This window comes from Mytilus galloprovincialis, chromosome 14 (assembly GCF_965363235.1).
Source record: "Mytilus galloprovincialis chromosome 14, xbMytGall1.hap1.1, whole genome shotgun sequence".
Lineage (NCBI taxonomy): Eukaryota > Metazoa > Mollusca > Bivalvia > Mytilida > Mytilidae > Mytilus > Mytilus galloprovincialis.
Window position 1 is genome coordinate 42,715,531 of NC_134851.1, and position 72,089 is coordinate 42,787,619.

The 72,089-nt window shown below is 33.0% G+C and overlaps 1 protein-coding gene across 1 annotated transcript; it reads right to left on the reverse strand.

Annotated features, from left to right (window-relative positions):
* Window positions 1-4,353: 4,353 nt before the first annotated feature.
* LOC143058927 (protein Wnt-9a-like) lies at window positions 4,354-50,196 on the reverse strand. The gene is made up of 4 exons (XM_076232401.1): window positions 49,348-50,196; window positions 35,243-35,514; window positions 13,983-14,251; window positions 4,354-5,242 (listed from the first exon to the last, which is right to left on the reverse strand). Exons 1-4 carry the CDS (start codon window positions 49,425-49,427, stop codon window positions 4,769-4,771), a joined length of 1,095 nt encoding a protein of 364 aa, XP_076088516.1. The 5' UTR covers window positions 49,428-50,196; the 3' UTR covers window positions 4,354-4,768.
* Between the last annotated feature and the right edge of the window lie 21,893 nt (window positions 50,197-72,089).

Consider the following 72,089-nt stretch of genomic DNA (forward strand, 5'->3'; position numbering starts at 1 on the left):
ACTCTAAGGAAAACACAACAGTGGTCTAAAAAGTAGACAAGCAGTGTTATCGACAAATTTACCAGGATTCCAGGACATAAATTTATAGATTATTTTGGTTTGGTTTTGAAATTAAAGTGAAAAAAGTGATTGAAAGAGAAGCAAATATCGAGCAAAATGTAATCGTGATCGATAGAACAATTTCCTGAAACCATTGGTCTAAAACTGCGAACACTTCATTCTCTTCTGATAGAATGGTTTCTTTCTGTTTTAACAAAATCTTTTCTCAATTTAAACTAGGAGCTCTTAAGAGCCTGTGTCGCTCACCTTGGTCTATGTGCATATTCAACAAAAGACACAGATGGATTAATGACAAAATTGTGTTTTGGTGATGGTGATGTGTTTGTAGATCTTACTTTACTAAACATTCTTGCTACTTACAATTATCTTCATCTTTAATGAACTTGGCCCATTAGTTACAGAGGAAAATATTTTGTTAAAAATTTACAAAAATTTACAAAATTTATGAAAATTGTTAAAAATTGACTGTAAAGGGCTGTAACTCCTTAATGGGTCAAATTACCATTTTGGTCATGTTGACTTATTTGTTGATCTTACTTTGCTGATCATTATTGCTTATTACAGTTTATCTCTATCTATAATAATATCCAAGATCTTAACCAAAAACTGCAAAATTTCCTTAAAATTACCAATTCAGGGACAGCAACCCACCAACCGATTGTCCAATTTGTCTGAAAATTTTAGGGCAGCTAGATCTTGACTTGATAAACAATTTAACCCCTTGTCAGATTTGCTCTGAATGCTTCAGTTTCAGAGTTATAAGCCAAAATCTACATATTACCCCTATGTTCCATTTTCAGCCATGGCAGCCATCTTGGTTGGTTGGCCGGGTCACGCCACACATTTTTTTAACTAGATACCCCAATGATGATTGTGGCCAAGTTTGGTTAAATTTGGCCCAGTAGTTTCAGAGGAGAAAATTTTTGTAAAAGTTAACGACGACGGACGAGGGACGACGGACGCCAAGTGATGAGAAAAGCTCACTTGGCCTTTTAGGCCAGGTGAGCTAAAAAGTTAGAGTAACTTTTTATTCAGTGATGTATTTTTAAAGGGTTCCGATTGTATTTTCGTGTTATCAGATTAGAATGTATCAATGGTACTTTTAAACGCGTTGTCTCTGTTTATATATTGGTGTTTGTGTAACATCTCTGTGATAGTCTTGCAGATTTTGTAGACTTATCAATTCTTGAATTGAATTTTAATGTGCGTATTGTTATGCGTTTACTTTTCTACATTGGCTAGAGGTATAGGGGAGGGTTGAGATCTCATAAACATGTTTAATCCCGCCGCATTTTTTGCGCCTTTCCCAAGTCAGGAGCATCTGGCCTTTGTTAGTCTTGTATTATTTTTAATTTTAGTTTCTTGTGTACAATTTGGAGTTTAGTATGGCGTTCGTTATCACTAAACAGGTATATATTTGTTTAGGGGCCAGCTGAAGGACGCCTCCGTGTGCGGGAATTTCTCGCTACATTGAAAACCTGTTGGTGACCTTCTGCTGTTGTCTTTTCCATGGTCGGGTTGTTGTCTCTTTGACACATTACCCATTTCCAACCTCAATTTTATTAGGATAGAACAAGAGTTTGACATATGGTACATTTATTTGTATTTTAATGTTGACCTCTGTGTTTTTAGGTCCTTAATTTACAGATTCGACTAAAAAGAACACACTGTCGCTTTGTAAAGAACACTATTAGTATCCTTATAGTTATCATGTCTAAAATTAAATTAACGGTACCAATTTTCTTGCACCAGATGTGTATTTTGACAATACATGTCTCTTCAGTGATGCTCGTGGCCAAAATATTTGAAATCCAAAGCTTATATAAAAGATGAAGAGCAATAATCCAAAAGGTCCAAAAAGTATAGCCAAATCCGTGAATGGAATCAGAGCTTTGCATGAGGGAGATACATTCCTTAATTTATAATAAATTCTATCATTTTGTAACATCAAATTTTAATAACACAAAAAATCCGTAAAAGTGTATCTTTATACTTGTAACCAAAATGCCAACAGGAACATAGTGCAATGCTGTCTCGTTGTGATGTTCATTTTGTATAAAGTGTTGGTATCATATATGTGTTAGTTTCTCTGTATATATATATGTGTGTAGGCTCGGTGACGAATTATTCATTAGCTTGACATTTGGTATGAACAATCATCTTTCGTTGACAGTCATGATTTGACCTCTTTTTAGTTTTGTTAACTTATTGCGATTTATCTATAGCTGTGGGAAACATATTGTTTTCACTGCGTCAAAAAATAATATTGATCGATTCTTAACCGATTACAGATCAGCGCTTGTACTTTTGGACGATTTCTCTAATGGTGACATTCAACAAACTGCTATTTCCTTTATTGATCACATATGGGTTTTTTTTCGACGATTCGACAGAACATACATTAAATCAAAACAATTTCGTTCCATGAACCAATTGATTTAAAGCCCGATATAAAAAATAAACAAGAATGTGTCCACAGTATACGGATGCCCAACTCGCACTATCATTTTCTATGTTCATTGGACCGTGAAAATGGTATAAAAACTATAATTTAGCATTAAAATTAGAAAGATCATATCATAGGTGTACTAAGTTTGATTGTACTTCAACTTCATCAAAAATTACCTCGACCAAAAACTTTATCCTGAAATAGGACAGACGAACAGACCAGAAAACAAAATGCCCCTCTACTTTCGTAGGTGGGGCATAAAAAGATGTGATGTGATTGCCATTGAGACGATTCTCCATCCGAGAACAATTTAACATAGAAATAAACAAATAAAGGCAACAGTAGTATGCCGTTTGAACTTAAGAGAAAGCAAATCCGGGTTACAAAATAAAGCCAAAGGTACTAACATCAACTATAAGAGGAACTGAAACACTGAAGTGCAACAAAAAGAAACGACAATGCAACATACATGGAAACGAGCTATTAGACTGCCATATTTTTGACTTGGTACAGGACATTTAACGAAAAAATGGTGGGTTGAATCTCGGGCTTTATGGCAGCGCTAAATTCCGCTAAAATGACAACATTACATGACAGGATTACAGTGCAAGTAAATGCAAGAACACTAAGAAACAAAAACGGATTACCGTCCTAACTTCAACAATGAGCAAAAGACATAAAATAAGATTCTGCTATTTATGAATCTAGTGATCCAGTTTTTTAATCAGAATATGAACTTTCAGGATACTCGAGCAGAAGCAACTAGTTTTTATTTATTGATTCATGTGAGTTATCTAATCCTTATTCTTGACAATGTCAAAATGTCAAAATATAGATAATCGCTTCGAATTCGAAGGACCAATCATCAAGGTTTATGATCGATAGAAAATTCATTTCAGTTGTATAACTTCCCTTGTTGAGTGAGATTTGTTCATTGTTAAAGGCCGCACAGTGACTTATACATGAAGCTGCTAAAGTGTCTTCTATGTCAATGGTCACTGGTGTCGAATTATTCTATTTACAGGCATACCATGAACTGAACTGGATCTGAGATGAAAAGTTCAAGTGAAACAGAATTAGAATAATCTGTGTCATGCAGAAGCGAATAATATGTTCGTGAAAATTGTTGACAAACCGCACAAGTGATTTAAGGATTTCTTAAACCTTAACCACTTTCATAAAACAGCAAGGACTTACGGGCATGATCATTGGCTGATCAAAAGGGGTGTTCCAGGGTTTGGAAATCCCATTTTCGGTTGTTGGTGTCTTTTTTATTATGTGAACGTTTCGTGGTGTTCGTGTGGTTGTAACACCTTCTTTCAAAATGGCTGGATCTTCGCCTGATGATTGTTTATGTTTCGTAGTAATGTTATGTAATTTGAAGATACTAAAAAGATAGTATGGATGAGGCACAAAATGTTTACATTTTTGTGAGGGAAACAAGTGAACAAATAATCAAAACATGACGAACCTCTCTTAAATAAAAAGGAAGACTTATTTACTCCGGAAGTAAAACGAACTTCCTGTGCTACCTGTCTTGTTACTTATGATTAAAGTCGGCAAATTTAACCGGTGTAACAAAATATCTGGACGAATGATACGCATTTGATCTAGCACTGAGGCATTACCAATGCGAATTTTTGAAAGCGTCGATGGACGAGACAAGTGAACTTCAATGTCCGTCCGTCTGCAGAACCAGATTTTTACGACTTAAACGGATGAAAAAATATGTTTGGTTTTTTTTGTTAATTGTTTTGTTATTCAAAAATAAGGATTTTTGTTTACATGTAACCTTCCTGTATTTAAATAAGAGGCTGTTATATCAAAAGAACTAGAACATCATGTTAGTATGAATTTGTAAGCAAGATGAAACAATATCTGGTATAGACAATTAGTTATCCCAGATGACATGAAATATATACAAAATAATGCATCAATGTATAAATTAAAGTCTAAAATGTAGAAAATAAATAAATACACTATATAAACATCTATGGATCTTTGGTTTTAAACGGAAGACAGTTTGTGTCATCAAAACTCAATACAACGCTTTACTTTTTCAATGTCAATTTAACGTTTGTATCCGACAGGATAAGTAACAGCTGCCTCAAACGTTTCGATGACTGAGACAATTTTTGTCTGATCACAATTTGTAGCACCCATTAAAATGTAAAAAAGCTAAGTTTTTATTTTTTTGTTTGTTCTAAGATTCTATTTGGACAACGATGAACTTTTTGTTCCCATAATGCATTGCAAAGTTTATTTGCACGAATGTATTTCCTCGTCAATAAGACACTGCTGGCATCGGAATTGACAGCACCAAACCACTTCACATTTGCATGGTCTTGAAACAGTCTTTGTCTGCACATTATAACCACGCCCACAACAAATGGAATTGCAATTACGATCTTTGATACATTCCCGCGCTTTTGTTCCTTCTGAATACCTACTTTGCCTACAGAAGCTAGGCGAACTGTCAATATGAATCATCTCCATTCGCCTCGGTGGCATTTTGTTAGCCACAACACTCATTTTGGTCGAGCGTCTTTTGTGCGCTGTTTTCCTATTTGCATGATTATTGTCTATTTCAACTTGCTGTGAATTTTCGTATTTATTCTTCAATATTTCACCTATGATATTAAAGGGCGACAACTGTCTCCAACACGTTTGAACTGTACATGACCCGGACACACCATGACACTTACACTTTGTTTCTACATGATTTTTCACAACCTGAAATTAAAAACAAAAAATATTTCAGTACATGTATAAAAAAACCAAAGACGAATAATTAATAGGCATTTCACCAGTGACGCTGTAATGACGTACGAATTAAAACACTAAATCGGACACAAATGCTGCACTGTGTATTCGATTTCATCCTTTTTTAACCGTCGTCCGAACAGTCGAGACTACTGTTTGTGGTGTTATTTTTTTTGTTTTACATAAACAATCTGTCCGTTGACCGAGTTTGGTGTTGGTTTTTTTTAGTAAAGAGAATTCCATTCAAAACAAACGTAGTATTCTATACACCTCATAGTAAATATAATGTAAAACATCATATGGTTTTTAATTTAGTTGTCCAAAAACCCTATTTCCCGTAACGTATAAGATTGATAAATACATCGTATGTCTAAGAGCGCTCCCATTTTCTTTATTGGAGTTGAACTTAATGAACAAGTTAAAAGCATAATGTGTTTCTAACTTGAATTGGAAACAATTATCAACAAAATAACTCTCATCGAACAGATCATCTATTTCCGCCGAAGCCTCATTTCAATAAGACTAACGGACCCATATTATGGTCGTGTCTTTATGCTCTTTTGAGTTTTAACATGTTTAAGGCATTAAAGATTTCTTAACCAAGGCTTTTTCCAATTTTTGTATTGTCAAATAAGTAAATATAACTTCTATTTCCAAAATTAAATTTCTGCTGGACACTTATGCTACTGCGAGCCAAAAACATCAGAGAATAGTAACCCCCTCTGTCCCCCCCCCCCCCCCCTCTCCCATTATATGCAATGACCAAGAATAATACCAACAGTAATTCGATAAACAAACCGATAAGTTGCACAATGGCATGGTACGTGATAAAAGCTGATTTTTTTCATTAATTCTAGAGGTGTTTAGGATACGCATGTGTAATGTAGTGTTAGGATTTCAGGATGACATAAGGATACACATATGAACTGTAATGTGAGGATATGATTCCATGAAATGACAATGTAAAATAATTTCGATGACGATATGAAAATTGAGGCATAGAAGTGCATCGTGTAAGGTTCTGCAAACTTGTTTAGCAGCAGCAGAATTCATTTAGACGGAATGAACACGTATCGGTAGACAACCTCATCACTGTATACAACCATATTTTAAAAAAAGAGGTTACTAAAATGCAGACTACTTATTCAGTGCAATAAGGGTTTTAATATTTTCTTCGCAGACAGCTATATAAATTACGTACATGTCAAGCTGACGTCACGTGACCCAAAACCACAATGAAACTTGAGAAGCAGAAATTTTTTAGGACTATAATTGTTTTAATTTTCCAGGAAAACATGAATTGTATTAATTTAACATCATTTTACAAGGAAAAATTAATATCGTAGTGCGATATAAATTTCACTATATCCGTTGAGAAAAGAAATAAAACCACACAAAAAAATGTTTTTGTGGTTAGCCACAGTGATCATTGCAAGTGTCAGTCGTTTAAAAACATTAATTTGTTAATAATTTTATAAATAAACATAGGAAAATAACATTTAAAGATATTCTTCCGCATCTAAACATAAATGGTAAGTTGACGCCCTGACATATTTTGAAATTTTATGGTCAAATTGGTTTTAATTTTTAATGTTACCCCTTCCCTATACCACATGTAAATGTAAGTTTGAATCCTTGACCCGAGATTTAACATAATTTCCTCTTGATTAACTTTTGCTTTCATACAAGAAAATAAAACAAAGTCCTTATTTGTACACAATTTTCTAAAAGTTTAACCAATTTACCTCTAACAAAATATATACAAATTAAGGGGAATACCGGCGAACACATAGAATCTGATCTTTAGTTGAGATTACATAATCCTTGTTTTTACTATTCTTTTAAAACAACAATGCTATAAATTTTCAAACAAAAAAATCGGTCTAGGTTTCCAGAACCTTCCTGAAATTCTGCATTTAACGATTGAGTCTGAAAATGATACATCTCAGAACGAGGTTATTGAAGGTTTGCCTCTCCCTACAAGAATATCTTAGTGATATGCAATGCAACATTGAAAACTACCTTTTAAAGGACCATATAGGATGTATATATACCAAGTATGTGAGCAGATACTTCGAAAATTCTAAATATATTAAAAATATAACAGAACAGAGTTAGAAATAAAAATATATCAAATTTTATTCAGCATTTAGATTTTTAAAAAATGTCTTTGTGCTAACCATATTTTCTGAGAAGGCGTTTGTTACCGAATGAAATTAATTTCATTGTTTCTTCCGGATAAAAACTTATCTTATAAAACACTTTTACATCAAAAATTATATGTCAATTACAAATATACACCAAATCCGTGAAAATTACATCGAGATATACATTTTTGCAAAAATTTCCAGTCAGACTTTTTGGACATTAAAGTCAACAGGACAATTTTAAAATTTATAGCTGCAATTTTCAATGTATTTATATAAATTAACATAGATTATGAGTGTTTTCTCTACAATTACAGAACAGTAACGTATAACTTACAAACGTCAGACTATCTTAATGGGTGTTTTTGGCCTTCGGCTTGTAGTTTATTTTCGGAAGTCCGACCCTAAGGGGCATTCGGAAACTTTTCGTTTCCATTACATGAACTATATTTTGTACATATAACGGTCACTAGAAAATAATGATAACGTGACATTGTACATCTTCTCAATTTTATTTATCATTTTTTGTTTGTTTGCAATAAATTCCTTTTGGTCAAAAATAATTTTCCAATTCTTAGCGGAATTCACAGGTTTTCCCGTCTTTGTTTCATGAACTAGACAATAGAATACGCCAAATGGCACATACGTTTTCTAAGCTTGATTTTTTTCTCTCTCACATCTTTCTTTTGGTCAAAATTAATTACATTTTCTGAAACTAATACCTTACTTTGACTCTTAATAGCAAAATATAATTTTATTTCAACAGCAACTATGGCTTTCGCGTTTTGATAATACATTGGTCCAAAACATCCAAAAACTGTCGAAACTTATGAAAAACTTATGAAAGTGTGTCTTACAGCAATTTATAATCAAACTTCATTGAACTATTACAAGGTTAAGCAAAATGTTAATGCCATCACATCCTAGTATGTTGGTTTTGTATTTAACTACATCATGCACATGCGTTGTGCGCGCCAGGTATACATTTGTATGTTGTGAGAAAACAAGGATCAGTAATCAGTTATACATGTATAATTTATACTAAGGAAACTTTAGGTAGAATCTATATAAATATTTACAGCTTTAATAAGGTGTATAAATTGTTTGGTCATGTTTCTCCAAGATTTGTTTTCAGTGAATAGATGGTTGAACTGAAAATGTTAACTGAATCAACGAAATGCGAAACATACGGAGACTTAGAAAATGCTTCGAATTTAGTTTCGGATTTTAACGTGTCGCTCAGAAAAAAAATAACAATTTTATTGTTTGCGTCTACCTAGTTCCTATCCCTTCTTTCGATATTTTATAAAGTAATGATTTAACTTAAAGGTTGAATGACATTCCATATGCAGAAAATCACAAGACGGTGACTGATTGCCGGTTCGTTGCAAAATAACAGTGCAGGAAATAATGATGGTGATTAATTAAGCAGTCCTGCAGCTAGCCAAATGGCGAAGATTGATTGGACAAGAAGTCGATTTAAGTACATTTTCATGATTCGGTTTGTTAATTTGATCCATTATACCTATTTATGTGTCAAAAAATCTAAACAAACAAGTTTGACCGTAGCTGTAAATGTGCTTTTAATGAATGATTGCATCGGCGTGTTTATTCTACACAAATATTGCACGATTTAGAGAAATCAATCTCAGTATTTATGAGGGGCCTGATTGGGGGGTGCGGAGGTCTCGTCGATTCACGAGGTAATTTTTTGTCAATCACGATTCACAGAAAATAAATTTCCATGATCACGGATCACGAAAATATAAAAAAAAAAATCTGTAGAAAAACGGATCACGATAGCGAATATGCGCCGATCACGAAGAAAGAAAATAACCCATCAGGCCCTCAGTATTTATACAATACTTTCAATTGCATATTCCGTATGATATAAACACTACAAAATGTTTATATGAAATAGTTTAAAGCTCATGTCCTTCAAATCTGCATTATAGATGTTGAAAAATGTAAACATTTGCCTATGTCTTAATAATTTTATTGCAAGTAAAACAGAATCCTGCATCACACGTGAAAACATGTTTTATTAGTGTCAAAATTTGATTTGACCAGACCTGTTGACGGGTAGGTTTGAAGATACTTGCTACAGATTTTCAAAACGGCATTACCATTTGATAGACAAAAGATGATTGAAAAAATATGTACCGATATTGCCACTATAAAACAACATTTGAGAGTCAAAAACTAAAGCTGTATATTCGAGTGAACATATAGCGAACAAGTTAAGACAGGCTTCTCATAGTCTTTGTTAGTCTTGTGTTTTTAGGGTTTTTCTTGTTCATTTGTATGTTTCGGGGTTATGAGCGGAATCCATTTAGTTGAACTGGTATACACTATTGTTTAGAGACTATCCGAAAACCGCTTCCGGATGTGGGATTTTTTTCGCTGCGTTGAAGACGTATTTCTTTTATGCGCCTCGTTTTTTTTTAGGAAATGTAAATTAGTATTTCTGTTAAAAATATATCATATTTTGATGAAATCATTTAATCATCTAGTATATATTTCATAATTGCGATTAGTTTATTTAAAATCAAAGTCTCTATCATCGCTGTAAGTGAACAATAATTTATTGCCGCCATTTCTACGTACAAGCAACACTCCTTCACGTTATTTTACGAATAATTGAAAATAATTGTTCAACATACTGTCTGTGCATTTATTCAAGGAAATGCGTTTCTTTATTATAAACACTTGTATTTCTTTTATATAAAGTTGAAAAAACCAATTAAATAAATTGCTTGTTTATTTCGACTTGGCATGTCTAAAATGTATTGTAGTATCATTGTAAGTAAAATAATTCGCACAATAAATGTGCACAAATGCACGTGCATTGTTCAATCACACCATGTATCGAAAACCACAGTTAGTTTTACTTATTGTTAATGTTGTGAGAAATCAACTCATGATTGAAAAGAAATTCATTTACTTTAAGTAACATTACCCTTTGAAGTTCTGATCAAGACAAACTAATGTTTTAGAATCTTGAATATAAGAATATCACTCTACTAACTGTACCTAAACTGGAACAGCTTAAGATATGAATTAAGGTAGTATACATATATCTCTAAAAATATTACAAACCATTATGTGAGTAATTCGCATGATTCGATAGGGAGAGATGAAAGCTTCCAAAGTGACGTCCAACGTCAAAGTCGAAAAAAGACGACAAGACAAAAAACAGTACACAAAAGACAAAATAAAAAACAAAAGACTGAGCAACACGAATCCTTTAAAAAAAACAATGGTGAATACAGGTGCTCCAGGAGTAAGCAAATCCTGCCCCAAACCGGAGGTAAGTATATACAAACCAACGAGTGAGTGAAACCCATGCTTCCAGAGGAGGTTAAAGCAAGTCTGTGGACAGGGTAAACGGCTGCTATACATGCATTACCCGTCATGCAGTTCCTGTGTAATAATCAACAGCAAATGTTGCGACAAGGACACATTACAAGAGGCAATAATGCCAGGTGTGGGTTCGCTGGCACCTAAAATGACGTGGTCTGGGTAGGGGTTTCATCTTTGAAGTCTTTAACTTATCATTATTACGAAGAATAATATAACTTGTTGTTCTTTGTGTAACAGTTGTCATTATCATGACTCTTTTTATAACTCCTCTTATTGCATTGAGTCAATAAAACAGCACAGCATAAAATTCTAATTTTTCAGAATATGATTCCCAAATGGCAAAAACCAAAGCCAAATATGATTTTATTTCTAAGTATAGGGGTGGGGCCCGGGGGGAGGGGGTACTATTTGTTCAATGAAAGTAACGTATGATTCTATAGGGGCAGACCAAAGCCAAAAATGATCTTGTTTCTAAGTTCCCGGTGGTGACCATAAATTTTGTACAATGTATGTTACTTACATTTCTATAAAGTTGCACGTACTTTTGCCAGATGTATTGAGCTGTCTATATCTAGTTCACCTATATCTAGAAAGGTATGCGGTATGATCAAAGTTCAAGGGGAGACAACCAGATGGCAACTGACAAACAAAATGATAGAAGCTGAACACGTTTGTAGATTTGCCATATTTTTTCATGATGGATCAAGAGGTTATAATATACAGGAGAATGCTAAATAAACACTTCAAACTAAATGTAATTGGTGTCTTTTAGAATGAATGCTTACACGTTTGAAAAATATAAAAACAGGAATTTGACTATTTGTATTTCTATCACATTTACACACATGAATGGGCTGATCTCTATAGAAATACAAGAAAAGAGTAATTTTGCACCAATTCTTTTTCAATAAACGGATTGTTTGTAGTATAGGGGTTTGACTTTTTCTTTATAAACAATAGATTGATTGATTGATTGATGGTTGCTTAACGTCCAGTGGCAAATACACCTAATCGCTATTTATTCCATTCCGGATAAGTTCTAAAATTACACAACTTTTTCATCCAGTTGAAGCTATCTTGGACCCTGTTTAAACAATTCACTATGCATGATACTTTTTAATGAGACCTGTTTAAACTACCGTAAATACTTCAAACAAAATATTTTTTACTTCAATTTTAATTCCGAAAAAGTGGATCAAACTCTATCAAAGTTTCTTGATGATCGCTTTCTAAAGTTTTTTCTCCCTCAGCTCACTACTGATGACCTCTATAATCGGCGGACCGACCAAAACAGGAAGTTGTATAAATGACTTCTTTTCCCGGATTGAACTAAATAGCGATAAGGTGTATAACAATTAGATGTAGATTCAAATGGGGCAAAATTTAAGCTCATAAGTCATCCTAATGCTCCTGGCGTGTACGCATATTCTGCTCCACAAATGGCATCCGTCATGTTGCAGCTCATGCTTTTACATTTAATAAGTCATTTCAAAAGAAGGTAGTTTTAACTATGTTTCATCTGTCAGACAAAAAATTACTTTACTGCGGTCTTTTTTCCTTTTTTTTTTTTTTTTGCTTTTGTTTTGGTCTGAATCGACTTTATAGGATGCTTGATTGAAATGTACAATTCAGTGACGGATACAGAGGGGTTTCCGGGGTTGGACCCCACCCCCTTTTTTGGACGATCAATGCATTTGAATTGGGGCATACAGTTGGATCCGGGACCCCTCCCTTTTAAAAAAAACTGCCAGTCAAGGTAACAGTCCACAGTTAAATATGTCCCTTTACTAGTCTAGGTAACATCATTTGCGTCCATTTAATTAAAAGCGCATGTTTAAAATATCTTCTTTCATACTTTGGGCAATCAGGCTTCCCCGTTATCAAAGAGGGGTTGAGAGTCATGCAAATGGTGGGAGAAAAAAATGCGTTCCTGTTCATTGAGTCATTAAACCCAATACATTGATGTATCCATTACAATGTTAACACAAGTGATTGATTGCAACTTATTCATTCAATGTTGAAAACTGGAGAGAATATGCCCAAAATCTGCTTTAATATACTCGAAAGGTACCAGTCTGCAGTTCAATATGTATCCTTACAAGGTACCAGTATTTGCGTCCATGTTTACAAGATCTTCTTTCATACATTTAGGTGTCACGCTGCCCCGATACCAAAGAGGGGACGAGAGTCATGCAACATGTGGGAGAGAAAAATGCGTTCCTGTTCATTGAGTCATTAAACCCATAATATTGATGTATCCATTACGATGTTAAAGTAAGTGACTGATCGGAACTTATTCATTCAATGTGGAAAATTGAAGAGTATATGCCCAAAATCACTGTTAAAATATCCTCATGACAAAACGTTTGTGGTTTGCTTACATTTGTGGTTAGTCATCAATCAAATTCGATATATGCTACTGGCATTTATACTTTTCAATACACATTTTTTACATAAAAATCATTGTTTTTTGTCTGATAAGATATATAAATCTGTCAAAAGCAATCACATAAAATGTTATCGTATGACAATATTTTTTTCAAAGCGAAAGGGATTTTCTACAATTGAAACCACAATTTGAAGAAAAAAAAATCTTATTCGAAAACAAATTTAATATAAAAATGTACGGTAACCCATTGAAAATGGGACCGTTGGAAATATTCTTAAAATCTCTGGAATATAGGGGACAAATACTAGCTCGTATCATACCGCCTTCTTAGCAACAACTATTAAACTTACCTTTTAGAGATAATTTCCTAATTGATGTAAGAGTATGGTTAGCTTGCTTGCTTAGAACGAATAGTGTACCAATGTAATTTGGATTTAACATTCAATCAAATTCAAATATAATATATACAGTTTTAACTATGCCTGTCTATATTGTTTGAATATGTCAATCTTAATAACAATGCTTGAGCTAACGTTTAAACAAAAAAAGAGACAAGCGAACCAAAGTCTTACTTTTCATGCAGTAGGAAACTAGCTCTAAAAGATGGCAATTTTTTGTCACAAAATTGTCCAACTTCACTCACGAGACGGTAGGCAAGCGTGTAGCAATAAAAAAGCATTTCGATCAAAACAATGACCTTCGACGAATTAACATAAGAAGACCTACCGTTCGACTACACTCATGAAAGTAGACATGCGTGTAGCGACCAAGGACACATTGACCTCTGACGAATTAGCATAAACATACATACCTTAATACCTAAATGGCTATTATGTCTGTTTACTCTAGCTAAAACATCCTTTCCATTTCGTTTCGCACGTTTTAAAAATCGTCTTGTAAATTTAAGTCCGAATTTTATATTATCTCCACAGCCACCCCACCGCCATGCTTCTTCATTTTGTAAATTTTTCGACTCATCGCACGTGCATCGATCCAGACGTCCCGTGCTACATCCACGAGATATCGAATGTACAAGTCCTGCAGACGACACAGCATATAAAAATGACGTTTCTTTAAAACCTAAAAAGACAAACAAATGTATTCCAAATTGAAAGGGAAAAATTGCAAGGCAGTTAAAATAGAAGGAATATTTATTCAAGTCTGTTTTAATGCATACTTTGACCTATAATGGTTTACTTTTACAAACTATGACTTGGATGAAGAGTTTTCTCATCAGCACTCATACCACATCTTCTTGTTCATGTATTTTTGCGGGTCTGAATATGGTGGGGTCTTTATTTTTGTATTCTTATTTCATTTGATATGTTCTATATTCTTTACACTGTAGCACCCCATTATTTTCTATTCTGTATGCTTACTGTTTTCTTTATGTTTTGTTAAGGGAGCTACCATTTGATTTTTATGGGGGGGGGGGGGGGGGGGCTAGGATGAAATTTGAAAAAATAGGCAGGACAGGAGTTTTGAGTAAAAAAAAAGGCAGGATGAGACACTTGCAAAAAAAAAAAGTCAGGACGACAATTTAGGTAAAAAAAGTCTGGATAAACTAAAAAAAAAAGGCAGGACCGAACAGAGTGAAAAATAAAAAGGCAGGACACAGATTACAGCTAAAAAAAAATGCAGGACAAAATTTTTCATCCTAGCCCCCCCCCCCCCCCCCCCCCCCCCATAAAAATCAAATGGTAGCTCCCTAATTATCCTCGATTCTGTAAACTCCATAGTAGAACTTCTCCCTATTCATTTCTTCCTACCAACTTGTATTTGTGAATTTCTAGTGAAGTATAGGTCTTTTAATGGCTCTATTATTTCGTTTTCCATTCTCTTGAGTGACGGGGTTGGGGATGGGACGCAGTTAACTTCAAATAAATATAACCTTTTCAAGATAACGTAGATGTTAAAGGCGTTTAAAAATACAAAAGTCTCAAATTTTTTATCTTAACTAAGATAACTAACTTTCAATGGTACTTTTAAACGTGGTGTATGGAGATAAAACAAGATTTGAAATGTAATAAAGATACCGTTCCTCGGTGCCCTATCTGATTTGCACAAGTCATATTGTCAAAGGAACACAGGATCATTTGCACTTAAAAGAAGCAGACATTTTTGATAATATTAATATCTAAGACCATAAAATTTAATATTTTAATACATATGCATTAATTTTCTTTGAAGGTTCGGTACATCTCGCAGACAACAAGTTATACTGCAAAGAAGTAAAATTAATTATTAAATACCTCAAAAATGCCACAAAAGTGCAATTACATTTTAAATATAAAAATGTAAATCGGCATACGTCATAATGAAAAGATGCATTTTGTTTAATAAATGGAGAAGAAGTAATTCCAGCAATCAGTGAAGCGCTTAAACCATTGCATTGTATGATCAAATTGTTAAAACTTTTGTATAATCAAATTGTAAAAAACTGTTGTTGTGTGCAAAAGTCACTTTCCCATATTTTGTCACAATAAACATCGAATTTATTTCAACTTTCATCGTGTCGAGGGTGGTCTATGAGGGTTGACTTTGTTAAACCGCATAATTACTTTGTAATTTGCAAATAAAACGTTCATCATTGACCGCGGATGAGAATGTAAGTGATTGTCTCCTATTTAGTTAAATTGTTCGCGCATGAATACATTAGCAAGCAAATGACATTCGGAATAACTCCTTCTCTATTGTTATCGTGCCATCTGTCTGGGTTAATGCGATGTTTGTGACAATTTATCCGACATGAACAAGAGTTTAGTCATCTTTTAATATCAATATATTTGAATAATAATGTTTTTGAACGGTCTTAGCTGCACTAAAATCCTCGCAAATCGTTTAATAATATTTTATATTTGCCGTACCTTAAAATCGATCCTAAATACTGTAATAATGTGTTATGGCATTAAGTGCAACAGCAAATATTACAAGTGCAATATTTTGAGACACCAAAGTAAGTTAACTAAACAGATATATTTTTCTCCTAAATTTTAAGCTTTTAATTTTTACCATGGAAAAAACGAGTTAACAAGGTGTGTTAATCTATGAAACTTAATCCCTACACGCAATTGACAAATAATTCAGACAGATTACTCCTAGTTTGCCAACTTCAAATTACACAGATTATCTTTGCCAACTTTTAATTACACCAATCATTTATTAGAGGACAAATATTTGATGAGCATACAATTGTATAGTCTGTTCCAACTTTATAAGTATAGTTTATAAATTGGTATCGATCGAAAAACACTTATCAAACAATCGTAATTTGTTCAAAGAAACAAAGACCCATACATCTACACAAATGACTAGGTACTGTGGATTCATTTATTTTCGCGGGTACCAATTTTCAAAATTATGAACCCACAGTATACCTGGCCTTGCGGTCATATAACTTTCGAGCACGATTTTTGTACTCAGACTCGAGAATCAACCAATCAAAATGCTGGATTTCATGTTTCGAGCATGATTTTTGTGCTCCAAGCACTGAACAAAGTTTTATGACTTCAACCCCAGTTCTCTGAAATTGCCATCAACAGCCTTTCCAGAGTTTAAACAGCTTAATTACAAAATCACCAGCAACTTTCAAACGGACGGGTTTCAATTGTACAACCATTCCATCTTTGTCATATTTGCTCAAGGAAGTTGCAATCTTAATAAATTTTCATTTTCTTTTTCAAAACTTTTATTAATCGGTGCTATGATTATAAATCATGTTGATAAGTGTTGAGGCACCGACATTTTAATTAAACTTGTATTCGAACATGCAAACGTTAGTATTTTGCAATAAACTTTTGTATAGAGGCCAAACAATCCTACAAAAAAACGTGATTGAGTCTGTCTGAAAAACAGACATAAGCACAAAATTGATGATAATTCAATGGGACAATCTGATTTATCTCGCGCAATACTTGATGTCGGCTCTATAAATATCTTCTTTTATCTAGTGTGTGATAACTGCTGATACCCACACACAAAAAATGACCAACAAATTAAAGGTGGTATTTATCTCACAATATACTTGTTAGTTTAATTAGTTCCAACAGTTTATTGCTCTTAAGATTTACTATTCAATATCGCTTCAGAAATGTTACAAAGAGACGTGTTAACAGAACATAATAAAAATGAGTTGTAAAAAATGTAAAAAAATGGTTAGGGTGTATCTCAATCATATTTTTTTCAGAATAAAATCGCTTGTTTGTTGTTGTTAAATAACCGTCCAGTAGCAAATAGTTCAAATGTGATCGTTTTTAAGTAGTTTAACTTCCAGTCGCAAATTGTTCAAATGTGTTAACTTTTTCACAGTAGATATAGGAAGATATGGTATGAGTGCCAATGAGACAACTCTCCATCCATGTAACATTTCATAAAAGTAAACCATTTTAGGTTAAGGTACGCCCTTGCACACGGACAGCAAGCTATAAAGGGCCCCAAAATTACAAGTGTAAAACCATTCAAACGGGACAAACAACGGCCTAATCTATATAAACACGAGAAACGAAAAACACTTATGAACCACAAAAATAGACGACAACCACTGAACATCAGATTATGTTTAAATTCCAGTGGCAAATAGTACAAAAACGTAAACCTGTTCGATGTATAGCTTCCAGTAGCAACTAGTTCAAGGGCACTACATTTTAAGTGGTTTAAAGTCCAGTGGGGAAAAGTTCAAAGATGTTTACTTGTACATGTAAGTTGTTTAGCTTGTAATGCTGTTGAAATAGTTCAAGGGCACTTAATTTTAAGAAAAAAAAGCAGTTGGAATATGGGTAACAATCCAGATATACGGACCTCTCAAATACTTATTTGAATGGTTCTTTAACTTAAATATAGTGTGTCTCTTTCAACAGACGAGTCATTCGATTTAACATCCGCGTTTCGATTCGGAATCTCTAGATATCCATAAATCCCGTAACGCCAAAGACAACCCGTCAGATACAACGGACAGTGAATATAGAAGGGATGGGGTAGTCGTTTTATATAACCGTTTAGTATGTATGCCGGGCTACACGACAGCCAAGAAAGGTTATTATCATACTGTGACACATGTTTACATGTATATAAATGTTTCAAACACACTAACTGATACAACCCCGAGACGACTAGAAGGACTTAGATACTCGATGTTAGAGAGTAACTGACTCTTTCGTTGATTGAGTGGATTGGTTGTGCCACATTTGGAGCAGGATCTGCTTACCCTTCCGGAGCACTTGAGATTACCCTAGTATTTGGTGGGGTTCGTGTTGCTTAGTCTTTAGTTTTCTATGTTGTGGTATCTGTACTATTACATGTATTTATCTGTTTGTCTTTTTATTTTTTAGCCATGGCGTTGTCAGGTTTTTTTTTTTAATCTATGAGTTTGACTGTCCCTCCGTTATCTTTCGCCCCTCTTTTGTGATCGAAGTTTCAGACAGAGCTTTCCAGAATGTCACTTTGGATAGCCTGAATTTAACTTAATTTAAAATTAATAGTTATCATATTTATCATATTTATGGCAAAAAAACTTGTTCTCTTCGATGGAGAGAAGTGATGAAAAGTGAATAATATTGTTTACATCAATTTATAAATATTATCAGCTTTACTTTGAATAATCGAGTTTGATTATTAAAAATATGGAAACCTTAAGGAATGTATATAAACAAATTAAAAACATATAAATTAACATGAAAAATCTGCTGTCGGCGATGCTTTTCATTGCAGCAAACCAGTTCTTCCATGTAAGGGGTACATTTGTATCAATTATTAGTTTAAAATCAAATTTCGCTATTTTGGAAATGACTATTAGGAATAGGTGATTTTATAATGGGTGCTTTTTCTGAGTTTACTTTCACCACGTTCTGAGCTATCTGACCAAATAAAAACATAAGATGAATAGACAATTTAATCGAAGGTCAACTTTGCCAGAGAGAGAGTTGGAAACTTGGCTTCAAAATAGTTTCTTAATTATTAGAATAAATACCAATAGCATATACTAGTATATACACTGATGCACTGTTCCTGAGAGAGCGGGAAACTTAATTTTCTAAATAGTCACTTTAAGTATGAAAATAAAGGTCAATAGCATATACGCACTGTGTAACAGACAAAATTCGTTACAAAATAAGTGTTTATCGTAGGTATGTGTACAATAATTTACCTTGCAAATGATATATCATACAGACAGTAAAGATACAGTACAAATTGTAGTGTTTTGACTTCGCTCAATTACTTGTCAATGTTTTTCATTCTTGTATGTTTTTTCACACATACCTCGCACTGCAGGTGTCCAATTATTCATAGAATAGATACATCTTAAATACTTCTCTCATAATTTCTATATGAGTAACATTTTTTAAAGTATACTGTACGGCAATATAGTCTATCCATTTCAGTTTTGTGCAAAGGTGATAAATGGGGATTTTATTTTTAATAAGAAATGGGGAACAGTTTTTTCTTTATAAGAGGGTCTGGATAATGGTTGTGCATTTTTATATATTCTAATTTTATAGCAATATGCCTCCCTATATAGATATCCCATTTTATCACACTTTGTATACTTAGGCAACCAATTATTCTTAATTTTTTTATTTTTTTTATTTATTTCTTTTTTTTTTGGGGGGGGGCTATTTTTCAAAAGAAATAGGCTTTTGGGGCACTTTTTTTTCTATTTTAAACCCCATCCAGATCCTCCCACGTGACCTACGTACGGAGGTAAACATTATGATAAAGGACGTTATTCTAAGGCTGACTTAAATGTTTTTGTGACAATCATTTTCAGATTTTTATATAGGGCTTCGATATAGGGCTTCGACGTAACACAGATACTAAGTACATCTTATTCAGCTTCACAATGAAACTGTTTACTGCAAGCAGATGACGGATCTCAAGAATTCTTAACCCTTAACCACTAAACACCATTAAACAGTCTTCTGTCAAAGCAGTCAGATACCCATATTCTTTTTCAATTCAGCTGCAGACGACAACGAGGGTTTTTTTTTTAACGACATGGACTACACATGAGGGTCTTGAACGGATGGTAGACCTGCAGATCAACCACTCTATCTAATTCAAACCTTTAACAAAACTTACAGTAAAGCATGCTGTACTACGTGATACTCAAAGACATAACACAGATTACACACATATTATGAACGCATTCCATTTTCATTTCTAACTACAATGCAAATCGTTGTTATTATTACTTATACAACACAAGAAATTGTGCCAAAATATTAATTTAATTCAATCATGAGTGTTGAATGTTTGTTATCTCAAAACTGTAACATCCAAACGCATTCTGTCCTTCAAACTATTAGGGAGCTACCATTTGATATTTATGGGGTGGGGGGGGGGGGGGGGGTGCTAGGATGAAATTAGAAAAAAATAGGCAGGACAGGAGTTTTGAGTTAAAAAAAAAAGGCAGAATGAGACACTTGCAAGAAAAAAGTCAGGATGACAATTTAGGTAAAAAAAAAAGGCAAGACAATTAGAGTAAAAAATAAAAAGGCAGGACAGAGATTGCAACTAAAAAAAATGCAGGACAAAATTTTTCATCCTAGCTGACGTGTTACAGGACATATTAAGAAAAAAATGGTGGATTGAACCTGTTTGTTTTTGGCTAACCAAACCTCAAAGATGTCATACTTTGATCTTCTCTTAAATTACTACAGAAGTTCGCGCGAACAAAAATATGTTTTTAGCAGGGAATGGTATTCCTAGAAAACAGTTGATTTACACTATTATACATTGACCGTGGTTTAATTGGGAACACTAACCCGAATAATCCAGTCGTTAGCATGAAAATGCCACTGCTCTACGAGTAGGAGTGATCAATAACAGCGAGGGCCTGACTGATTATTTAGGTTTCCAGGACGAGCTAATTGTGTACAATAGAAATCATATCAATCATGCCATATTACTATTGCAATTTATACAGATGATAAACGTTTCTATTTCCAAGCCCAATGTTAAAGTTACAACATATATCATTGTGCTTAATAAGGAGACGTCACGTGTCGGTTGTCACAGTCTCAGAAGACGTTTTTAAATGTAGTTAAAAAAAATAAGCACACCGTGCACACGTTGTATGATAGGCAATGAGACAGCTTTGAACCAAATTGTGTCAAGTTAAGAAAGTTGTTTTGTATGTCAGATTTCACTTATTTCTTATGAAATTATGCACGAATTGTCTAGTCTCTTGAATAGACCAATTGGTCTAAGTAGTTCATCGGAAGTTATTATAAGCCTGTACACACATGTACCGTCAATTTGTATCCCACTTGCAGCAAATTCATGTATGTTAGATACAAATGTTCATTGAAATGGAAACCCTGTATTGTTGTAGTTCGGAAGTTCTCTCAAATTACTCCTGTTTCTTCCTCATACAATGCAAACTGGCAGGAATGTATGGATGTTTAACGTTAATAGTGTAATACCCCAAACCGTTTTAGAAGAAAAACATGTTTGGATGATATGATGTCTGCTTTGTACATACATTACACGCTAAGCAGGACAATGTTCTCGTGCCAGCTTTTATGAAAGCTAACAACAGTCTAAAGGAAGAATTGTCCCTTCACATAGGGACGACATCAAAAGATCAATGTAAGATAAAAAAAAAAAAACTTAATTCAAATAGTTTGGGGTGGGGGGATTGAACTGCAGCAAGATGTGGTTATCCGACATTGATTTTTACATATATCCATATGGGTCAATCAATTTTTCCCAAATTAAGTTAAGAGGGGGGTGTGGGGGGTCAGTGAAAAAACTATGTGAATTGAGTTTTTTATCCTTCATTGAACTTTTGATGTCGTCCCTTAGACGCAATGTTTCGACTTTGAATGGACTCATCTTTGTTCTTACTCATAAAAGACAAATGGTAAATCAAAGCAGCCAGTACCAACTTGTAGATATGTTCATGACGTCAACGAAGCTGGTGTTCGAATCAAAGCAGCCAGTACCAACTTATAGATATGTTCATGACGTCAACGAAGCTGGTGTTCGAATCCAACACTTCTCACAATCGAAGTAAGCAAGCAAGACATTAAAACAGAACATTGAAGCTAATCATACAATTAACAACAAACACAGACAGATAGAAGCTGTGCAACAACAATTCACAAAACCATGTCGAAAAAAGTTAAATTAAACAATGCTTGATATTACATATTAATAATCTAATTGGGTCAAATATAATAAGTTCTGCGGGTGCATTTACATTGAATGTTAATAACGAAGACGATTTGGCTCTTTAATCTTCAAAGAAAGTCGCAGACAGCATGTCATAAAATTTATTGATTAATTATATAGTTCTATGCAAGATACTTGTCGAAATTTTGTGTTTTGATCATGTCAAGAAATAATTTCTTCAATTTGTAAATAACATTACACGGATTCCTATTTGTTTCCGTGTGTTACATTGTGTTAAAATTAATTACAACAGAAGGCGGACATCTTGTTAAACAGACAAGTAATAACATCTTATAAATAAATTAGAATCTGTAGTCATATCATTTATTCTGTCAGCTTTTTAAATTTGTAACCTTTTGTCAAAACATTGTTGAAAATAACGACATCAGCACCTCAATTGCCGTAAATGGTCACCTTACAGGTCGTAAAATGACAAGTGGCAAGAACGGTTGATATGAATTGTCTTGTCATATCTCATCATGTTAAAGGCCACATGTTTATAGTTGATGAGTTTATTCAGTTGTGAGATAAGATTGTGTTTCATATAAAAAAAATACTACTATATTAGGACAAAAACTTTATGCGTACACTTCAACTCAGATCTCTAAATCAGGGCTTTAAAACTTGTTCAATTGTGTTTTTTTTTTCTGTACCAGACTACTTTTGATTTGCTGCTATAATACAATAATGCTGCCATTTTCAGTACTATTGACCATTTCGTTGTTGCAAGTTGTTATTGGTATATGAAGCAGATGTGCCCAGAAAGAACCAACAACCTTCAACAGGAAACTATACATTGTTTGTCAATTAAGCATGCATGGGAGTCGAAAGCACCTGAAAAGTACGGAGGTTTGAACTCACAACGTTGAACCTCAGTACAAATGACATGTGTCGATACAGTACGTCATGCGCTAGATGGTCCATGTAACCCGGAAACGTTATGACGTCTATAAAATATACCATCATCAACAAGTGCCCTACGGCCACAAACACATTTTATTAACCACCGACCAGGCCAGTCATATAAATTCATAATGCGTACAAGTAAACAATCAGAGGAGAAAGTTCAACAAAGTGCGTTGATGAAGACAATCGAGAAAAGTGGCTTACACATGAAAAAGGGTGTGTTGGAGCGAGAAAGTTTTGAAATTTAATTCGGCGCAGATCATCGCAGTGAAGATTCTTAAACAGTATTACACTTTTTAAAACCCGGAAATCATAATTATACTTAACGTAAATGCAAGTGATTCCCTTATTGATTGCTCAGTTCTGGTTTTACGAGTGTTGAAAAGCCGAAATGGCAATCTATTGCCAGGGAGGGATTATCCGTACCCTTTTCTAGTGACAGTCCAATTTCAAGCCATGGCCAAGCCTCTGATCACTCAATATGGTAGATTTGTTGGTTAATTGTTTCTCGTCTTGAATTTACATGAAACATTTCCCACATGACGTTCAGCAAACAACAATTCATCAATAAGAAATAACAAAAAGCACTGTTTGTTGATTTTCAGTGTAGACCTTGAAAACTGAATTTCATGTTGGCATAATTGGGAAATTAATTCGAATAATGGCAGGCGTACCGTAATTAGTCCACCGATCGAATACCGAATGATCAACGATTGATACATTTACTCGATATCTCGATATAGGCTATAGGCCGTCGGAGGGCACAGATTTGTTCAAGTTAGGTTAAAAGTAAAATCACAAAAATAGACATCTGTCGTACTTCGTATAATGCAATCACTTGACATTCAGTGTCTAATGTGATCGGGATTAAGGGCATACACTTTTAGAATGACCCACAATAGGGAGGCGTAACACAGTGACAAATGCCACGATAACCTGGACATTATAGATAATACAGTGGACAGTAAAGTCCGAACTTAATTGCATACTGTGACAGTAAGACGTATTACCTGACAAATTTAAACGTTATTTACCCGAATTTAATATATTATCAGACCCGATTAAACAATAATTGACCAACACTTTACCTTAGTTTAATAATTGACCAACACTTTACCCTACTGTAGAAAATTTTTCTCTGAGGTGTCAATGGTTAGTAAAGAATGAATTATTTTGTTCTGGCTCTTGTATATTTCTGAACATGTATCAATGGGGTTAGAAGACTATGTCAATTATATTTACATGACCAAAGATATGGATTTTCAGATTTTCATAATGAATTCCCTCAAATTCTAAAGTCTTCGAGGACGATACATACTATTATTTTCCAAATGCGCTTTTTAAAATTGACTTCGTTGTCTTGTCATTTTTTTATATTTTTTTTTTTTTGTATTTTGCCAGCCTGAAAAATGTCTGACCTACACATTTACATATTTTTTTTTTACATTATTTTTCAGGACTTTTTCTTTTCATTCTTAAGAATCAATGGAAAACCCCATAAATTGTAATGTAATTTTGATATGATAAATAAAATTATGTTAAAACACTTTACAATTAAAAATAGACATATAAAACATCCTATATACGATCATGTGAATTAATAAAGCGGTTTTGCAGGCGTACCTTAAAATTAAACACCAAAAAACAAAAAACTTTTCATATGCAATCGAATCTGGAAATCCTAAAACATCTTTCAGGCCTAAAAAATACTCACAATTCCTACCTATTTTTGAGTGCCTAGTTGATTATCTTTAAAACAAAGGAACGCCAGGAACACCGAAGTGCAACAAAAACAAACGCCAAAACACATAAAAACGAACCTATTGATAACAAGTACCATATTCCTGACTTGTTTCAGGACATTGAAAAACAAATGATGGGGTGTACATGGTTTAATGGCATGACAAACCTCCCGCTGTATGACAATGTTAAAAAAAATAACGCTTTTAAGCACTACGTGACAGAAATACAGCCCAGAAACATGCAAGAGCATCCATAACAGAGAAACGCACAAAGAACTTGTATATGATAGTCGACACAACATGCAAACCGCAAAACAACAACGAACATGGTCCATCAACGACAAACACCACAGGATATCAAAAGCAGTGACGCGCTTACCGAACTTACATGCAATCTCGAACTTTAACCAATTTTTTCACAATATTCGTCCAAACAATTAGTTTCATGACAATGATGGTGTGGAAATCAAAATTTTTAATTTTCATTTTTGGACAAACACTTCATTAAGTCAGACGTTTCCCCTGTGTAAACCAGTCTTTACATTTTTCAACAAGCACCATTTATTATAAGACGGTTTTCCCTAGTATAAACCAGTCAAATACAATTTTGAAACTCCGAAACAGTGATAATGCTGCTTTGCCAAACTTCCAGAAACCACTGCTTCGGAGTTCGTTTAAAGTCAACACATAGCTCTACATTACATATAATTGTGGTTTTAATTTGCAATGACATTTCTATATTTATAATTAGACAACAATAGACATTCTGTGTCAAGTTTATATATAATTTTTCAAGCTCTAGATCGTCCATGATCTACATACGTTATGAATGAATTAAACTGAGAATCAATCAAAGACGGCTGCCATAAATACCAAATTCTCTAAAAGACATAGCACATTAAGATATAAGTTAGACAACCCCTGGCAAGGTTCCTATATTTAAACAGAAATATGTGTCAAGATCAGTCTTGTTTAGAGCTTTTTTTGGGGGAAGGGGGAATTTTAGATCTCAGAAATGAGACATAACAATGTCAGAACCCCAAAGTAGTCATATGAAGCTAATTAGATATAAGAAGATGTGGTATGAGTGCCAATGAGACAACTTTCTCACCCAAGTCACAATTTGTTAAAGTAAACAATTATAGGCCAAAGTAGTTCGTCAAGCATAATATAATTTGAACTTGTAATAAATAAACATTCGTATACTTAAAACAAGTCTTAAATTACAAAATCTTTTTTATCCAATTTAAATCTTATTTTAAACAAATTCAGTGCTTTGATCAGATAAGATTTGTTAAATTAATAATCATAGATCTTTTAATAGATTGATTGATGGGGGTTTCGTTCATCTTTGAAGTCAGGAGTACTTCTTTAAAAACAGAGGATTAATTACGTATACCATTACATGAAATTAAAATAAGTATATTAATGCAAGGGCGTGTTCGATTTTTTTCAAATTAGTTTAAGTGTACGTTATATGGAATGTCGATTTAACTATATAAATTAAAAACCACCCACCAAAACTGTTCGGTAAACTTTCAAGATATTTTGAAAAGTAAAAATAATTCCGGTATTTTTTTTTTAATTCTAAACAAGTTTCTGGCCCTCTCTTATGACAGAAAGTTACAACCTTAGCCTTTAAACTATTATTGCATATTACAACTGATTTTTTTTTTTATTTAATAACAATGAATAAGCATAAATTCACGCGTTTGGAACAATTGCTTTTCAATAGAAATAAAAGAAAAACTTTATAAAAACGAAAGTTAGGCCTGCTTTCCAATAAGGCCACACAAACAATGTAATAAGGTCACACCAAAATGTTGAATTAAGAGTGTCCACCTTAAGAAAATAGGGAAAGCATTAATGCCTTGTTTTTAAATTTATTATTTTCTAATTACTAGTAAGCAGATGAGTTGACCTGCATTATTCACTACCAAAATGCCAATATCAACTTTATGGTTGGGCTTTTGAGGCATAAAACTAGGGGTAGATACGAAAACCCCATACACACGTATTTGTTTATTTTGGCCTAAGAAGGTTAAGTACAAAGTGATAAGTTAACCCACAAAAACGAGGCAGTAACATGACAGACCTATAGTCGATGATTTACTATTGTAATATCTCTGGTTAATTAAATCTGAAGTATATCAGTATATGAGGGCTTTATTAAGTCTGAAGGTTTACCCTGTTCATGATGGACGGTCTGGCTTTATTAAGTCTGAATGTTTACCCTGTTCATGATGGACGGTCTGGTTTTATTAAGTCTGTTAATGATGGACGGTCTGGCTTTATTAAGGTATAGAACCACTAATTCAGGCCCGGTCGGAAAGAATATACAAGAAAGTAGTACATATTTTAAACAAAATAGTTCCTACGCATAGCTGTATCTTTGTCAATAGCGGGAATATTTTGGTAGTTTTTGTATCAAATGAAAGCTTGGGCACTTGGGATCACGCAGAACCCTTGTTAAAAGTTTTATTTGAATGATAAAGAAGTATATGAAATTTTAATAGGAGGGCACATTTGGCCTGTTGTTCAGATCAGACTGAGTTCCTGTTTTTGTACTATCAAACTTCGGGGAACCAGTACGCTCTAATATGCAATAAAAGGTATGTTGATTCTTTCAGCACAAGTCAGGATAAGGTACAGTTTTAACATAAAATAACTGCCACTTTATTTGAACTTAAGACAAAGTAGCCATAAATGCTTGAAATTGCAGAATTTAACATAGAAAGCAATGGGGCTATGAATTAGTGGTTTTATACCTTAAGTCTGGATGTTTACCCTGTTAATGATGGACCGGTGCTAAAGTCTGAATGTTTACCCTGTTCATGATGGACGGTCTGGCTGAATGGCCTGAATGTTTACCCGGTTAATGATGGACGGTCTGGCTTTATTAAGTTTGAATGTTTACCCGGTTAATGATTGACGGTCTGGCTTTATTAAGTTTGGATGTTTACCCTGTTAATGATTGACGGTCTGGCTTTATTATGTTTGGATGTTTACCCTGTTAATGATTGACGGTCTGGCTTTATTAAGTATGGATGTTTACCCTGTTAATGATGGACGGTCTGGCTTTATTAAGTATGAATGTTTATCCTGTTCATGATGGACAGTCTGGCTTTATTAAGTCTGTATGTTTATCCTGTTCATGATGGACGGTCTGGCTTTATTAAGTCTAGATGTTTACCCTGTTCATGATGGACGGTCTGGCTTTATTTATCTGGATGTTTACCCTGTTCATGATGGACGGTCTGGCGTTATTAAGTCTGTATGTTTACCCTGTTCATGATGGACGGTCTGGCTTTATTAAGACTGGATGCTTACCCTGTTCATGATGGACGGTCTGGCTTTATTAAGTCTGTATGTTTACCCTGATCTAATGGACCGGCGCTAAAGTCTGAATGTTTACTCGCTTGTTATTATTGTTTAAAGCGAACATTAAGGTTGTGCTAGCTGAATGTTCATATTATAACTGTTAAAAAGATGAACATTCAGCACCAAATATTTCATTTTTTTTTCGTGACTGAGTGATGTATGCTGAACATTTAGCGCACATATTTCAACTATTTTTTCTTAGGCTTCTGTTGTATGCCTAACATTCGACGCCAAATTATTTCAGGCATTTTAAATGGATGACTTGTGTATGCTAAATATCCATCGCCAAATATTTCAGACATTTTTTTCAGTTCCCTAAATTATGAATATATTTAGTTGAAACATATTTATTTATAGTGGATTGGGAAACAAGTTTTGCAACTTATAAATCCCTTTCCACTTTGCGGTAGCGAGTGCAGCCTTGTTGCGGCATTAGCCTACTCTTTTTCGAAATCTACAAGAGTGTCTTTTACGTGCAAGAGATATGGCTCTCTCTTAAAACGGGTCAGCAATTTATCGTCCCATCGACGGACTCTCATCGTTTCCTCAAGACCATACTCGCAAATGGTGTCAAGGGAGAGCCGAAAATTCAGTCCCTGAAATTGTCATCCCGGAATGGGAATTGAACCAGGAACCTTTGTGTTAGTAGTCAGTCTATCTAAATTAATACGTTGTTTGGCATAAAGGACTAGGAGCGAAAACTAATAATGGACAATGGGCTAGGCTATTGGAGTAAGGACATACATTTGATATTTAACAGGTCATCTCAAAGGTTTTCAAAGCACATTCCATTGAAAAAACTTGATACATGAACCTTATAAGTTACCTTAAACGTTCATGGTATGCAACATTGCTCAAACTAGTGCATGCGATATCACGTTCACAATTCATGAAATATGCACCACTGGACTTTAAGAAATGCCGAAAAAAATCAACGTAACCCAATCTGTCTCTTTTTTTTTCCTTTTTTCACTTCCAATTAAACAGCCGAAACCAAGAAAAAAAAAACTCTAGAAAAAATATTTAAAAAAAAGGTTTTACTATCTGACATTTTTGCATTAGAAATGAAATGCCATTCATAATTTCTTGCACAGATAATTGCCTGTATAATAACAACTATTTATACAATTTGATATTTTTTGCACAGTTTTGATGTTTGATCAAAATTTCATGAATTTGTTATCATATTTTACATTTTCATAAAACTTAGGCTTTATCTACATCTTCATTAACATCGTAATCATTATTTAACATGTAAAAAATCTTGATCAGAACACGATAATGATAAATATTATGAAATTATTCCGTTTAAGAAGTGATTGATGTCCTAACCAATTTATTAATTTATACGTATTTCAAACGATGCCACGTGCCGCACGCGCTGTCGTTTATACTCAACGATACGATCAGAGTAGTTTATTATGTACTAATTCAAAAAGAATATACAAAATATTGCGAGATTATTAATTACATTTCCTCACACTAAATATTTCAGCAGGTGTTGGTTATCATTATCATTTACATCAGAATCTATTACTCGTACTAATTTCAAACATTTTATTTGGTGTTTTTTTTTTTTATTTATTTATATAAACATATATATTCATTTAGTCTTTTTATATCAATTTATTTTCTTTTGACTGAGCGAGCTACATGACAAAATTGATACTGCTTCATTTATTTCGTTTTTATTATTCGGGTAAACATTCTGTTGTGTTATCCGGGCAGACTTCCGATGCTCTCTTGTTTTTCGAGAGTGTTATCCAGGTAAACATCTAGTTAGCCGGGTAAACATTTTCTCTTGTTTTCTGGGTAAACATTCTACATTTTGTATTTTGTTATCAGGGTAAAAAATGTCTCTTGTTTTCCGGGTAAACATTCTACATTTTGTATTTTGTTATCAGGGTAAATATTCTCTTTTGTTTTCCGGGTAAACATTCTACATTTTGTATTTTGTTATCAGGGTAAATATTCTCTCTTGTTTTCCGGGTAAACATTCTACATTTTGTATTTTGTTATCACGATAAACCATTATCACTTATTATCTTAGTAACATTAACTCTTAAAATCAGGGTAGAAAAAAATCTCTTGTTATCCGTATAAACATTGTCTCTTGACAGCAGAGTACACATTCTCTTTTGTTATCAGGGTAAAAATTCTCCCTTGTTATCGGAGTAAAAATTATATCTTGTTATCAAGGTCAACATCCCCTATTGTTAACCGGCATGGTATAAACTATCTGTTGTTATACGGGTAAACATTTCATCTTATTATCGGGGCAAACATTCCTCAAGATTGTTATCCGAGTGACTTTTTCAACACAACACATACACGTCAACGTTTTTTTCATTGTCTGTCTTCAAAATATTGGGATAATGCAGACTTGATCTCAAATTTGTAGTTCCCGTCGTGATTTCAAAAAGTAATCGTGAAAGGTAATACTGTCACGTACAATGCACAAGAAGAGAACGAAAAGGATAAGATTATTCACTTCCTAGATACAACTTTAAACGTGAGACAGGTGTAAATTTCTTCTATATTGTTTCACTCACAGGGTCAATTTTGAAAAAGTTAAAACCTCCTTGAATCGGAATACTAAAGAATCTTTATAAAAAAGTTTTAAACCATTTCATTAATTTTACATATTTTCATAAATTCAACTTTCAGACTGACTGTTTTCAGCTATACATGGTTTTTTTTTGTAGGGGGGAATTGCATCAAAAGACATCTTCAACCAAATTCATTAAATTTTATTTTGAAAGACGTTAATAAATAAGTTTTGGTTTGCTTAAGAATGCCCTACTTGTACATTTTTTGAATAACCAAACCCCCACTTTTTTTTATTATTATGTGTTGAGCTATATTTTGCGATTTCCGTCCAATGTTCGGAAATGAACCAAAGTGTTGTAAAACCATTAGTATATGGCACTGATAAGTTTAGCAAAGACTGCATGAAGGACAGACTTTCAGAATATTGTCCTGGAGTGAAAATAGTTTAGGAGAAACCGACATCTTCCAACACAAATGAATGTCCTTATATTTCAAAAAAAATAACCAGATGCTCCGCAGGGCACAGCTTTATACGACATCAGAGTTAGAACCCTGAACATTGGGGCAAGTATGGACACAACATTCAAGCTTGATACAGCTCTGAATTTGGATTGTGATTAAATAGTTGACACAACACTGGTTTCTGACACATAATGAATGTGGTCTAAGAACTTAAACTTAAAAACTTTAAATTTTAAATTAAACATTACCTATTATGGTCCAATATCCAAAATCTAAATACATGGTTAGATTCAGCATATCAAAGAACCCCAAGAAATCAATTTTTGATGAAATCAAATAAAGTTCAAATTTTGGACCCTTTAGACATCAATGTGGACCAATTTGATAACTGGGCCCAAACATAAAAAATCTAAATACATGGTTAGATTAAGCATAAATCAAAGAACCCTATATATGCAATTTTTGTTGAAATCAAACAAAGTTTAATTTTGGACCCCAAAGTGGACCGACTTGAAAACTGAGCCTATAATCAAAAATCTAAATACATGTTTAGATTCAGCATATCAAGGATTCAATTTTTGTTGATATCAAACAAAGTACCCCGATTTGGACCAACTTGAAAACTGGGCCCATAATTAAAAATCTAAGTACATGTTTAGATTCAGCATATCAAAAAACCCCAAGGATTCAATTTTTGTTGAAATCAAACAAAGTTTAACTTTGGACCACGATTTGGACCAACTTAAAAACTTGGCCCATAATAAAAAATATAAGTACATGATTAGATTTAGCATATCAAAGAACCCCAAGAATTCAATTTTTGTTGAAATCAAACAAAGTTTAATTTTTGACCCCGATTTGGACCAACTTGAAAACTGGGCCAATAATCAAATATCTAAATACATGTTTAATTACAGCATATCAAAGAACCCCAAGGATTCATTTTTTGTTAAAATCAAACTTAAATTTAATTTTGGACCCTTTGGACCTTAATGTAGACCAATTTGAAAACAGGACCAAAAATTAAGAATCTACATACACAGTTAGATTCGGCATATCAAAGAACCCCCAATTAATCAATTTCTGATGAAATCAAACAAAGTTTAATTTTGGACCCCTTGGGCCCTTTATTCCTAAACTGTTGGGACCAAATTTAAAACTACCAAAATCAATCCCAATCTTCCTTTTGTGTTCATAAACCTTGTGTTTAAATTTCATTGATTTCTATTTACTTATACTAAAGTTATTGTGCGAAAACCAAGAATAATGCTTGTTTGGGCCCTTTTTTGGCCCCTAATTCCTAAACTGTTGGGACCCAAACTCCCAAAATCAATCCAAACCTTCCTTTTACGGTCATAAACCTTGTGTTGAAATTTCATAGATTTCTATTTACTTATACTAAAGTTAGTGTGCGAATACAAAATGTCTTCGGACGACGACGACGACGACGACGACGACGCCAATGTGATACATTTGTACCAATATACGACCAAAAATTTTTTAATTTTTGCGGTCGTATAAAAAGGGTTTGATGCATACCCTATAAAAGTTTCGCAAATTTATGCAAGCTTATTATTTTCTTTTTTACAATAGATTAAATATTGCATTAAACACAGCATATATATCAACTTGAAGAGAGATCCGAATAATTTGAATTTCGGAACTATTCGTAATCTATCTCTCCCACTCGAATGTAGCTGCGGAATATAAAGACTTGAAACGTATATTGGACTGGTTTTCTGTTAACTGGGGTCAAAATCTTAATATCATCTTAATATCATGACAATCTTCGTCTGCACTTATTATCGTCTGCTCTCTGTATCAATATCTGATGCTTTGTTAAATGGCATCTTTAATTGATACTTACTTAAAGACTTGAGGGTATTGGCAGAATTCTCAATATTTGTTGTACCTGTATATCTTATCTTGTCGGAGTAAAGATTTATTGCGAATACAATTGATTCTAACATGCAAAGTGATGATGGTGTATTTAAAATTTCCACACTCTTTGATAAACTTTCGGTAATCGCGGTTTACAAGACATATTATGCCAATTAGAATACTTTCATGGCATTAAAGATTTCGTAAGATGTAAAAGTGTCATTTCTTTAGATAGTTTAAAAAATGAGTTGATATTGGAGGTGAACAAACACTGAAAGAGCAATGTGATGAGGCCCCTCATGGGGGGGTCCTAGTAATCACATAATCACCATTTTTTTGCCAATATAATCACATAATCATTAAATATTTGCTTATCTTTAGTAATCAAATAATCATAAACTAAAAATACAGTCCTAGGTAATCAAATAATCATGAAATATTTGGCTTAATAATCAAATAATCATTAAAATAACGGCCAAGTAATCACATAATCAAAAACCCCATGAGGGCCCAATGTGATGTGTGGTCAGTTTGTCAGAGACCATTAAGAACCAAACGTTTCAATAATGGTTAAACTAATTAGTGATGTGGATAAGATTGCGTATGCTTCGGGATAGCTCTATATCTAAATAATGAAAATTTCTAAAATTTACAATGGTTGCCAATACGATATTTAACATCCTTTATTTACCGCCACATTAGAGAGCATACACAGTAAGGTTAAGGTTAAGTGTTTTTATGTTCCACACTCACTCAGCAGGTTGATGTTTAACATTCGTATACATGTATATGCACGTAAACATTGTTCTTTCTATGACAATGTTAATATAAATAGGAAGATATTTTCCAAACAGGAAATCTCTCATTTGGTACTACGCACATTTCTGTACAATTTTCTGACACACTGTAGGTCAGATATTTAGACAATTGAGGTCACATATTACAGTTGAAAGGATATGGGATTACAAAAAATAAATTCCAGCGCGTGATGAGGAGGCGTCCTTTTTGGCTGATGATCGGAATGGGAACGGAATCAATGCTTCGAAAGTGAAAACATTTTGCCATGATGATCACAAATAACAGAGACTAATTTCAAAAATTACAAAAATTGAGTTGTACCTGCCTTGACTCTGAGAGAATATAACGTAGACTACTTTAATTTGGGGACAACCATTTAATGTTCTTGGGTGGGATGGGTGCAAATATGTATTTACACTTTAGGCCAAATAAAAATATATGTGTGGTTCCAGTAACCCTACCGTCCCTACTTTTTCGGCTTAAAAATAGCCTACCCTAAAGATTTTATTGTCATTTTTCATTAAGCACTGTTAAAGTCAGAATGTTCCTCCCATAGACTCAAAGTAAAAAAACCCATAAAATAAAAAAAAATTCCCTACCTACCTACCCTAACTTTTTTCCAGATGTAACTGGAACCACACATACTTTTTTATTTTGCCTTAATACGCAGAATTGTTTTCATCATTTTGTGTTGCAGAATCTTCATTTTCATCATGTTTTATAAAATGTTTTCATTTGCAGCTCTAACTAGGCAAGGCTATTCATTTTCAGTATACATCTGCCCCTTCAAGAAACTCAAATTGACGTTCTCTAACCGATACCTGAAAGAGTTCAACCTTATTTTAAATATGAACGATTTTCTTTTCTGTATAACATCTTCTGTCTGTATATATGCGTCGGTGTACAATAAAATGTGTTTAACCTTATTTGTAAAAGAGGGGCGAAAGATACCAGAGGGGCGAAAGATACCAGAGGAACACTCAAACTCATAGATCGAAAATAAACTAACAACGCCATGGCTAAAAAGAAAAAGACAAACACACACACAATAGTACACAAGACACAACATAGAAAACTAAAGGACTAAGCAACACGAAGTTTACCAAAAACAAGGGGATGAACACAGGTGCTCCGGAATGGTAAATAGATTCTGTACAAATGTATCATATGAACAACCTACCTTTCTGTAAAATCTTCTGTCTGTAGGGGTCAGCCAGTGAACAATTCCATCTTTCATACCGGAACTGGTAATGGCATTCTATCACAGATATTCTAATGGCTTCTAGCAGAGCTTCCGCAATACCGGTACCTCGCCGGCACATTCTTTTCTGCTTCTTATGTAAGTTTAACATTTCACAAAGTTTATCTTTTTCTATCATATTTGTTCTTTCTTCAATACTATTTTGTTCCCAGTTTGATAAAAAAGATATTATTGGATCCCGAGAAGTCAGCCTGAAAGTTAAAAAAAAATGGTTAAATATTAAGAATAGCTGTTTTCTCTTCGGTGATTCTGAAAAGTACACAAATTGCTCTTTTGAATATGACGGGTTACCAAAAGCAAAAAGTACATGTTCTGTTCTCCCTTTCATTAAATCTTCGTATTGATTAAAGACTCCATGGGTTGACTAGGGGAGGGGGTAGATATATAGTAACCTTTTATTTCTGTACAACCAATGAGGGTCATTCGTGTGGATGTGTTGGATGTACAAATACGTAGCCACATTTGTTCTGAATTGGGACGTTAAATATGACGAATCTTGAAAGTGTGAATACCATTCAGTCAATTCGATCCATAATCGCTGAACAATTCTTTGAATGTCATTTAATGTGGTAGACGATGCTATCTGTTATAAATATTATTTATCTCCTTATCTAAAACCAGGTTCAGTTGCTTCTATGTCAAATCATTCTTACGATTTGTCAGACTGTATCCTACACACTTGCAACAACTTCCAGCATATCGAAGAGGGTGATCTTAATTGACCTTTGATCCCCTTTATCATCAAAGGACCAATCAGTATGCAAAAGAATGTTAGTAGCGATAAACTAAGTACTTAATGACAGGTAATTATCAAAAGTACTACTTGATTATTAATGAAAACAAGATGTCCTAAGCAAACAATAGAACAGATAAACATATAAACAAACGACAATGCAGAGATTCTGTATATCTTGCAACGAGCATGTGAAAGCCTTTAAGACATAGTGGAAATTTTGAATAAAAGCTAGAAGGCAATATGGAGACTTCGAACAAAAACTTAGAATAAAAGCTTATTTTAAGATATAGTGGACATTTTGAATAAAAGCTAGAAGACACTGTAGAAACTTTGAACAAAAGTTTATCTTAAAAACTCAAAAATTAATGGGAACTTAAACGTTTTCACAAGAAGACAAAGTGTAAACTTTGAATAAAAGCTTTAATGACGATGTCGAAAGTTTGAATAAAATCAAACATCGATAAAAATGCCACCCATTGCTATATTTCAAAACGGCTAAAAAGCTTCTACTTTGTCACAAATATTTGCCAGATAACGTTAGAGCAGCATCCCCACAAAAAACCTTATAAACCCCAGAAATACCCAATATATTTATTAGAACAGCCAAAGCTTGGTGACAAAAAAATCCTGTTACTAATTTTCGTTTACAATAAACTGGTTTGCTTCATATTCGTTTTTACCATGAGGCCATTAAGTGAAATTGGATATCCTGTGTTTATCATGATTTACTTTAAAAATGGACATATTGCAGGATGACCCCCCTCCTAAATCAATAAAATCTGTCATTTTATATTCACCATCATATCATTTTGTAAATTGGATACAACCAATCGGACTAACGCCCTCGTGAATGCATCAAATACACATATAGTTAGTTCTCTGGTGTACATCTATATCGAATAGTTATTAATATCAAAAGAAAAGCAAAACATTATTTGTGTATGAAAATTTAATTCTGCTATAGGTAGAATTAGACCAGAAACCAGTTGCCGAAGGTTACCAGTTCGGCTGAACAATTAATGGCGTTTTTAAGCATTACAATAAAATGGGTTAAAGAATTATGGTTATCCCATTCGATTGAAAAACCAATGTTCGTCAGTTTGACTGTGTGGGATGTATAAATACGCAGCCACGTCCAGACTGGGGACGACCATTTTGATGCTTGGTGTATGGTTGGTATCATTCTGATGCCTCGAGTAGGGTTGCTACCATTCTGTTGCTTCGAGTAGGGTTTGTACCATTCTATTGCTTCGAGTAGGGTTGGTACTATTTTGATGCCTCTAATAGGGTTGGTACCATTCTGTTATTTCGAGTGGGGTTGGTACTATGTTGATGTTTCGAGTAGGGTTGGTACTATTAAATGCCTCGAGTAGGGTTGGTTCCATTTTGTTGCTCTGAGTAGGGTTGGTACTAATTTTATGCCTCGAATAGGGTTGGTACCATTCTGATACCTCGAGTAGAGTTGGGTACCATTCTGTATGCACGTTAAAGAACCCGTGCAACATCTTTGAGAGGTGTCCTCAAGCTTTGTTGTGAAATAAAAACAAATTATCCAGTGGCAGTCTAAATATCCTTCCCGTAGTCCAATTCGATCAACTTAGCATAACGTTTGTTTTTGTCATGAATATTCTTGCTTAAAATTAATTGTTCTCAATCGTAAGTCCAGAATGTTGTTTTTGTTTATGTCTGCTTTTAAAAAGAGAGAAAAACAAGAGCCGTGCACACACTCTGCGATTAATATAGACTTATATGTTTTTGAGATTGGGAAACCCGATTTTTACGCTTAAAGAGTGTCTTGTTTACTGCGAACCACTGTCAATCCAAATACATTTACCTATACTTAGTCTACCCAATCAATTTAAAAGTGCAAAGACGATAGTAAGACATATATTTGGAATACCATAAGACACGTGTGTGCGAGATACTATCAATATACATGTATATGTTATGTACCTATCCAACCTTGGGAATTAATTACCGATGTAAGTCTAATGAGAAAGCTTAATACGCATTTAATTACGATAGGATTATGTTTCTATCAAAAATAATTGATTAGGACGTCACAAACTCTAGCACAGATCTCGCGATAATCCTCGGTTACAACTGCTGAGATGAAGTATTCAAGATGCATATACGTATGCTTCCGCCCTCACATTTTGCGCTTTTTTTATTATATATACACAAACGTACAATAATGGGAATTTTAGGGTAGGATTTGAGTTATGAATTACGCTTTGCGTTAAATTTCGTAGAATGAGAGATTCTTAATGTTTATATATAACAATACCCCAAATTAGCAGCCTATCTTTTAGTTGTTGTTGTTGCTTCGTGTCTTAGCCGACGATATGGTATGAGTCTCATTGCTGAAAGCCGTATGGTTACATATAATTGCTTAAATCCACTCCATTTGACGTTTGGTGAAAAGTTGTTTCATTGGCAATCATACCACATCTTGGTATTTTTATAATTAACTAAAACATGTAGGGATGCCACTCTTGAAATTACAGCTGAATTGAACTTTTGTTAAACTAAGAATCAAGGTAAATTTCCCTTCTGTTCAACTTTAAATGGACATGATAGAGGTCATATTTTTGTTCAACTTGAAATCGAGGTCAATACCTTTCTGTTCAACTTTAAATCGATGTCAAAACCTTTCTGTTCAACTTGAAATAGAGGTAAATATATTTCTGTTCAACTTGTATACCTCTCAGAAACTGAACTATCAATGGTATTATAATACGCGTTGTGAATAAGGTTTTATATATGATATAAAAATAAGTCGATTTGGTAGTATTTCCAGTGGGTGATAGTCGTAACGTTGCTGTAAGCAGCTGAGCAGATTTCAATAATGATCAAAACAAAAAGTAATACCGTAACACCAGCTATAAATGAACCCTTCATGACAACACTGGACAAATTCTTTTCTTGAAGATTGCGTGATATATACAAAGCGATCTGATTTTGTGATAGCCTTGGCGTGTATAATCTTAAGGCAATGATAGCCGAGTGATTTGAATAGCTTGTCGGCATTTACGTAGTTCATACTTTGTGATTACATAATTTGATTCATGCGAGTTCACGAATAAGTATGGTCGTATAGAACATCGTGATGCTTAATTGAATAGGTGCTACATGTAGATCTGTTTAACTGATTTTAAAAAATGCATCATATTGCCAATTTTTAGACACTGGAATTCGGAAATCTGTCATTAAAAAATATTTGATTTCATCGAAAACATTCTTCAAAAATGTCAAAGAGATAAGTTTGTCAGGTGCTTTAATTATTTCCTGCATGTTTCTCATTTGGCCTTCACTTATATTGCATTTTGGAAAAACTTTATATACTTCATTTCTGCTTAAATTACAATTTCATTGAATCTGGTCAACTGTTTCTGTCTTACAGTGCCGGTAAACGAAATAGCAAATCCGGACGTTGGAATTTAATTCATTGAAGAAAATTCAAATATGCATTTGTTTGAAAGAAAGATTCATTGTTATTTACTAAAAGTTAATAATTCAATTTTGGATGTAACGCGTCTTCTGATTGGCTGACGTTATTTTGTTATGAGCCCATAGACATAATTTAGTCATGTGACCGTGACGTCATCAACGTTTTTTCATGATTTTCTACGGTTTAAAATGGAATTTAGAATTAAATTATAAGAAATGACTAATATTTTTTCTGTCTATTCGAAATAACATAAAAAATGTGGTGCACACTGTTAAATAACCCGCTACGCGCGTTATTCAGTGTGCACCACATTTTTTATGTTATTTCTTCATAGACAGAAAAAATATTACAGTCATTCCTTAAGTGGCAAATATTTCATGAATGTTCAGAATGAATTTGTATGAAAGAAATGAATTAACTTATTATACAATATATATGAGTACACGTGTACTATATATTGATTTGATACAGAGCGAAAGATGATGTTGATAGACCGACATATAAATATTTATAATGTAAACTGTAAGTAGTATATATATATAAATATATATCAAAAACATTTGGACTTCTTAAATAATGTGAAGGTTAATACAAAATACGTCAAAAGGGAAAAAGTATATTTATACAAAGCATTTGCGTTGGATCAAACAGAAAACTGGATAACGTGGAAAAAAGGGGGGTATAAACTTCTGAAGGTGACAACAAAAACCAATTAGTTAGTCGGTGTCCTCTTTTATCAAAAATGTTTTATAAAAATCTAGAGGCTCTATAAAGAGCCTGTGTCGCTCACCTTGGTCTATGTGAATATTCAGCAAAGGACACAAATCGATTCATGACAAAATTGTGTTTTGGTGATGGCGATGTTTTTGTAGATCTTACTTTACTGAACATTCTTGCTGCTTACAATTATCTCTATCTGTAATGATTGGCCCAGTAGTTTCAGTGGAAAATGTTAGTAAAAATTTACAAATTTTATGAAAATTGTTAAAAATTGACTATAAAGGGCAATAACTCCTTCGGAGGTCAATTGACCATTTTGGTCATGTTGACCTATTTTTAGGTCTTACTTTGCTGTAAATTATTGCTGTTTACAGTATCTCTATCTATAATAATATTCAAGATAATAACAAAAAACGGCAAAATTGTCTTCAAATTACTAATTTCGGGGCAGCAACCCAAGAACGGACTGTCCACTTCATCTAAAAATTTTAGAGCAGATAGATCTTGACCTGATAAACAATGTCATCCCTGTCAGATTTGCTCTAAATGCTTTGGTTTTTGAGTAATAAGCCAAAAACTGCATTTTACCCCTATGTTCTATGTTTAGCCATGGCAGCAATCTTGGTTGGTTGGCTGGGTCACCAGACACAATTTTTAAACTGGATACCCCAATGATGATTGTGGCCAAGTTTTTGGTTGAATTTGGCCCAGTAGTTTCAGAGGAGAAGATTTTTGTAAAAGATAACTAAGATTTACGAAAAATTGTTAAAAATTTACTATAAAGGGCAATAACTCCTAAAGGGGTCAACTGACCATTTTGCTCCTGTTGACTTATTTGAAAATCGTACTTTGCTGAACATTTTTGCTGTTTACAGTTTATCTCTATCTATAATAATATTCAAGATAATATCCAAAAGCAGCAAAATTTCCTTAAAATTACCAATTCAGGGGCAGCAACCTAACAACGGGTTGTCCGATTCATCTGAAAATTACAGGGCAGATAGATCTTGACTTGATAAACAATTTAACCTCATTTCAGATTTGCTCTATGGTTTTTGAGTTATAAGCCAAAAACTGCATTTTACCCCTATGTTCTATTTTTAGCCATGGCGGCCATCTTGGTTGATTGGCCGGGTCACTGGACACAATTTTTAAACTAGATAACCTAAAAAGATTTTGACCATGTTTGGTTAGATTTGGCCCAGTAGTTTCAGAGGAGAAGATTTTTGTAAAAGTTTACGGACGACGACAGACGACGGACGCCAAGTGATGAGAAAAGCTCAGGTGAGCTAAAACATGGGTAATTGATTCCTCCTCCAGCCCACTATCGCTCAATCCCCTTTCCCGGCCCCTTTGTTCCTCAATATATCAACGACCATCGAAAATCGAAAAGAAGGACAGTTAACGCCGTTACAAAAATAACAAAGAAAAACAATTCTCCAAAAATTCTCCACAAACAAAATATTAGCGAAGCAACTTTTACACAATTCTTTCTTTCTATGCTCCTCCTACGATTGTTGGACAGCCCAATACATTTTCTGGAATGTGTCTGTCCGTCTGTCCCTTTCTCAAGTTATATGTGTTTAAACATTCAGTTTTCGGTAAAGTGATCACATCGCCTTCAAACTTAAAACCTATTAGAACACACCCGTGATATCGCGGGTCCGTAACTGAATCAAAGTATATAACTATGCGTAAGCCTTATTTTAGTATTGGTATTGTCATCTGATAAAGTCATGCCGTTTATAAGATACACAGTTTACTCTGCTTTCAAACTCTTTCTTTGTGAACCCGTCGACCTGTAACTTATCAATTATTGGTAATATTAATTATTTGGAAAAGAAAAGGTCCTGGAATGGATTATTTTTTAATCAACAGCACTGTCCTATATTATTTATAAATAAAGTTGAATTATTTGATTAGCTGTTTTACGTCATGCCCGCTAACAAATTGAAAACTGTACCTATATGCCTTATTTTAAGTCCAGATTTTTAGTATTCGTATTGTTATCTTAGAAATTATTACTGATTAAAATACTACAATAGGGAACAATTAGACAATGATTGAATTTAGAAGTATCAACCCTGTGCTTATGACCCGTGTGTATAGCAAAAAATCATAAAAACACCGTTCAACTTTGGTGGTGCGCCTATCAGATGCGGAACGTACAGATAAGATAATAGGTAACAGGTGAATATGCTATTGGTATCGATATCGGATTCAACCCGGAACTTGTTTATTATTGGCAATGTTAATTATGTGGAAAACGAAAGGGTCTGGAGGGGTGTAATTTTTAATCTACACCATTGTCCTATATTAGCTATATATAAATTTAAATTCTTTGATTTGTCGTTTTTATCCGATGACGGCAGTGTAACTTTGCCTTTCTTCTCATTCATTTAATATATAAATAATAATATAAAATGTGCATACATGATACCTATTATAGATTCCTTCAAGTAATTTTCAGACCACACATGCTACTCACTGTTGCATGGAAGATGTTAAGTACATGTATATAAATTAATCGAAAATTCGTTACGAAAGATGCAGAATATTGTCGCATACCTTGATCGATGCACATTTTTGGACGAATTTACAGAATACACTATATGACTTGATTTTATCTTATTTATTCATACGTTTAACTGTTATTCTGTCATTTTTATTTGTTCTTGAATCTTTCTATCCTAGTATGTCACTGTATGTGCGAGAGAAAATTAAAAATAAATCGGCGATCGAAAAATACCCTGCTGATTAGCCTTCAATAAAAAAAATCTATACAGATTCATGTTGTCAATCTTATCACGTGACCTATGTTTATATTCTTATCATAATAAAACTGACATGCTGATTATAAGATAAATAAACAGGTAATCAAACATAATTATATCTACGGAATATATTCATGATTTCTACTAATGTGTTTTTCTTCTCTTTTTTGTTCAAGGTGAAAATTTTCGCACATTTCCAGTATGTTCTTACATTGCAAATCAAAATCATCCGAATCATCAACAATTTTCCATCATTGTTAAAAAAATATTCTTGTTATGTAAAAATATACGAAATATTTAAAAAGAAAATTCTTCGCAGCTAACACTCAATTAATGGTTAGATTGAGCTATCGAGTTAAGGAGCAAACAATTAAATATTGAATGTTGAGCCATTCAGATAAATGAAAATGTAACTGGTTTACTAAGAAACCTTAATTTTCTGATTTTTCTATTGCCACCGGGCTACTTTGATTCCAAGTAACAGTTTATGTTGGGAAGGATCGGGTAGTTAAAAGAGCCATATGCAGGTATAAGAGAACACCAATATTTTAAGACTGCCTTCACAAAAGTTCTGTCTATAGCCTAGTTATACGATAACAGAACATACACTCTGTTCTCAGTTCCTATATTAAATACCATTAAACTCAATAACGTTTAACCGGCTCTTGTCATGATAATACATTGAATACACATGCTATATTTGTTTTGCATTCAACAACCAAGACATGAATCACTTAGGCGGATCCAAGGGGCCTGGGTCGTCCCTTTTGTAGGAAAAATTTGGATTTGGTTGATACTATTGGGAATAACTGAAGCAAGACTGGAGTCCCCCTCTTTTTACCTCAGTCGGAGCCCCCCCCCCCCCCCCCCTTATAAAAAGTTCTGGGTCCGCCACTGGTTAATTGTCAAACATGCAGTTAAAATATATATATATATATATATATATATATATATATACCCTGTTTAATTTATCGTTAAATTTCCGACTTTTATACCGACTCAGTTTGCTTTCTTACGAAGTGAACATGAAACAAAAAAGCCTAAAGAGTGCAAAGAAAAAGTCTTCATATTGGTGTTTTATTCATTGGCAATGGCGCTATTGAAACAAAACTATCATTGATAATTGATAACGTTCCTCAAAATGAAGTGTTATTATCATTATTTATAATAACTTGCAATTATACAAGTCCAGACATTTCGGTTTTTCTATGTTTTTTGTTAAGTCTTTTTAAAATCAATTAAATGTGGTTTTCTCACTTGCCGTATGGGTAAATTTGATGCCAAAGTTCTTATATTGGTTAGAGTCTTTCAAATAAATAAAATGGGGACCAGTTTACTAAGAAATCAAATCAACCAGATTATCTCCCTTAGCACCCGGGTAACTTGAAAATTGATGAAATATTTGTCACTGGACGATGGACAAACCAATATAAATTACTTTTTATACAACTAAAATTTGGGACTTCCTATTTAAAAAAAAAAAAAAAGATATAAAAACAAGCAGTCACAAAAACGGAGATAAAAACAAGGTTTATTGTATTATTCCAATTTTTTTCGAAGTTTTGTTTTGGTGATATTATCATGATTATAAATACATATGGTTTACACCTTAGATAGATAATATTTAAAATCAAATATAAACAAGAAAGTGTCCTAAGTACACGGATGCCCAATCCGCACTGTAATTTTCTATGTTCAGTGGACCGTGAAAATGTGATAAACTCTCTAATCTCATATTATATAAGGAACATGTATACTATAAGACCATATCCTAAGGAACATGTATACTAAGTTTCAAGTTGATTGGACTTTTCATCAAAAACTACCTCGACCAAAAACTTTAACCTGAAGCGGGACGAACGGACGGACGAAGGGACAAACGGACACACAGACCAGAAAACATAATGCCCATAAAAAAGCTTACATCATTGACAGAATAAGATATTTAATCATTTTTATAACTTGTATCTAAAAAATTTGTATGATATAAAACAAGTAGTCAGTTGAACGGAAAATAAACGGGGAAAATATAGAAAACGAAAGGGTATACATGGTAATCTTAAAAATGTTTCCTAGTTGCTATAAAAGCCAACCGGTTGGAATTTGCTTGTCATTCTATTTACTGTTTATGAATTAACATTAAATCTCTAAACGAGGGTCTCAATGTGGATCGAACTTACTATATTTTTTTGTCTAGTTATTATGCCGTTTTCTCTTCTCTCTCTTGATACTATTTTTTACATTTTTTTCCAATTTTTCTCAATATATTTTTACTATTTTGTCACCTTTTTAATCTCTATATTGTTATCCTAACAATCCTTGTATATTGCCTTTACAATTATCCATCCAGTGGACTAATAAAGTTATATGATTACTATACAGAACGTTTAAAAAAAAATTTGATTCAGTAAAATGGCTTTCACATTGCGAATATTTGAATATACTTTCAAAGCGATCTGTAGAACTGAGCAGCTGAGTTCTAGAAGTTCAGTGTTTCTGTTTGAATACGAATTAGACATTAAAATATTATATAATCATTTCGGATTTACGGTAAAATATAGCTCTGCTGTTTTTTGAGTTCAGAATAAAATGACTTATCCGGAGGGATTTGACATAGTGACAGAAATCGTGTAATTGTTGCTTTGATCAAAGTGATTTTTTTTGTTTTCACTGTAAATTATATTATGAAAGATAAATATACAATGAAAATATATAAATTTTAAACTTAATTGTTTAAGGTGCCAAAATTTTGGTAATATTAGACTAGATATAAATACTTGTTATGTAACTAACCTACATTATTATTTTGATTGTTGTTAGCTTAACGCCCAGTTGCAAATATTTCATGCATTTTAATATGACAATTATACTTTTGAATTAAGGAAAAATACATTAATTGATAAGGGACACACAAAGAATGTATTTTCAATTTACAAAACAAATAAACGCTTAAAATCTATACTTTATTTAGCAACCAAATTGCTAAAGAATCACTACCCCAACTATTTTACAATATGCCTGAGAACACGAGTATCGTCCTTTTCGTTGCATAGTCCCTACTGTGGACATTGTATTACTTTCCCAGTTTATATCCTCATGTTTTGTACCTCAAAAAGCTGGTAACGGAATAACACTGTCATGACTGTGAAAAACAGGTCGTGAACTTAAAAGTGCACGAATTTGTGATTTGGTCCACTTTAACAAGATCAAAAAAATAGTGTCTGAAGTTTTCAAACTGTCAAAATTGTCCATATTTTGAGATATTATAGCTGATGGAATTTTCGTTAATTTTGATATAATTTGTCCCGCCATAAGTAGTTCATCATTAAATATGTAAACAAACTTCAAAAAAGCAAAGGAACGGGTTTTTTTTAATTTCAAATAGAGAAGGCAAATGGAGAATTTGTCAACGAGACAACAACCCGACAAAAGAGTAAAACACAGTCGAAGGCCAGCAATTGGTCTTCTACACAACGTTTGTTGTCTTAAAGAAATGCACTTCAAAATAACTATGTTTTCGGGTAACTCGAATAATTACAGCGCCCCTTACGGTCATTGTCCTCCAGAGGAGAGTTAATGGAGTGATTGAAGTGATCGTAATATAACGACTGGATTATTCGGGTTAGTTTTCGGGCCAATTATCCACTGTTGTTGATTCCTCACGTTCCTATTCATTCTAATTACACAATAAACTAGGACAACTAACAAGTAACCAGACACTGCCAAGAAACAAGAACATACGATTGTCTTCCGACCGAAAACACAGTCAAGATGTAATATTTCTTTACAAACACTTGTCAAATCGCATCAATTGAGTAAATTATTCTTCTAATCAGACACGAAAGAATAGTTACAAGTAGTGAGTAATTTGTGATTAAGGGTGTTTAGTCCCTAAATAGACAACATGACAGAGCGCTTGCTAAAAACGTTTTCGCAGAGTCAAATAATTTCTACTGATATCCTGTCCACACAGAGCATAGGAATCCTAACATACACGTTGAAATATTTTAATTGAAGTGCAACGCATTTCACTACTTGAATGTCTTAATACTGAATATAATTTACAGATGTAATGCTCAGTTTCTTATTCCCTTGACATAGACCCCAAAAAAACAAATATTAAAAAATCATAACGACCCTTCGCTCTCCATGATATTTTATCTTCTTGGGGAACAGTAAAAATCCATTAAATTTAATTACCGGAATCAAACTTATAGTTTTCAGCAAACGGTCTATAATATTATAATTAGTGTATTACCCGGTATAATTCATTATGGCATATTGGCCCTTGTGGGTTATTTCTATCATTTTTAGGGGAGGATGAAATTATTTTGCCTACTAAATAATATTATGATTTCCATGTGCAACTAGATGCTTTTTGTAGAACATTAATTTGTATCACTCGAGATATGAAGTTTGGAAAGCGAACAAACATTACAAAATTAGTTTTAGTGTTTTAAAATGTACAAGACCCAGACTTAACAACCAAAAACCCCTACGACCAACCTTAATTTTAGGACAACGTCTTGAATTTTATAAACTGGAAACTTTCAACCAAACGTATCATTTATTTTTTAATCCGAATAAATCAGTTGCGCGTTGCTCTATATTTACGATGGCTACATTTGCATTGCAGTGGGAAAGCCGATCATGGGAAGGGGCTGAATTATTCGGGTTATATTTATTTCAAGCAAATACAGAAACAATGTCTGCTTTGCAATCGCAATAGGGGGTTATAGATTAACCCAGATGTACTAAGATCTACTAATATTCATCGATTATTAGCTTGTAGAAAAACCACAAGTAATCATTAAGATATATGTCTGAGGCAGACGATATTGTCAATGTATACTGGGATAACATAATAATAAAGCCAAAAATATCTCAGCGGCTATGAATGTTACCTAAATGCTACAATACACGACTGTGTACATTTATTACGACAATTTTAGATACTTGCTGTCGCTTTGAATTATATATTTTACATTATACATCAAATTAGTTGTTATTTTAATAATTCAATGTTTATTTTTTATTATTTATATGTGGTTAGTTTCTCCTGGTGTAAAAAGGTTAGAAATATTGACTCTTTAAGTTTTATGATTAGGATGACTATTCAAAACACATCTCTGAACATTTTTGCGCAAATTAACTAGGATATTATTTTATTATTTTGTATTCTCAACAAACAGAGTGTTTATTTGTTATGACTCGCCCTGAATGTGCATGAAATATTTGCTACTGGATGAATAGTAAATTATGATCAATCAATATATTTATACATCTGACAGAAATTACATAACATATATATAACATTCGTCTAGTTATGTGTGTAATATTGGCCACAGAACAATAAATGCAAACAACATACGAAATTTCTGCAATTTCATTAAAAAAAATCCTTGTTTAATGAACAATTAATTACCCCCAAAAAATTAAAAGAAATTGAAATTGAAATGAAATAAATAATTCTATTTTTTCTAAGATAACAAGATGAATTAGGTCACAATTCTTACAAAAAATACAAAAATTATAATAAAAATATAGTAAAAGATTTTTCCTCTAAAGAATAAGATTTTTTTTATTCTCTTGGCACATTTCATTGTAATCCAGTGACAAAAACCCTACATGACAATATTTGTTTTCTGGTTGATATTAAATAAATAAATAAAAAGATGTGGTATAATTGCCAATAAACAACTCTCCACAAGAGACCAAATGACACATTAATTAACAATTATGGGTCACCCTACGGTACGGCCTTCAACAATGAGTAAAAGTTTATAACTGAATGCATTAAATCGAACTTACAACATTTGTCTTACATTTTTGTGCACCTATTACTATGCCTATTAATTTTGGATTATGATTATACCCTAAAATATTTATTGATTACTAGAAATATTTATTCAAGACTACAATGCATGTAACTGCATCCCAATATATTTTATTGTTATTTGATTTCAGAGAATATATCTGATTACCACAATTTTACTTTTACTATAGGTGATTGCTCTGGCCAAAATATTGTGATAATAAATAATAATTATTTTATTGTCGTATAAGCATGAGACAGCTTAATTGTGACAATATACAAATAACATAACACATAAAAAATACATTATAGCAAATTATTTCATCAATATTATTTGTGAAGAATGTGTCTCTGGTTCAGTGGCATATAGCACCAATGCAGCACTTTCATTATTGTATTATTAAAGCATGTTGCAACAATTTTTTTCTCTAATCGTCTAAATATTCCCAGGCCCCTGCTTGCTTAAAAATTATTTTCCAGTGGCTTATGCCATTATGGTTTCTTTTGAAAGATAAAAAATATACATACCCAAAATACGCTAAAACCGTCGGAGATGATGATATTGAACAAATAATCCCTAAAAATAGTAAAACTTGATTCAGTAACATCGTGTTTTCCACCGATTATGCAAGTACATTGTTCCAAATTTGTTCATGATATCCAAAATTTCATCCTTTGAGGTTTCAGCATTCACAAGATTATTTTAATATGCAAATTATCCGTTGTATTATATTAAAACACTCCACAGATTCATTTTACATTTTGAAGCAAGATATCGTGTCACATATTAATATAAACTCCTAAAAATTGTCATTTCTAATTTTTTTTCGCAGTTCTCAACTTTTAAAATCAAAATTTAATATCATTTCTAAGGGTCATCAAAGATCGCCTTATCGCGAATTTATCATGTTCACTGGAATATTAATATAGCCTAAACTTTAAATATTCCGAAGTTCAACACAAACAAAATTGTGTTTGATTTCTCGAGTTCCTGTCGTGAAATTAAATTTATCAAATTTCCTTCAAAGAATCGTTGGATTAACCTTTAACAGAAAAAATCATGAATAACAAAACTTTTCGAACATTCTGTGCGTGATTTTCTAGCAGCGCCACTCTGCGGGAGATTGTTACACATACAGGTTTCACTAGCACGTGCTACTATCTATCGTCTGTTGGTTCTAACATGTCGTAAGTTCGTTGATGTATTTAATCAATGGACGTATTCGTTGTATCATATGGAGTGAGATAACTTTCTGTCTTGCGTTGATTGATTCGCGGGCAGTTATGTCACCAATAGCTTGTTGCTTGTCTCTCTCGTGTTTACATAGATGTGATGTATGGGTTGGAGAGGTTACAAACAGATATGTGAAAAAAGTTTTGAAATTTTTCGCTTAAGTAATTTTAAAAACGTAAATTTTAACACAGGATTTATTACATTGTCCCAGGTAATTCATATAAGATTATATTTAAGATTTATGAAATCTGGGCGGTCATTACAGATTCATTATTAATTGAGGTGACCGCCATCATTCAAACCCGCCCCCATCGCTGTATTTGGTGGCAGCCCTCGATGAATAAGAATCATTCAAGAATTCACATAAAGGCCATCACGATTAAGTATAGAAAGGTGCGACTTTTATCTCTTATTATAGGAGTGTATTTCGTGATGTACAGTTCTATCAATCTATTTCTCTTAAAATAGCCATTAATCACGAAGAACTTGTTTTATTTCTATAATTTCTTCGTACTTTTATTTACTAGATGTGATGATATGTCAACCTTTGATGGTCAGCAATGATTTTGCTATTTTAGTCAAATTAAAGAATCTTTAATATACTATCTCACTTGGTCATATTTATTTGTATGGTATCTTACTTGACATTTCTTTTTAATTTGCGTTATCTGACCACGGAAATATATAGATCACTGCGTTCATCTCTTTTATTTAATTCCGAGGGTAATACATTAAAATTTTACTATTTCGTGTTGCTATGTATTTTCAGAAATCTACACTTTAACCAATGAAAAAATAGGAAATAAAAATAAATAAATCTCTTTTTATCAGTTTTTATGCAATTACTTTAGTTACTAAAAGATTATAAAATATTTAATTTGACACGAATAAAATTTACGCCAAGATGTTTGTTTCATTCATAAGATATATTAACTGCATTTATTTCTTTCCATGGCAAAATAGATCCATTTTAATGATGCATGATACATTATATGATGCATGCACGAAGGTGCAGTTTTGATGTAAATAAAAATATAACAAATGAATAAATCTAAGAAAAAATAAATTTTAGCCACAGAACGTAATAATAAAAAAAACTCTATAATGTATATAGTTATAAGGTGCGGATCCAAAAATTAAAAAGGGGTTCTACCTGGGAAAGGGAAGGTAAACGTCTTCTTTCCGTCGTATTTTTTGCTCGGTTAAAACATCTGGCAAAAGGCGGGTTCCAATCACAATTCGCCGATGATAAATTATGATGCATATAAAAATGCAATTTGATGTTGTAATTTTTTTTTTTATCACAAACAAATAAACCAATACAAAAGTAAATTTATTGACAGAGCATATATACTGCATGACAAATACTGCAAAATGTGTTGTAATACAACATTGATTGATGGAACCAGAAATAGAGAAACATATTGGATGAATTTGTTAATGAGACAACAACCCATCAAAACACAGGAAAATATGTTAAAACATATAGAATTATAGCATTCCGTCATTGATCAGAGCAAGTAGAAATAGATGTCAATTAGAACAGAAAAAGTTTAACCTGTTTCAGTAGGTCATCGTGTCGTTATAATGAGAGTCTCAATGAGGGTACTTCTATTCTGTCTTCTTTTTTTATATGTATTTATGAATTTTGTCCATCATTCTCTATTTTTATATAATTTTAGCACAGAATTAATCTTTCTTTATTTTTCTGTTCTATTTCTTATATTTTCTGCCCTTTATTCTTCACCTTTTGCCCATTATTTCCTATAATGTATACCTCATCCAGGATCTAGTCTGCTTCAAATTAATTATGAATGGAATACAATATATGCACAGCAGTTAAATGCTTTCCGCCAACAATTTTAGAAAAATATAAAGATAAGAAGACGGCATTTAAAATCAACAACAAAAACCCACCAAGTTAAGCCAAACATTCATGACGCATCTTCATATACATTATGTTAAGCCAAACTTTTATGACACATCATCATAAATACCAAGTCAAACCAAACTTTCATGACTTATTAATCATTTATCATATATACCAAGTTAAGTCAAACATTCGTATCGCCATATAAACCAAGTCAGGCCAACCATTCATGATGCATCACCATATATACCAAATTACACCAAACACTCATGACGCATTATTATATACACCAAGTTAAGCCAAACATTCAGACGCATCATCATATACACCAAGTTAAGCCGAACATTCATGACGCATCATCATATACAACATTTAAGTTAAGCCAAACATTCATGACGTATCATCATATACACCAAGTTAAGCCGAACATTCATGACGCATCATCATATACACCAAGTTAAGCCAAACATTCATGACGCATCATCATATACAACATTTAAGTTAAGCCAAACATTCATGACGTATCATCATATACACCAAGTTAAGCCGAACATTCATGACGCATCATCATATACACCAAGTTAAGCCAAACATTCATGACGCATCTTCATATACAACAATTAAGTTAAGCCAAACATTCACGAGTCATCATGATATACACCAAGTTAAGCCAAACTTTTATGACCCATCATCATAAATACCAAATCAAACCAAACTTTCATGACTTATTAATCATTTATCATATATACCAAGTTAAGTCAAACATTCGTATCGCCATATAAACCAAGTCAGGCCAACCATTCATGATGCATCACCATATATACACAATTACACCAAACACTTATGACGCATTATCATATATACCAAGTTAAGCTAAACATTCATGACGCATCATATATACCAATTTAGACCAAACATTCATGGCGGATCTTATATACCAAGTTGAGCCAATCATTCATGACGCATCATATATACCAAGTTCTGCCAAACATCCATGACGCATCATATATACCAAGTCCAACCAAACATTCATGACGCATTATATATACCAAGTTCATTTTAACCTAAAACCAAACGCTGACCCGCGGATAGCATTCGTCAAACTATAAGCCGAATTCGCCGCACAACGTTTATAAGTAAAACAGGTTTGTTTTTGAGTTTGAAGACTTGGTTAAAAGGCTGGGTATTCGATCGACTACCATTGGAATATGAGGGTATGCTGGATAAGAGCAGAGTTTTGGCTTCCAACAGGCAATTTATGGATTCATTGCGAAATGTTTGCAAGGCATTGAAGATTGAAACGTACACGAGTTTGATACACTCACCACACGCAGTGGCGTAGCTTGCATGTATGCTCAGATGCTCAAGCATCCACATCATTTTGACAAAAAAAAAATAGCAGCAGTTTAACTCGGAAGTATCCAAATGTAACAAGGCTGGAATATAAGATTAACGTCCAGTCATTTTCGAAGCAGTATGCCTGGTCTTTCATTTCGGATAATTTAGTTTATGTAAACAAGATAGTTGAATCGCAGAATAGTGTTTCAAGTTTTTGCTAGTAAAAAAAAGCGGAGAGGACTGATACGCAGACTCGTGGACGCCCGGTATTTTTATGTCTCCTGCAACGCGTTTAGCTTAGTAATCAAAAATCAAAAACCCAAGGTTGTAGACTCATATTCCTGGAAAGAGAAGTCACTTCAGATCCTATATATTCCGAAGTTCCTAAATTATAGAGAAGTACCGCAGCGGCTGTAATGGGGTCCGTTTTTGATATGTCAAATATAAGATTGGGTGGGAAACTTTACATCAAATATTTATGAATTGAATGATGGTAGTTTCGAGGAAACAATAAAATTTGGTTAAAAATGTAAATATATGTATTGGTTGGTATTTTGAATTTAAACAAAGATCTAACTAGTGTCGGATTCTGGGGGAGTACATGTGCTTAAATAAAAAAAAAATCTGCATAAAAAGGTCCAAAACATCCACATCATTTCAACTCTGGCTACGCCACTGACACGGAGCTTAAAATCTAACGTCCGAAGTCCGACCATGGGCACGGATTCGTATAAATGCATCCTTCACAACCAAGTATGTGCACCTCTTTATCATGGTGTTTACCGTCCGGGTTGAACGCCCAGGGATAACAGTATAATTAAACTCTGGCTGATACAGGAAAATATTCAATAAAATTGAGAATGGAAAAGGGGAATGTGTCAAAGAGGCAACAATCCGACCAAAGAGCAGAAAACAGTCGAAGGCCACCAATGGGTAGACTCTTCAACACATTGAGAAAATCACGCACCCGGAGATGGGCTTTAGCTGGCCCATGAGCAAAAAATGTGTACTAGTTGAAAATGAAGTGTTTTGAATAAATGAAATAGTTAAGCTTACATATAAATCTAAGGTACTTGTAATATGTTAATTTAGATGTAACTGGTGGCCTAATGGTAAATGACACTTGTAATTTGTAACGTTGTTAATTTACGACCCGTGAGATTGACAACAAATTATTTATTGTTCGTGGCAGAATGTATCTTAATTTGTTATCTTTTTATCTGCGATTAAATATAATAAAATAACGCGTTGATGTTATGAGGGAGTATTTGGTACTTTTAATACTCAAAAGATATCTCCTTAATAACGTTTGACCTTGAGTCGATAAAAGCATCATAAATACCATCAGTGGTGGATCCAAAAGGGGATTTATTTATTATTTTGTGATCCAAACATTTGAAGTGGGATATATATATTTGGACTCCCCCTTTTAAAAATGGTTGGATCTGCCTCTGATCAGGACTAACATTATAGTACGCGCGTGTTATTCTCAAAAGATTCGTCAGTGAAGCTCGAATAAGGGATAGCTGAAAAAAGACCAAAATGATTACAAAGGTTTAAGAGCATTGTATTTCTATTAATTCTTGGTTTTCTTCTTTATTACTGCACATATAGCGATACAACTTTGGGAATATGTATTTTATGTCATAATGAACATATATTTAAACTATAAGTAAAAAATCGCGAAAAGTCCCTTAAAAGTGTTTATTTGTACTAGTGTTTTTTTTTTCAAATATGTAAAAAATTTCTAGATGATATTTGATTCGTTGGTAATTTTTCCTAAAACTAGTCCCATCGATTTATGTCATTAACGGTACCAGTTGCACTGCACCAGTTGCCCATTCTCTTCAGTAATGGTCGAGGTCGACAGAAACGCGGTCCTGTATCTACACCGGGTTATACTATAGGTATAAACGGAACAAAATATGTGCCTTAAATTAAGTTTACAGAAAAAACTTTTTTTCTAAATTCTCTACATATCGCTTGTATTTAAGGAATGACTGTAATATTTGTTCTGTCTAAGAAGAAATATCATAAAAAATGTGGTGCACACTGAATAACGCGCGTAGCGGGTCATTTAACTGTGTGCACCACATTTTTTATGTTATTTCGAATAGACAGAAAATATTACAGTCATTTCTTATAATTTAATTCTAAATTCCATTTTAAACTGAAGAAAACCTTGAAAAAACGTTAATGACGTCACGGTCACATGACTAAATTATGTCTATGGGCTCATACCAAAATAACGTCAGCCAATCAAAAGACGCGTTACATCCAAAATTAAATTATAGTAGATTGAACATATTATTTTTCTAATATCAGTATGAAGAAATAATACGACTACTATATAGTAATAGTAGGAAATTATTTACCAGATACTGATGCGACGGTTATCGGGATCTTACAATCTACTCGATGAGCTCGTTCATTAAACTGGACCCCTGTTGTGTTCACTTATCGCTACACTGTAGCACGGTGCGAGCTATAGATAGAACGGCGGACCAGTTTAATCATTCATGAGAATGTTGTATGAATGTACATGATGTACGTCCTGTGTTTCAGTTTCAAGCAATACATGAGGATCTGCATCATCGTCAGTCATGCTTAAGGTGGTACCTAACACTACAGGGAAATAACTCTGTAAAATCATTTAAACGTTTTAATTACGTTGTGTTGTAAAAGGAATATTAAGCTTCTCAATGATCAAAATTGGTGTTTGTCAAACTGCAATATAACCAGTGTAATTTTTCTGACAAAATGGTTGGTTCAAAATTTTTGAACTTTTTATATTTTTGTTAAAGGGTCAAAGTAAAATAAATACTTTGACCAAATTTTATGAAAATTAAACGAGCCGAATTAATTTTAGTGGAAGTGTTGGGTACCACCTTAAATACCTTTCAGGCTTTGGACTTTTTACATTATAAAAATATGGAGATTGGAGATGAGGTGTAAAAGAGTCAAAGATACCAGAGGGACATTCAGACTCATAAGTAAAAAATGGACTGACTACGCCATGGCTAAAAAAGAAAAAGTCAAACGAACAGTAGTTCACAAAAAACAATATAGAAAACTAAAGATTGAGCAACAAGAACCCCACCAAAAACTGAGGTGATCTCAGGTGCTCGGGAGGGATCAGCAAATATTGCTCCACATGTGGCACCCGTCGTGTTGCTCATGTTAGTACAAACCCGGAAAGTCTAATTCGGTAGGTCTATATTTGGTATGATTGCCAATGACACAATTATTCACCAGTGTTCAGATTGTTGAGTCACGGTTCTATCGAGGCGTATTCATATTCGATCATTGGTGACTATTTTGTATGCTGCAGCAAATTGCCAATACATTCTTGTCTTGAACAGAACGCAATACCTTGTAACTCGGACATGATTCAGTGACTTTGGAATTTTCACTTTTATCAATGTCATGTCATCTGATTATGTCACACAAATTCATTCGCCGCTTTTAGGATCTAATGCATTTTGGGTAATATTTTAAACACGTACACCAATACGTTTTGAGAGAGGAAAAAAACGTCCCAAACCACGTAAATTTAACCAATTACACGTCATTTTTGTTTTCGGGTCCGAACCAATGAAATCACATCTATCCTCCTAAAAAAACCTGTTTCGGCGGATTAATAAGAAATACTTACAACAACTTTTGCTCTTTCATTATCATCCTGGGTTACAATCGGAATCCTGCTGGGAATATGCCTCATAGTACGGAATCTTCACATTGGTGTAAGATTAGAATTTGTGATAAAGTACCTACTTAAAACGAACATAACAAAACCACAGATATATTTTGGTACATTGTTGTCATCTTCTATGCATCTTAATTAAACATTGTTAATTAACCAATGTCTTAGTCATACATGAGTAATTTTGAATGTAAAAATCGTAAAATAAAAAAGATGACTTATGGACTGTTATAGTGTTTATTTTTCACGGTACAAACTACTTTAGATGGTCGAATTTTTCAGTTTTAGATCATATCGCCATTCCTAAATTTCTATATCATCCAATAGTCCATTTGCCAGTTACCGATTCGATTCTGTTATATCACACTTTCTATACAAATTACTTACCTCAATCAATTGTAGACTGCATGGTTCTATACCGGATAAAATTGGCTTTTGCCAATGCAAAGCCTGATGAATTAAGAATGATATATCGGCGGTTTAACTCATTTTTCTTGAAAAATAATTTCTGATGTCAAAAGTATTGTTTACCGTAGCTTACTGTAATTAAAAGATTTGAAAACCTTAAAGATTACTCACATTACGCACAGGTAAATTTGCTCTTTCTGCTAGCTCTCAATTGTAAATGAAAATTAATGTTTCTCATAAGGGAGACAATTAAAAAAAGGGATTTCTACTAACAGGGTCAATCACTCGCATTTTTTTTCTAATTTCATTACAGTTGTTTTGTGTTACCCGAAATCGGTGCTAAATTTCAAAGCATATGTAAAAAATGTTTACTCGCTTCAACTCAAAATGACCAAATTGGATACCAAATATTGAACCATTGCCTTTCATAGAAGCTAAAAAAAACTATGTATTATAATTATATTATGTATAATGTTTGTATGACATGAATGTTTGATTTTTCAGCATAAGATCGTCCAAAAATGGTATATGGAATAACGCCCACTTTCGAAAATCCTGGACCCGACCCCCTTAATAGTTGAAAAAGACAGGTTACTTTATTCACGAAAATGATACATGTCTGCACTGATTATAAAATCGTGTTAAAATGAACATGTTAGCATAGTTTATGTCACCTATATGAATTTTTTAGGAAATTATTATCACATTCATACATTTTTTCGAGTTATCCATCAAGTAATAAACATATAGGGGCAAATGTTAATTGCACAATTGAAGGGCATCGATCGATTAGATGGGAGTTTTTTTTAGGTTCTATTCATTTTATTTGGCATTTTTTTTGTCACATATTTCCCTAAAGCAAGTTGCACTACAAAGATTGCATTTTAAACCAAAATATTTTCAAAAATTTGTCTCGTAAATTTTTTTCGCTGATGGTTACATTATTTCATTCAAAGGTTATCATGTTTTCTATTCAGTAAAAGGTCAAAATGTGTATGGAAAACTTTGTTCCAGTAAATTTGCTGTATATCAAGGATTTTGTTCGTCTTTGCCAGTTTATGTTAACTGTTCAGCCCCTCTCAATATTGCCACTATATAGTTAACCAATGCCAATTAATGCTAGAGGGGATATTTCTTTAAGTATTCTTAAATTTAAAGGCCATTTTTATTTTCTTTGATGTATTATTTCCTATTCTTCATATTATTATGCACGTTTTCTCAATTCTGTAATTTCTTTGGCCCTCTATTCTGTTGACCTCGTCTACACATTAAATTATAATTTAATTTTGGATGTAACGCGTCTTCTGATTGGCTGACGTTATTTTGTTATGAGCCCATAGACATAATTTAGTCATGTGACCGTGACGTCATCAACGTTTTTTCATTGTTTTCTACGGTTTAAAATGGAATTTAGAATTAAATTATAAGAAATAACTGTAATATTTTTTCTGTCTATTCGAAATAACATAAAAAAATGTGGTGCACACTGTTAAATAACCCGCTACGCGCGTTATTCAGTGTGCACCAAATTTTTTATGTTATTTCTTCATAGACAGAAAAAATATTACAGTCATTCCTTAAATAAATTTGGCTCTCTGAACGTTCTAAATGGTAAAAAAACACTGATCATCATCTGCGCATACGCATTGAGGCAACTCATAAGAGCTAGGATCAAAATGTGGCAAGTCTCTGATTATAGACAAAATGTTCTTATTGTCCAATAGATCCTTGCAGATTCATAACGATAAAAAGACAAAGAACAGTCTACTAAACAGTATGTTAGAATCCAAAGACTAAGTAGTACGAACGCCACTGAGGGAGCTATACCATATGATTTTAAAGGCGGGGGGTAGAAAAATGTTGTCCTGCATTTTATTTTTAGTTCTTATCTCTGTTTTGCCTATTTTAGCAAAGTGTCTCATCCTGCCTTTTCAAAACTCCTGTTCTGACTTTTTTCAAACTTTATGCTATCAACCCCAAATTCCTTATAATAGTTAATGGTAGCTCCCTAAAGTATACGTTGGTCCTGTGAGGACATTATTTGATTCAAAGTTTTTTACATAATTATAAATTAACTTTGTCAAAACTCCAAATAATGACTAGGGTATGAAGTTCATGGACATTCCCTTTCTGGTATTATAACCTATCATAAAGAATGCGCCCGGTTGGCTGTACGGGATGTATAGATACACAACCACGTTTGGTTCGAATGGGATGCTGAAATCCTACTCTCTGTTAATGCAGTCAGAGTGCCATCGCAACAACCTGCTGTCTCTATTCATCACACCTTTTCTAGTTGCAGTCTAATTTCATACCCTTCATCCAGTTTTTACAGTTCTCACATTTCATATTTAGTAAACTTGTTAACTCATCTTAGATTGCCACTAAGACACAATTAATTTTAATCAATCACTTTGAATGAACAGAATAGGATTTATGCAGAAAATGTCACAGCTGCCGGAATATATGTAGCTAGCCTATTTTGTGCTTGATAATTTATATTTGTGACGAGATATTTAGATGCGATATATGATAAAGTTTCAGATTTATCATAAGTATCTGAATCTAATCAGATGTATGTTTCAACATGCGATTTGAACCAATGTTGCATGTAAATGCATCAGATATTTATAAAAACATATCTATTTCTATATAAGTACCATGATAAGCTTCCAAAAATATATGTTAAAAGGGCGTGATAATGGACGTCTCATCTGTTTGCTCATACCACAATGGTATTGGACTAGTCCCTCAGAGCATTTACATGCTGGTTAAAGGCAAATTTTCGAGTTGTCTCAAGAATAAATCTTTCACCACACTGATATTTCTGAGTGTTTTTCACTGAAAATAACGTTGGAACATTTTTCTGCATTAATTCATTTTCGCTCTCTTCCTAAATATCAGTATTAATGAAATGTTTATTTCTATATATCAAGAGAAAAAAGTATATCAAAACACTACAAAAACAACATGAAAAGCGTACATAAATAGGCATGAACCGAAAGAGCTGTTCTTTCTGCTCCACACACGACATCTGCCTCGCTACCCCTGTTTCTTCTCCAACTCTAACACATTTTCTACATGTAATTTTTAAAGTCTCAAACTAAAGCCTTTGATTTGATGCACAAAAAAACGTGCTTTTTTGTAGTTTTTTTTTTCTTTTAATCTAATTTTATCATTTATAAATTTTATACTTAGAATTGTGTATGAGGAGTAATATTGGATTAATTATATTGCAATTAAGTGTTAACGTTAATTTGTTTGTCGTTTTTAAAGTATCTGCATATCTAAGTCAAAAGGGTGGCCAATTTGTTTAAGTCTATGTCAACAGAAATCCGCATATTCGACCTTTACAAATTCCCCAAATTCAAGACATTTTTATACTGAAGTTTATTTAAATTCAATACTGTTGAAAATCAACATAGTTTACTTCATAATCCTGTAAATCGATAGTGTTGATATGTCCAATCCATCTTATAGCCACTCCAAGTGATAACTACATTGTACTTATGTTTAAGTGGCTTGTAGATACCTGTTTAAGTGGCTTGTAGATATCTGTTTAACCACTCGAACACACCTGTCGCGTGCTATCGATAATTGTGTGTGTCCTTCAAACAGGTCTTTAATTTTTACTGTACCAACTTTAACGGTTTATTATATGTAAAGACCTGGAAAAAGTTCGAAACAAACGCTATCCCTTAGTATTTGATTGATTGTTTATTGCTTGCTTCAAGTCCAGTGTCAAATATTTCATCCATATTAAGGACAGATTAACAAATGTAAAATACCTGTCAGTTTGCAGACTTGGAACGACATTTCCTTATGGAGAAATTGGTGCATTAAATTAACCTGGTGTTATAGATACTATTAGCTAAAATTCTCGCTTGTTTGACAGTCGCGTAAAATTCCATACAGTACTTCTCAAAACCGATTATATATTGATAACAATGTTTTAGCAAAACAAACATACTAGGTAAAATTGGGGTACAGCAGTCAACATTGTGTTATAACCTTAATCATTGTAAAATAAACAAGTATGTCAACATAGAAAAGCAAAATGGCATGTAGACACTCTAAAGACCAAACACATAAGAAAAAATGAAAAACCAGATAACAAAAACGCACAATTACACAATGGCGGGATGTATACATACCGAGCCACGCCAAAATCATATTACCAAAAAAAGGACAATTTTCTAAAATGGATAGGAACATCAGCATAGTCATTTGAAAATGTAGTTAACATAAACTGTGAGCGATTGTTAAGGTCCGCATTAGGGAGCTACCATTTGATTTTTTATTTTTTTTTTTTGGGGGGGGGGGGGGTGCTAGGATGAAAAATTTTGTCTTGCATTTTTTTAGCTGTAATCGCTGTCCTGCCTTTTTATTTTTCACTCTGTTCGGTCCTGCCTTTTTTTACCTAAATTATCGTCCTGACTTTTTTTTTTTGCAAGTGTCTAATCCTTCCTTTTTTTTCTCAAAACTCCTGTCCTGCCTATTTTCTTCAAATTTCATCCAAGCCCCCCCCCCCCCCCCCCCTCCCCCCATAACAATCAAATGGTAGCTCCCTTAGTAATAATGTATTGCCGTGAAAACTTGTTTATGTGCCGTGTTTATATCATACAGGAAACAGTAAGATTTAGACCTTCTACTAATTTAACCAGAGGACCACGACAGCTAGGGACATAGTGGCCTAGTGATCTAAGTACAAAATGTAGTTCCATTGCCTGTTAACGATGCGGTTGTGGGTTCGAACCTCTCACATGACAGGTGCGCAAGTTCGATTCCAATCTTTATTGATTATGCGAGTTGTCCGACCAAAGGTCTATGGTTCTCTTAGCCGGGCACTCCTGTCCTCCTAGCTCCAATAATAAATGTCCGCCACGTTAAGCCAAAAGTGGCGTTAAACACCAAATTTGGGCCATTGTTGGTTGAAGGATCTATTTTGGGACGTCAGGATTTAGGCCTTTATTTTTGCGGAAATTAGGAATTTAAATTTTATATTTCTAAATTCGGGATATTCGGTAATCGGGACGAGGGGTCAAAATTTAAATCTCGGGATTCGAGAGAAAATGCATTTTTTTCTCGGGAATTCGGGATGACAACATCTTCTCCTATCGCACCTCATTGTTGAAGAGAATGTGTCTGTTTCTTACATTCGCATGTATACAGGTTATTATTCAGAACCGGTAGAAAATATGTTACTGGTAAGCACTAATGTATTCTGATCAGGAATGCGATCAACAAAACTTAACATTCGATAATATTCATATTTTTAAGTCTAAGTAAGCTAATACCTTTGAAGCTTAAGTGTCTAATTTCATAATCCTATCATTTGATGTCGTGCTGACCATTTTTTAAATATTTTACAAAGGTAAAATGTGTTATCTTTTGAATGATTTTACGAAATTATTCTTGTTCAAGTGTTTATACTTACTTTTTTTTGGGGTACCTGTTTCAAGAGTTATAAGGGCGTGTAACATATTTGAATATAAAACTGATAATGTATTGTCTATATAAAATACAAACGTACTTTGTTTGTGGTAAGATTAGGCGAGTTTCTGAAGTGCTTAGTACATGTATTAATGTGCATAACTCTCTGAAAATCACTTGTAAGGTTGTGTCAAAATATTTTCAATAAAAATGCCAAGCATCTCGGTTATACACCGGCAAAAATTGCTCACGTGAATTTCACATGAATCTTACATGAATTCACGTGAAAAATTTCACATAAGATTCAGCTCAAACGAGCTTATACATGAAACTCGCGTAAACATGTTCATGTGAATTTCACGTGAATAGAGATTCACATGATTCTCACGTGAATAGAGATCATCACATGATTCTCACGTGAAAAATTTCACATCAATTTCACGTGCATTTTTTAAAAAAGTGGTTTTTCATGATTTTACTTAAATTTGAAAATTTAGATGTTGTTTGAATAACTTTATCTTAAAAATTCATGTGAATTTCACATGAACAAAATTCATGTGATTTTCACGTGAAACAGGAGTATTATATTATTAAAACCAAAAATGTAATTGTCCATAAATAATATTCATGTTATACTTGCTGTTGGACTTTTTATAATTTATCAATGTAGTGTTTTGTTTCGTTTTATATTTCCCTTTGCATATCGAGATACACAAAGGAATTATTATTCATTATGTGCGCATAGACATGCTCAGTGGGTTGCCAATTTTATCTTTTCTAGTGTTTTGTTTTGTTTTATATTTCCCTTTGCATATTGAGATAAACAAAGGAATTATTATTCATTATATGCGCATAGACATGATCAGTGGTTGCCAATTTTATTTTTTTTAGTGCTGTGTTTTGGAGACTGCTGTTTTCCCATGATGTTATTTGTTTTTCATCGACTTATGAATATTTTTTTTTTTGTAAAAATGTTAAACCTACTTAATTTCTGCAATCTTTTAGAAGTTTTGTTCAATGAAATCGATGTAATAGACTTGTCACTGTAGTGCAAATAAGTCACCCCAAAAACCGCCTTCCCCACCCCTCCTCGATGCTACAATCATATTGATTTACAAACGAGAATTCAAATATGAATTTTGGGTAAAATTGAATTTGAGCGACCTTCTGAAAAAAAGCATGTATTGTTTTTACTCTTTCGGAAAAACATCTTGAATAAATGCAATAATAACAAATCAGTTTCTCTATATTTTTTATTATGACTTTTTTTTAAACATCTAATCGATATAGAGTTTTAGTACTATACACGCAAGGGACAACGTGACAACCTTGCTCAATTCTTCTTGAAATTCGAAAAAACAAGTCGTTTACGTAACATTTTCCGTAAACAACTTCATTGAAATCTTTTTATGCGAATTACGGTCTGAAAAGATTAAATATTTTAAAAAATTATCAAAATCTTTATGTTCCGACGAAAATTTTTGTATTTTCATTGAAGACTCTTCTTTCTTTTCTCTTAAATATAGTGTTATCTACAATTTGAAAAAAATATCGTTCATTAGAAACATCTCATTTTTAATTTTCATCGTAATATATTTAGTTCATATATTCACGAAATATATTACGTTGTAGTTTTTTAAGAAAACTTATATTAAGAATTCTTGTAACTGTCATTTAAAATGTTCGAAATCGAAGTCGTAAACCGAAAAACATGATACCGTAAACCAAAATGTCATGTGGCAAAACTGACAATATTGTCGTAAAACACGAGATCTGGTCCGAACAAACATAGATGTTACATCCCTAATGGCCTGTATAACATGCGGAACAAGATTGTGGCTGGACATAATAAATCATGGCCCAATCAACGTTTTGTGTTGAAATTTTAACGTGCCAAGGCGATATTGGCACAAACATAATAATTAATGTAATATTAGTTTTAATAAAATGTTATTAGTTGACATCGAAATTGAAACTACACAACAAAACATGGGAAAAGTCCAGGATAAAAGTAATAAAAACAAAAAAAGACGTAATAAATAAATGTATTATAAACCTCCTTCAAGAAACTTTTTCCGAAAATTGAATTTGACTTCCAATCATGTTTTAATGTTTCATGTATATTTGGTAAGTGTAAAGAGGTTATGCCATTGTCCCTGTATTGAGGTCACTCAAAATCAGAGTTCATGAAACGTAGTTTGACTATGAATGCGACTATATATATGCTGTTAAATAATTCTCAATGAGTTTACATACATCGTCGTATCATTAAGTTGAAGTGTAATAGAATTTTGTAGCTAGCTTTTTCTCAAACCTGGTTCCTTGATAACTGAATTTTTTGTTCTCCTCAATTTATTGTAGATTTTCGAAGGTCAATATCGAAATAATTTAGATGAGTTAGCAGTTCAAATTAAGCAATAATGATACCAAATTCTAGTAAAAGGTTTCAATTTTTCTTTTTCAAAAATTAAGTATTTTATTTTACAAATTATATGCAAAGCTGTGTGACATAGACCATAGGGGACGGAACCTGGACATAGGCAACATTTTAGAGAAAAAGGAAACAGTCTCCGAGAGGAAATTTCCTTCAATCGGACGCTATATTTTATATCAAAATCTCTAATTGTTACTCCTTAAGGGCATACGATACAGTTACAGGGAAGGTAATGACGTTGCTAACGTAAAATGTTATTTTCGCGACATCAAACTCTGACATATCGGGAAAAGATGCATTTTTCGACTGATTTTTATCATTCAAACTGATTTAATTTGAAAACGAGTGCATGGACCCCTATTTTTTAAAACAGCAATTTGTTTCATTTTGCAAGGAGATTATGTGACCCAAATTTTATAAAACTGTAAATAGCGCAATTTTTTTAATTTTGATAAACATGCAGCAAAAAATGACGTTTTTTCCTCTATTCATGAACATTTCATAAAGATCGAGTTATTTCGGAATAAAAATTGCATAATTTTTAATGATACTTATAAAATACAGAAATTACCGATTATTTAACAAAAAACAATTTGTGTTTATCTTTTAAAACAAAAAAGTTATGTCTTTCTTTCGAAAAAGAAAATACGGACACAAATCTGAATTTTGAGCAAATATACAAAATTTCGACCTCATTTTACTCAAAAAGTAGCACATGAAGGTATATTTTTTATTACATATTTGATTTAATGAGGTAAAAAATAGCCTATATGCAAATTTTCATCAACTTGTAAATACAGGTTCAAAACTGTATCGTATGCCCTTAACGTCATATCATGCTCAAAATTTTATATACAAAAAGTAACCGAGAGACTAATACTTATTAGGGACCGTTCAATATTTATCAGATGGATGGGCCGGTGCAAAATGGGGCGGGGCAAGTACTTTTTTTGTGGAAATATTTGGATGGGCAAGAACTTTTTTTAAAATATTTAGTGGATGGGCCAGGACATATTTTATAGGAAAAATTTTGTTATCAATTTTATTGGTTTGTAGGATATTTCTTTTGCGGGCACTCAAAACATGTCTCAACAAACTGGTAGCTTGGCTCATTTCTGTCAATTTTAAGGATTTAATTAAGGAATAAAAAACTAGAATTTTCTGTTCAGACTATCTTTTAGATTATTTTGACCTTATAGAATACCAAATTGTTTAATAGTTTGGTTTATTCCATATTGGTATTATTTTAGTAGGTTTCTCTATATGAATTGGATTTTGAATAAAAAAGCATATTCACCTGAGAAAGTGTTATTCACCGCGCTAAACGTCACGCGCTTTTACATGCTACGTTATGGTAAAATGTTTCATGTAAAATTTGTTTTGGTATTATGTTTGTCATCAAATACATTTTATCTCCTCGGAATATGGAATAAAACAATTACTGTCTTTTGTTTCGGTAAATATGTGGTTTAATTGACTTTTGAAAAACTGATATTCACTTCGGCCGTCGGCCTCAGTGAATATCATTTTTTCAAAAGTCAATAAAACCGCATATTTACCTCATCAAAAGACAGTAATTGTATAATATTGCTGTAAAATTTATGGATTTAATTAATACGTAAGAAAAAAAAGCTCAATTTTTTAGATAAGGCTAAATTCAGATAGTAAACTTTAAATTTTTTTCTAAATTTTTCAAATCAACTTGGATTTTCCAAAAACTCTACAGCTATCTCATTTATATATTGATCTTATAGAAAGCCAGGTTGTTTGGTAGTTAGATGTATTGCTGTTAAATTTATAGATTTAATTAATAGGTAAGAAAAAAAAAAAACTCAAATTTTAAGTTTAGGCTGAATCTAGATGGTCATCTTTAATTTTTTTTATAACTTTTTAAAATCAATATGGATTTTCCAAAAACTCTACAGCTATCTCATTTATATATTGATCTTATAGAAAGCCAGGTTGTTTGGTAGTTAGATGTATTGCTGTTAAATTTATAGATTTAATTAATAGGTAAGAAAAAAAAAAACTCAAATTTTAAGTTTAGGCTGAATCTAGATGGTCATCTTTAATTTTTTTTATAACTTTTTAAAATCAACATGGATTTTCCAAAAACTCTACAGCTATCTCATTTATATATTGATCTTATAGAAAGCCAGGTTGTTTGGTAGTTAGATGTATTGCTGTTAAATTTATAGATTTAATTAATAGGTAAGAAAAAAAAAACCTCAAATTTTAAGTTTAGGCTGAATCTAGATGGTCATCTTTAATTTTTTTTATAACTTTTTTAAATCAACATGGATTTTCATAAAACTCTACAGCTATTTCATTTATATATTGATCTTATAGAATGCCAGATTGATTGGTAGTTTGGTGTATTGTTGTCATTCTTATGGATTTAATAAAAAGGTTAAACAAAGCTCAAATTTTCAGTTTAGGCTAAATCCAGATAATCATCTTTAATTTGTTTTATAACTTTTTTAAATCAACATGGATTTTCATAAAACTTAACAGCTATTTCATTTATATATTGATCTTACAGAATGCCAAGTTGTTTGATAGTTTGGTGTGATACTGTCATTCTTATGGATTTAATAAAAAGGTTTGAGAAAAAGCTTAAATTTTCAGTTTTTTGTTATTTCAAGATAGTCATCTTTAACTTTTTCAAATCAACTTGCATTTTCATAAAACTCTACTGCTATATCATTTGTATATTGATCTTACTGAATGCCAGGCTGTTTAGTACTTTGGTTTTTTGCTGTCATTTAAAGGATTTAGTTAATAGGTTGAAAAAAAGCTACAATTTTAAGTTTTGACTAAGTTCAGATGGTCACCTTTCATTTTTTTTATAACTTTTTCAAATCAACTTAGATTTTCATATAACTGTACAGCTATCTCATTTATATATTCATCTTAAAGCATGCCAGGTTGTTTTATAGTTTGGTGTCAATGAGATAGCTGTACAGTTATATGAAAATCTAAGTTGATTTGAAAAAGTTATAAAAAAAATGAAAGCAAATTTTAAATTTTGTATAAAGTCTATTCTTTGATTTCAAGACATAAAAATTTAAAAACTTTAGAATAGAAAAAGAACCTAAATCTTTTTTGATTGTCTTAGAGTTTTAGAGGGGCAAGGACTTTTTTTATAGATTTTTTTAGATGGGCAAGGACTTTTTTTCACAATTTAAAAGGATGGGCAATAACTTTTTTAATAAAACAATATTAAGAATGCACCGGCCCATCCATCTGATAAATATTGAACGGTCCCTTATGGAGCATACGTACATGGACTTTTATTTATATAAAACCATTATGTTACCAAAATCTCCGACAATTTTTCCGTATGTACACGAAGATAAACATGATCAATCTTGTTCGAAGTTCGGCAATCGCAATGCGCAAATAGAAGCAAAAAAGTATTAAAGAGTGAGGACCCCAAGTCAGGAAAGAATGACTGATTTTGAATAAAAAAACCTCAAAACAAAGAAAAAGACATGAAAAGAAAGAGTATGATTTTTAAGGAAGTGATTATGACCGAAAACGTGTGGAAAATTAAAAAAAAGAAACAAATAAACATCGCTCCATCATAGAATTTACAACTTTCTTACTAAACAGGTGTTTACCTTAACATATAACACGATTGTAAATCAGAGTCCCGCGATCGTTAAACTACTGCACCAAAACCCACAAGAGTTATTTAGCAGATTTTTTTTTTGTAGATCGTAATACAGGGTAAATATATGTGCATCACAGGTGACTAATTTGGTCTGCGAACAAAGGCAACAACTCATCCACATGATGTCTCATGACGCTCAACTTACTATAATATGTAAAAACATATTCCCTGGGAATATCTAAATCTAAATATGGTTCTTTTTATGTATGGAAAGCAAAGTATAAACTCTTTAGTAAATGTATATTGCATAGATATTTGTTTGTAAAATATGAGCTGTGTTAGAAATCGAACTTATGGAATTAAATATCAACCCATCTCTTAACCTAGGTTGGAAGGGACGCATTTTTATGCTAAGTATGTAACTGTTTGAAAACTTGGTTGATCATAAGAACCCTATAAAAGTGGCCAAAATTCAGCTTTTATTTCGTATTTTTAAAAAACGTTCCCAAATCAATTAAAGTCTTATGACGTCTTTACACTAAATCTATTGGATGTTGAACGTGTAATACTTGATAATTTAGTCTTAGATGCATGATTATTTTGAGTAGTTGTTATTGGCTTCGAACTAGCTGACAGTAACTGCAAGTACTCTCAGATCTGTACTTAGTGTCTATTTGTTATTGGGATGTACAAGCAGCCGTCCACGTCCACTATTTTTTTGTTAGATGTATTTTATCTGTACCCATTTGATAAGTTAAGCCTTTTTCAAAGGATTTGCATAGTTGGTTATTGTGTTATAATATTACACCACTGTCCCAGGTTAGGGGAGGGTTGTGACTCTGCCTGATTCTGTACGTATGTGCCTGGTACATAGATTAGGCCAATAGTTTTCTCGTTTTGAATTGCATTAAATTTGTCTTTTCGGGGCTTTTTATTTCTATACTATGCGGTATGGGTTTTGCTCAATGTTGAAGACCGTACGGTGATCTATAGTTGATAATTTCTGTGTCATTTGGTCTCTTGTGTAGAGATGTATCATTGGCAATAATACCACATTTGTTTTTAATATACACGTTTATAAATACATGTACTTGCTTAAGGTCGATTTTTACTAAGGCTTTTCTACCTCAGGCATAGATTACCTTAGCTGTATTTGGCAAAACTTTTAGAAATTTTGGTCCTCAATGCACTTCAACTTCGTACTTTATTTGGCCTTTTTAACTTTTTTGGATTCGAGCGTCACTGATGAGTCTTTTGTAGACGAAACGCGCGTCTGGCGTATATATATATGATTTATTCCTGGTATCTATGATGAGTTTATTTAATTTCCAAGCAGCTCTTAAATTGTTCAGTTCAATGTTGTGATTGTCTAAAAAGCAAAGTTTGGAAATGTCTTTGGTAGGAACATTATATTGGGCACCCCCTAATACAAAAATATGTACTTTTAACTTTTTTGAGTTCATTCATATTGTACATGACAAAGATATTGTACGGTTTAATTGATTTATGTACGTCTGAAATTGAGCTTTGTCATAAACTAGTACATATATACATGTTATTTGAATTTGTGTCAGTGTGTCAAAAAATTTAATGTAAAATGAAATCATGTTAAATAAATGTTTTAGTCATATTTCCTCACATTTCCCAAAACAGTTTGTCTTAGACAGGTAAAAAATTACAAGACCCGATCTTTTTCTTCTACTGTCAGTTCAAATGTTGAAGTAACATATAGCTATGCACGTTCGTTCGATATTTGTGAAGGGGTGGGGGTCGGGGGCTGGGTTTTATTTCTTTGGAAATTTTTATTTTCGACTTTAGTAAATAATAATAAAATACATTAACAGAATCGAAAGAGTCGTTTAAATTCGATATAACGAAAACCGCCCAAATTATAACGTATACGTAGTTTTTTTTTATTCTGTCAAAGCGAGATTCAGAGAGAAAGAAAAACGCAACGACTCAACAGAATAAGGACAAACTAAGCTAAGTATGTTAACATGAACATGGGATTGATGCACCGTTAATATACCCACACAAAGAGGGGGCCACTGTTGGAGCAGGCTTTGTTTAGACACCAACCATGCAGACGAATTTTTGAGCCTGTAGCAAGTCATGAACCTCTGGCTTTTGTTAGTCTCTGAAATGTTTGATTTTGGTTCATTTGTATGTTTTGGAGTTTAAGATGGCATCCATTTCGCTGAAATGTTTAAGAGACCAGCTTAAGCCCGCCTTTTGGTGCGATTATCTCGTTGTGTATAATGCCCTTATGGCCTTGGACGGTTTTCTTCTCTGTATAGTCGGGTTGTAGCCTTTTTTACAGTTAACCGTTACCATTATCCATTCTATCTGTTAAATAACTTGATTGATTGATTCAGAAGGGGGATTAAATAGTCTTAGAAGATTTGAAACAGAAAGAAATACAACATTCGACCATTTCCTAAAAAGAAATGCTGTATTTTATGGAACAAATAGTGATTTTTTTTTTTTTTTTTTTTGTTGATTTTTTTTTTATTTCAGACGGCAAAAATAGCTAGTGTAAAGAAAAAAATAAACATAATCGTTGGGTAGTAGGTTGACTATAGGAACCACCCCTTAATAATATTTATTGTAAGTTACATTTATACATTTCATAAATTATACCAAACTCTTGATTACGGCCTGAAATTAAATGACGTCCTCTTTTGAAATATCATGTATCATACATCACTCTCGAAAATTTTATACTATAATCCGTAAATGTCCGTTATTCACGCGAATAGAACGAAAGGAAATTCCTGAACTTGACATATCACATATGAACGCAGTGTATTGGAAAATCGTTAAGGTTACATGTATACATTTTACAACTTTTACCATGTTAAAACGTCACTTTCTTCTGAGCCAGAAACGCATCAATTATGTAATAGACGCATATTTCATCTTTTGTCATTTTTTTTTTTTATATTTTTTTTCTTTCAATGATTACATTCTTTTTGTAAGAAAACAGAAAATAAACTCATTTCCTACGGAAGTGTCAGCACATACTATTTTAGAATTTAGATGCAGAGGGAAACTACACGTATTTAACAAGTTAACAGTTTTTAAAAAAAAAATGACTGTAATAAACTTTAGTGACAAGAATGTCAAGCATGGTCTCTATAGTATAAAAAAAAAGTTGTGGAGTTGTTCAAACGTACACACTGTTTTTAACTATTGGGGTCTATAGAATAACTGCCATGTCAAAATATACTGCTA

Excerpts from the sequence above, each read along its gene's own strand:
- LOC143058927 (XM_076232401.1), bottom strand. The coding sequence starts at position 49,427 with ATGTTACTGAATCAAGTTTTACTATTTTTAGGGATTATTTGTTCAATA. Across the intron at positions 35,515-49,347 it reads ACGGTTTTAGCGTATTTTGG|GCTGACTTCTCGGGATCCAA; the intron begins GTATGTATATTT and ends TTTAACTTTCAG. Across the intron at positions 5,243-13,982 it reads ATAGCCATTTAGGTATTAAG|GTTGTGAAAAATCATGTAGA; the intron begins GTATGTATGTTT and ends TTTTAATTTCAG.